Source organism: Cupressus sempervirens, chromosome 3 (assembly GCF_028749045.1).
Source record: "Cupressus sempervirens isolate cs-2001-9-10 chromosome 3, ASM2874904v1, whole genome shotgun sequence".
NCBI classification, from domain to species: Eukaryota; Viridiplantae; Streptophyta; class Pinopsida; order Cupressales; family Cupressaceae; genus Cupressus; species Cupressus sempervirens.
Window position 1 is genome coordinate 15,525,405 of NC_143120.1, and position 68,988 is coordinate 15,594,392.

Below are 68,988 nucleotides of genomic sequence, written 5' to 3' on the forward strand. Positions count from 1 at the left end.
GAGTTTGAAGATTGAGCTGTAAAGAATATTCTAATCAGGAAGAATCCAGAGGTCAAGCCAAAATAGTGATATGAATCTACAAAGTCAGTTGTTTCAACAATCAGGTTAATCATTGTTACTATCTAACAATTATAGCAGTAAAGAAATTTCTTAACAGACTTGGCTTAACAATCATTTTATAAATCCTCTAACAAGGTGGTATTTCTAAATTGAAGTGTCTAAAGACCTCTAATAAGGCCACTCCTAATAGGTTAATTCAAATCCTCTAACAAGGTCACACTTAACTATGTGTTTTGTAACCTTTAACAGGGTTGGCTTCTAACAGGGCTCACTTTAGAAGAGTGAAAAATTGTAACTAGTTGCACTGGTGGTTTTTCCAAATTGGGTTTCCATGTTAAATCTTGGTGTCTTATGTGTTCATGTTATTTTCTTTATGGTTTATATTTCTACAACTAAGTTATTAAAGGTTAATACACATTAATATATCAAAACTTCTTTGTTAATCGAGTTACAGTGAATATCTAGTTCTAATTGAGAAGAGCAAAAATTTGGTTTGTTAAGTAAACATTTGTGTTGACATCTAAGGGACTTGGATTTATTTTTGTGGTAACTAATTCACCCCTACCTTCTTAGTTACTCCTCTTACATTTCCAATGATTGGTATAAGAGCAATTGGTGCTTACATGAAAAGGTTTTAAGGACCTAACCCAAAGACCATGATTTCTTATAGAAGGGAGATTCCTAAACTTAATAGAGAAAATTTTTGAACATGGAAAGATTTGATGAAGCTTCACATATCAAGAATCAATGATGTTGGTGTATTCTACCTGGAGAACAAATATGCGCCACCACCCAAGCCTATGACAGTAGGAAAAATAAAAGAATAAAGGGATCACAATATCATGATGATTGATATTGCATCTGCTTTGAACTATTATAAATTTTATGAAGTCAAGGATTGTCCTACTACATTTGATATGTAGGAAACGATAAAGAAAGTCTTTAGAGGTGACATAAATGTGTAGAGAGCTAAGGCATAAATTTTGAGAGGAAATTTTGACCGATAAAAAATGAAAGAAGGTGAGAACATCATCCAATACAGTGAAAGGGTCAAAGAGAGTGTAAGTGTAATCAGAGCTACAGGAGGTAAAATTGATGATGAGACAGTAATCAAAAAGGTATTAAGAACTCTTCTTCCTATCTATGCAATTATATTTTTAGCTATTCAAGAGACGAGGTGTAATCCAACACACTATTAACCCTATATACTCTTGTGGGAAGATTGATTTCTTTTGAGTTGGATAACTTTGATAATTATGCACTTCTTCTAACAATCTTGAATATGCATTCAAAGAAAAACTAACTCTTGGTAGAAAAGGAGGAAAACAAAAGGTAAGCAAGTTGACAATGAAGATGAAGATCTCAAGGCCATTGAATCTCTCATAGCAAAAAGGATAGCAAGAGGAAAAGGAAAATTCAGAGGAAATATTCCATTAATCTATTTCTCATGTGAAGTTGGCCACTTTGCAACAAGGTGTCCAAACAAGGAAGATAAAGAAGAAAATAAGTTCAACAAGTTCAAAGGAAAGAAATACTTCAAAAGCTACAAGGACTTCAAAGGAAAAGGTAAGAAATCATGTTACATTGAAAAAGATTATGATAGTTATGATGACGTAGATGAAGTAGTTTATATTGTTGTTAAAGATGAATTTGATGATGAGGAAAATGAAAAGATTTCACTTATCTCTTATGTTAGAAAAAATGATACATGGGTCATAGATAGTGGTTGTTCTCATCACATGACTGGTGATAAAACTAAATTTGAACACTTGGAATTCTATGATCGTGGAAGTGTTAGATTTGGAAATAATGAACCATGTTATGTTAAAGGAAAAGGAATCATAGCATTAACTGATGCAATAAAATGTAAGAATACCTATTAGGTTCAAGGATTAATAAATAATCTCCTCAATGTAGCACAAATGAATAGTATAGGATTCAAGGTTGAATTCATGAATGGAAAAGCTAAACTATTGGATGAAAAAGGAAAACTAGTTGGAACTAGGAATCAGACAAAAGAAAACCTGTTCTACCTAGGTCTAAATGAAAGTTCTTGTTTGTTAGGTCAAGTTGAAGAAAGTTGGCTATGACATATAAGAATGTGTCATGTTAACTTTGATAGCCCAATTTCCATAAGCAAGAATAATAGAGTAAGAGGCATACCTTATCTAAAGAAACTTGAGGTGGGTATGTGCAAATAGTGTCAAATTAGTAAAATGAGTAAAAGAAGTTTCAAGATTAAGTCTTACAATTCTAAACAAGTCTTGGAACTAGTTCACACTAATATTTGTGGGCCAAATTGTGTGCAAAGATATTGTGGAGATGATATTTCATTTTATTTGTTGATGATTTTTTCAGAATGATGATTGTAATGCTTTTGAGGGATAAGTTTGATGCTTTTCAAAATTTCAAATGGTATTTGGCTAGAGTTGAGAAAGAAACAGGGAAGAATCTGAAATGCCTAAGATTAGATAGAGGAGGTGAATTCATCTCAAATGAACTCAATGAGTTCTACAATGAAAGAGGAAGAAAAAGGTAGGTATTAACACCTAGGACTCCAGAGAAAAATGAAATAGCAGAGAGAAGGAATAGATCCATCATGGGATGTGCAAGGACATTATTGTTAGAGAAGAATGTTGCACCAAAATATTGGAGAGAAGCAATCAACACAGTAGTTCATACATTGAATCAAGTTTAATTGAAGAAAGGTACAAACAAAACACCTTATGAATTGTGTTATGGGTATAAGCCCAATTTTTGTTATCTCAAAGTATTTTGAAGCAAGTGTTATATCTTGAAAGATGTAAGGAAAGGAAATATTGATGAAAAAGGTGATGAAGGAATATTCCTAGGGTACTCAAATAAAAGAAATTTATACAAATGTCTAAATCTTTCTAATCACAAAGTCATAGAAAGCGCACATGTGAAAATTGATGAGTTTGCAGAAAGAAGTGAAGAAAAGAGTAGAAAAAAGCCTAAAGCTTATAGAAGATCTGTCTATTAGAAAGAACCTAAAACCTTACCTCAAAAGGTTGAATCCATTTAGCAACCAAGTGCACCTATCAATTCATTGATAGTTCAACCCGAGTCACAAACAAAGGCACTCGAGTCTCAGCTAGTTCAACCCATGTTGCGGTCCTAGATAGTGCAACCCAAAACATAGGTAGTACAACCTGAGTTATAGCCAAAGGAAACCAAGAAAGAGGATAAAGATCTTGAGGTACTAGGAGAACCAAGTTCAGAATCAAGTAAGAAATATCCAAGGCTTTCAAAATTTGTCGAAAGACATCATACACCTAACCAAACAAGAGACACATTGCGTCAAAGTTCCTACCAACTGTTAAGAGAGAAGGAAATCATAAAGTAAAATATATGAAGAGAGAGTTAAAGAGATATATTCCTCATAAGAAAAGAAGGAAAATGGAGATTTATATATGAAGACAGATTGAAAAGAGAGATAATGATAATAGAGATTTATAGATTGAAATGAAGGATTTGAAGAGATTTAAAAGAGAGAGAATGATATGTTATTATAGGGACAATGAATAGAGATAGTTGGAAAAGAATTAAGAAAAACAACATTAAGGATTATATTATTTTAAGAAATATTTAAATAACAATTATAAAATTGACTTAAATCAATGAAGTATTCATTTCTACCTTTTCCAATATAATTTGAAATATTAAATTTTAAAATATAAATTGTTGACTACTTGATCCAAACCAACAAAAGAGTTAGTAAGTTTGAAGAATAATATTAGTTTTACGGATTCTAAAATGTGAAAAAGAATTAAAACAAGATTGAAAAAATAACTAGTTAAACATAGTGTGAAAACGGTTAGCATTTGACGATTGAGAAAAGTAAGGGGCAATGTAAAACTAATAAATATATTTAAAATATAAAATATAAAACATTAATAAACTAAATTTAATTTTTTTTATAAAAATCTTTATAAATATTTTTAGTAAAAATTTATCAAACAATTATATTCTTAAAAATATACTTTTGTTATTTATTAATTTAATTATAATTTAAAATACAAATTTAATTTTAAAATTAGAATAAAATAATTTTAAATTATTATGAAGAAAAAAATTAAATAAATGTATTATAAAATGATATGATAACTAATTTTTTAGTAATATTTTAAATAAACTTAAACTCATAAGATGTTAAAAATAACATATTGATATATTTACAATATTTGGTAAGAAAAATGATTTAGTTATTATTGATTAGACATGCATTTATGTCTTAGGTAGTGAGGTGGAAGATAAAATAATTACTTTTGGGAAATTTTAATTAATTTGCCACAATTGTGAAGAAGATAAAGCTGTCATTAATGCATGTCATTATTATTGTTGGAAAAGTATGTGTATTATTGTTAAGCAAAAATTATTTTTCTCCCTACCAAAAATATTATGGACCAATCGAATGAACACAAAATGTCATTTATAAAATAAGGAAAAATGAAAAATAGACATACACATTGTAAGTTCCATATAAACTTTTAAATTCTTTGATTTGATTGGTTAATGTAATTGAAAAATTGCATTCAATGAATGCAATAGTATCCTACCTTTGGCAGGAACTAATAATTGGAGGAAAAATAGATGGCATATTGACAAGGAACAAATTCAAAGGTACATGCTTAGTGAAGTTGAGCCTAGATTTGTAAAGGATGCTTTAGAAAATGAAAGTTGGATATAAGTTATGAATGAATAAATTGAGAAAATATAAAAGAATAAAACGTGGTCTCTTTTTCCTAGACCCAAGGATAAAAATGTGATTAGAACAAAATGGATATTTAGAAATAAGATGACTGAGAAAGGAGAAGTAACTAGAAACAAGGCAAGACATGTATGCAAAGGTTATGCTCAAGAAGAAGGTGTTGATTATGGGGAAACATTTGCTCATTTTGCAAGACTTGAAGGAGTAAGAACACTTCTAGCATATGCAACACAAAAGTGATTCAAATTATATCAAATAGATGTTAAATCAGCTTTCTTAAATGGGGTCTTGCAGGAAGAAGTCTACATTGAACATCCTTAAGGTTTCATTGATCCAAGCCAAAGAAATATGGTATGTAAACTATTAGAAATAATAGTCCACCAAGATAACTGGGAGGGTGAATCAGTTATTCAATTAAAATATTTATCAACTTTAATTAATCTTAACCATTCAAACAAAGTAAACAACAACCATAACAAGATGCACATACACAATTAAACCAATTTTTTTATAGCTAGGAAAACCATTGATCAAAGGGAAAACCCTAATGGGAATGATGCCCACAAAGATATATATATATATATTCCTTGTTAGAGGATGGACCCTATTAGGAGTCTATAAACACATTCAATACATAAGAGTCCCTATTAGGAGACTTTGAATCTCGGTTAGGAGATTCCAACCCTGTTAGGAGTTGTATAAGGCAAAAGGACTCACTTTCCAAATAGCTTTTGGGGCAAGACCACTAAACTTCATTGTCCAATTGATCTCTCAACTATTCCTTGCAGAATAATTGTTCATACTATTCTTTAACCTCTTTCCTCTATCCTTTCAACTAGACCAATCATAGTCAGACCTTGTAGATGAGGTCATGAACCTCAGATCCAAATATCAAACCTCGGCATTGAAGTTCTCTCCAACTTCGCTCTGCTTTGCTTATCCTCGCATATCAACTTATTTCTCTTCTATTTTTCTCTTTGTGATTCATGAAATCATTCATACATAACAAAGTAAAATGTCCTTCCTTTAGACTAAATCCATAAAATAATCCCTAAGTTAGCTATTACACATTCTCAATTAATTATTATAGGACTTCATTAAGAACATGTTATACTTAGCGATAACATTAATCTATCACCTTGTAACTTGAATAACTTTCTATACATGTAATATTATGATGAGTGAGCTTAGCCATGTCATCACCAACATACCTTCTACATTCCTTCAACCTTGCTTCTCAGAATAACAACTCTACTAAGAGATATAACAAGTTTACCAGAACATGCTTCTATAAACTCTATCTCATAACAGTCTTCAACAAAACTTGCATAACTTCTTCTAGACTTAATATCTTTTGATCCTTATGTTAGCAGCATATACCAGACACATAGTAGTATCTCCCTTTAACCTCGCTAGTGAAAATACTCAATGATCTATCCATACCAACCTGATCTTTATTGTTGTTCTTCTGTCATATACCACAGAAAATTGCTATGTTGACATCAATGAAAAACACAATCATGAATATAACATATCGTCATGATAATGATATAATCATGTTTCTACAATACTCCCCCATAGAAGTATCATTGGCATTCATGCAAGATCCTAAAGCATGTTATGAAAGACTTCATGGATATCTAGTAAAAATTGGTTTTGAAAAGACAAACGATAATAGCAATTTGTATATCAAGGAAGGACCTCAAGACAAGATATTGCTTGCAAAAATATTTTTAGATGATATCTTATTTACAGGATATGATAAACTATGTCAATCATTCTCTAAAGAAATGAGGAAAGAATTTGAAATGTTTATGTTTGGAGAAATCAAATTTTTTTGTGGGTCTACAAGTTAATCAGAAAAAGGATGGGATATTCATTACTCAATCAAAATACATCAGGGAAACATTGAAAGTGTTTGGAATGGAAGATTCCAAACTAGTTGGGATACCTATGTCTACTGAACATAAGTTCTCAAAGAATGATGATTCAAAGGAGGCAAACCAAACTACATATAGATCAGTGATTGGGGAACTTCAGTATATGTTTCATACAAGACCTGATATTGCATTGGCAGTGGGCATAGTTGTAAGGTTTTCTACTAATCCTAAAGAAAATCACATGATGGCAGTCAAAATAATTTTGAGATATCTAAAAGGAATTAAAGACTATGGACTATGGTACAAGAAAGGAGGAAACTTAAGAACATTTATTGATACAAATTAGGCAAGAAGCATTGATGATATAAAAAGTACTAATGGAGGAGCATTCTTTCTCAAAAAGAGGCTAGTGCTTTGAACAAGCAAGAAGTAGAATTGTATTTCTCAATCCATAGTAGAAGGAGAGTATGTTGTTGTAGCAATTAATTGCTCTAATGTAATATGGATCAAATAATTGATGTTAGGAATAAAGAAAGAAATTAAGGAACTAGTGGTTATCCATTGTGATAACACAAGTGCAATCAATATATCCAAAAATCCAATGATGCACTCAAAGACAAGACACATTGAAATCAAATATCATTTCCTAAGAAAATTGGTTCAAGACAAAGAGGTGAGATTGGAGTATGTGAACAACAAGGAACAAATAGAAGATATATTTACCAAGTCATTACTTAAGGATGCATTTTTGTATCTAAGAGGTAAGCTAGGGGTCATTCCCCTATCTGATGCTCATTAGAGTACAAATTAGTAATGCATCATTCAAGCTTCATTGAAGAACTATCTAGTTGATGCAAGATTTTTAGAGCACATTACATATGAATTGGTACAATAGGTAGATTGCAATTTTCTTTATAAAGTATTTGAAATTTGATGTCAAAGAGGGAGAGATTGATGTTCTATAAAAAAAGAAACAAAGAGACAAAAATTTGTATAAGAGAAAGAGGGATTTCTCATGGATAAACAAAGTTTTATGACAGAAGGAGAATCTTAGAGGGAACTCTCATGGATGAAGAATTAGAATCAAACTAAGGATATTATAAATCATTATGTTGCTCTAAAATTTCTTTGAATAATGACATGTTATGTTGCCATCAATACCAAAGAGGGAGATTTTTGAAAATAATTATTCAATTGTATATTGTCATTGATGCTACACAAATGTCAAGCTTTAACCAAGCACAATGTAAGTCGAGATTATTTAGACACGAAAGGAGATTCCAGTAGCAGCCGAGTAGAAGTCAGTGTCAACCGAGTTTGGTCTATTAGCAAAGGAGTCAGTATTAATTGAGCTTGGTTGGTCATCAAAGTAGATAGTGTTAATTAAGTTTTTTTGGTCATCGAAGGAAGTTTTGTATTAGCTGAGTGTTTAGTCTAGTTTTAGCTGACTGACAAAATATTACTTTTGTTAATTATTTTATTAATACAAGTTGACTAAATAGATGTTAAATATTTATATGGAAGGGTATTCAAGTCGAATTGACATTGAGTATCATATATATGTAAGGTCAAGTTGTGGATTGAATGTAGAAATTGAAAAAGGTTAGTGAAGTGAAATGAGAAGGATATTTGATTAAGTTCAAAGAATCTAACAATGAAGATTGATCTAAAAAGAATATTCTGATTAGGATGGATCCAGAGGTCAAGCTAGAATAGTGATCTAAATCTTCAAAGTCAGTTGCTTCAACAATTAGGTCAATCATTATTACTCTCTAACAATTGTAGTAGTGAAGAAATCTCTTAACGGAGTTGGCTTAACAAATATTTTATAAATCATCTAACAAGGTGGCATTTCTAGATTGAAGTGTCTAAAGGCCTCTAACAAGGTTACTCATAATAGGTGATTCAAATCCTCTAACAGGGTGATTCAAATCCTCTAACAAGGGAAACCTTTTAAACCATTCCCTTGCATCTTCAATTAATGACTACACAAATAATTTCATAACTACATCCTCATGCTCAACTTCATAATCATTTAACAAGTCTAAGAAATATCTCAAATGACCTTCACAAGTAACAACATTATTTCCATAAAATTTACTCAATTTTTTTCTCAATTCTTGCACAATAGCATTTGGTTAGAAAGGGATCGACCCCTATATTCCTCTAATTGGATCAAACTTATTTGTGTTTCCACCCCATTATTACCACTAGAGCTAGAGGTATTATTTGTATTAGTATTTGATACTATATTAACATTAGTATCTACTTTTGGAGAAGATGAAGGAGGAATATCAAATGTAACAACCTTGTTAGCATTAGTTTTTGACATGGAGCCTAGGGGCATACCTAATTCATGAGTGGTTATTGTTTGGACATTTGAAGTACTTGTCAGAAACTAAATCTTCCTCTTCATTTCAGCAATAGCAGCATCATTCTCTACTTGCTCCAATTCCTTTTCCAAATCTTCCCTCTCTTTTCTTTTCTTCTCCAATTCTATATTAGAGGTTAATAAGTAGCTTGAGTACTTGTTACTTTTACAGGCTCATTGATTGTAATACGAGTCATTTTTTCCTTATCTTTTTTCTTCTCAACAACAGAGGATCCCACATTTTTATCTTCATTATTTTCAACTTGTATGGTTTTGTAACCTTGCACCTATCTAACATTAGGGACTTCCTTCTCAAACTCTTGGTTATTCAACAAATGTTCCTTCTCCTTCCTTAGATCATCAACATCATCCAACATTACTGGTTGCCAAGGAGCAACAACTTTCTCATTTTTCTTTTTCAGAGCAACAATGCTTTTGAGTAACTTTTCTCTTTCTTCTATCACTTTTTGAATTCCTTCCTCCCTCTCCTTCTATACATTCTTTTATATTTCCAATTGTTCAACTAATTACATTCTCAATTTACTCAAACCATATGGACTTGGCCTAATATCTTTAGAACTAGAAGTCATGTTTGTATCCACAAGATATACACATTCTGACCCCTTATAGGGAGGATCTTAAAGAATATGATCTTGGTGGGTGTAGAACAAATTGTTATTTCTTCTTTTTTCTACATTAATTGGGTCTTGGTGTATCACCTTCTCTTGGCTTATAACTTTTGGGGTGCCATAAAAATTATCATCAAAAAGTTCATTTATAGACTTAGAGCTTTTATAAGGAGACTCTTTCTCACTGAGAGAAAGATGTGATTTCCTACTAGTAGTAATTTGTTCCTAAAGGTCTAATCCTCTTAGAGGTTCTTCCTTTTTAGCTAACTCTTTCTTCCTTTTGGAGAAGTTCCCCTTGCAGATTTACTTATGGGTTCTTTCTAACAAAGGCCTATGTATTCTTTCTTCTATCTATGGGTTTCAAACTAAAAGGGTATTGGTTCTATAACCTTTGAGTTGCCACCCACTACTTATGGGAAATGTGCTTTGAAATAAACAAACCTTAAGAGTTTTATTAAATCACTTATTACTGAATACGTGGGATAGACCTTCACTACACAATACTTATGCAACAATTTTTGACACAAAACAATTCTACTCTACCCAAGAGGAAAGGACCTAACATGTACTATAATATTTCAATATACCTTTTTAGTTCCCTAGTAGAGTCACAATTTTTGTTGGTTTATGATCCAAAGAATATTTTTAGTGAAATTTGAAGTATCTCCAAAACTCCAACAATTAGTACCATGTTGAAGCCCTCAAAATTCTAAATCCAATGCAATTTGAATGGATGAAAAAGGAGTCCATATGCTCAAGTTATGGTCAGTCAAAGGTTGGTCAAACCCTAGGTCAAAAGTTGTCAAGAAGGCAAAATTTTGAACTCTCCAAAATTGGTCAAAGTTGGTACCAAATCAAAGATCTTGTTGAGAGCTTTTTGATGACATTTGTTTCATCAAAATCAGAGCTTGGATGCAAAAGTTATGAGAGGTCAAAGCTAGTTGACCACACTGGCAAATGACATCATCAAAAGTCCACATGGTAGTGGAAGGAAAAAGATTATGATTTTTTTTTTAAATGGCGAGAAAAAAAAAATAGTTTGAAATGGTTGGCAGGAAGGCCAAGTGGCTGTTGGGGGTTGAAGCCCTAACCACCAGCCACCCAAAATCATTGGTGGCCATTACACCATCGACAATGTTTAAGTAACATATGCCACAAATTTAATTTAAACTAAACGCCATCACTATCCTTGGTAAAATGCTACCGGTAGGGTTGGAACCCTTGACCGGTCGGCTATCAAAAAATATACCCACCGTTGTGCTATTTGCATACTTAAATGGTTATTTAGGTGAGTTGATATTTAAGTTATAACTAAATGCTGGTACCTTATTAAATAAGGGTCTTTTTTGTTATTTTGTTATTGTTTTGAACCCCAAAATTGGTATAAGGCCAAAATTGAAAAATGGTGAAGGGGTTATTTCAAAAAGGAGATTTGTTAAAAGGCCTATTTATTAAATTTTTGTTTTGGCCTATTTTAGGCCATTTTTATCTATAAAAGGGAGGTAGAAGGTCATTTTCAAGACATGAAAAATTATTATGATTATTCAATTTTTGGGAGGAACTAGAAGGATGACTAAGTGCTAAGAAGGAGAGAGAAAATTTTGGAGGACATATTTTTTAGTCCCACACATCGGAGCAGAGTAATGTTGATGTACTTGAAGGGGTTGATATTGTAACACATTGTAATTGATTTTTGGAGTTAATCGGATCAATCCACCAGTTGGAGCAGGCCGAAGATGTATTCCTAACAGGGTGAACTCCAAGATCAATTGGTGTTGTGCCTCTTATCTCTCATTTCTCTTTCTATTATTGATTATGTGTTGTTCTTTCCTGCATTTCAATTATGTTAATTTGCTTCAATAAAAGCATTAAATTAACTTTATGTAATTGGTTAGAATTCCTCTATATTAGTCCTAGATTATTCTTCTTTGTAATTTTAACGGTTTTAAATACATAGCCACCCATTTACTACTTAGATAAAAAAAAGTATATGTAATTGTTCGAATTAAGTTATAAAACTTGTAGATCCTAAATTAGATCAAGTTTTGGTAACAAAGCCTATTTTTGCAGAGAAATTTCAGGTGGTGAATGTGAACCAGGTTAAGGTTGAAACAAGGAGAAGGTGAACTTGAAAATTTCAATCCAAAAATTGGAAAAAGAAGAAATTTTCCATAAGTCATGGCATCTAAATAAAATCTTCTTGAGTTTGATTTAAAAGCCTTCCAGAGAGCTTTTGTGGAGTTTAAATCTTTGGTGGACATTCTTCTTCAAGAGAGATATGAATGACAATTGAGAAAGGTAGATAAGGATAAGAAGGAGGAAACAAAATCCTCATCAGAAGATGCGAAAGATAAAGGAGTAGGAGGTGGTAGTGACCCTCGTGAACCTCCATCCCCATCTTCATCAACTTCTCTATTTACTTCTTCTAGAAAGAAACATTCTGTGAAGACACCTTTGTTAAAGCTTGATGTCAAGTTTGATTTGCCTATATATAGTGGTGAGTTGGATGTGGAAAAACTAGATAATTGGCTTAAGCAGATTAAAGTGTACTGCAAGGTTCAAAATATTTTGGATTATTCTTCCAAAATCTAGATAGCTACTCTTAGAATGGGAGGCATTGCATTAGTCTAGTGGGAGACAAAGATTGAGGATGGTCTTGCCACACATGGTAAAATCATTTCATCTTGGTATGAATTTAATTCCACTTTAAAGAAAAAAAATTGCCCTTTGGGTTATATGCAACAAGCCATTATGGATTGGCAAAATTTGAAACAAGGTAAAGGGTAGTCTATGTAAGAGTATACACAAGTATTTAGAAAGAAGGCTTTAACTCTTGGAATTCCTCTACGCATGCAAGATACTTTATTAAAGTATATAGGTGGAATGCATTCATATTTGAAGCATACAATATTGATGTTTAATCCTTATAACTTTGATGAAGTGTGTGTTCAAGCAACCCATATTGAAGCAGGTGGAGGAAACACAAGTTTTAGTTCAAAGAAGGAATTTTTTCCTCCTGAAGGACACAAGAAAGGAAAGAAAGTAACCACACTGAAGAAAGAGGAAGGTGACAAGCCTACTTATTCACATTTTCAGAAGAAAGGACATGCAGAAGAAAAGTGTTGGAAATTGCATCCAGATTTGAAAGAAAAGTGGTTTAAGAAGGATCAAAAGGGAAAGCAAAAATCTACAATTGTTGTTCAAGATCTTGGATCAAATTTTGGTGATGAAACAACAATATCAGCTATGGGTTTGAAAGGTAAAACTTTTGTTGATTCTACCACTAATGTTTCATATGCTTCCACTTCAAAAAGCCATGTTGTTCTTGAAGATAGTAAAAGGTGTGAACTTTTTCATATAAGGGTGATTTCAAAGAACACTAAAATTGACACATTGATAGATAGTGGGTCCCAAGTTAATTTGATTTTAGAAGAAATCATTAAACAATTGGGATTGGAAACCAAGCCACATAAGAGACCTTATCCATTAGGTTGGGAGTGCAATGATAACAAATTGTGAGTCACTAAGCAATGTAAGTTTAGATTTACAATAACATCTAAGTTCGTAGATGAGGTTGAATTTGATATGGTTCCACTTGATATCTATGAGATTGTGTTGGTTAGCCCATACTTATATGATAGGAAAGCTATCTTCTACAAGGAACATAGCAAGTATCATTTGTTTAAAAATGGAATTGAATACATTGTAAAGGCTCATCATATGAAGAATGAAGGATCAATTGTAAACATGAGACATTTGAAAATAATTGTAAATGCAAGTAGTAAATTGACTCTCATCTCTACAACTGCTAGTGAGGATCAAGTGCAAGCAAAATCAAGTCTTCAACTAGTGATGGTAAAAGAGGATTTGAAAGGTTCATTTTCTAATGATGTTTCTATACAAGAGTTCCAAAATGTTGATACTTTTTCCATTTCATCAATTATTTCAGTTTTATTGCTTCTATTTCTACTAGTTGGTACTATGTGGGTGATGGATGTAACATTGAACATTGGTGGATGTATGTTGATTGTATTAGCGGTGTTATCTTGTTCTTCATAATGTGTTTGATGGTTCAAATATTTAGAATTCCGGTAGTTTGTACATGTGATACTAGACAAGTGAGGCAAACATGCCCTCATTTTCATTTTATGTAAAAATAAACTTTCAAATGTCTAAAAGCTTCTTTTCAATGGGGAGGCTTGATTTGGAGGATATTTTTAGTGAAATTTGAAGTATCTCCGAAACTCCAACAATCAGTACCATGTTGAAGTCCTCAAAATTCTAAATCCAACACAATTTGAACGTACGAAAAAGGAGTCCATATGCTCAAGTTATGGCTCGTCAAAGGTTGGTCAAACCCTGGGTTAGAAGTCATCAAGAAGGCAAAATTTTAAACTCTCCAAAATTGGTCAAAATTAGCACCAAATCAAAGATCTTGTCGAGAGCTTTTCGACGACGTTTGTTTCATCAAAATCGGAGCTCAGATGCAAAAGTTATGAGAGGTCAAAGTTGGTTGACTAAGCTAGCAGATGACATCATCAAAAGTCCACATGGTAGTGGAAGGAAAAAATTATTTTTTTAAAAAAAATGTAAGGAAAAAAGTAGCTTGAAATGGTTGGCGAGAAGGCCAAGTGGTCGTTGGGGGTTGAACCCTTGACCACCAGCCACCCAAAATCATTGGTGGCTATTACACCATTGATAGTGTTTAAGTAACATATGCCACAAATTTTATTTAAACTAAATGCCACCGCTATCCTTGCTAAAAGGCTACTGGCAGGGTTGGAACCCTTGACCAGTTAGCTATAAAAAAATATACCCACCGCTGCGTTATTTGCATACTTAAATTCTTATTTAGGTGAGTTGTTATTTAAGTTATAACTAAAAGCTGCTACCTTATTAAATAAGGATTTTTTTTGTTAGTTTTGTATTGTTTTAAACCCCGAAATTGGTATAAGGCCAAAATTGAAAAATGGCCAAGGGGTTATTTCAAAAAGGAGATTTGTTAAAAGGCCTATTTATGTAAATTTTTGTTTTGGCCTATTTTAGGTTGTTTTTATGTATAAAAGGGGGGTAGAAGGTCATTTTCAAGACATGAAAAATTATTTTGATTATTCAATTTTTGGGAGGAACCAGAAGGATGACTAAGTGTTGAGAAGGAGACAGAAAATTTTGGAGGACATATTTTTCAATCCCGCACATCGGAGTAGAGTAATGATGATGTACTCAAAGAGATTGATATTGTAACATATTGTAATTGACTTTTGGAGTTAATCGGATCAGTCTACCAATTTGAGTAGGACCCGAAGACGTAGTCCTAATAGGGTGAACTTCGAGATCAATTTGTGTTGTGCCTCTTATCTCTCAATTCTCTTTCTGTTAGTTGATTATGTGTTGTTCTTTCCTGCATTTCAATTATGTTAATTTGCTTCAGTAAAAGCATTAAATTAACTTTATGTAATTAGTTAGAATTCCTTTGTATCAGTCCTAGATTATTCTTCTTTGTAATTTCAATGGTTTTAAATACATAGCCACACATTTACTACTTGGATCAAGAAAGTACATCTAATTGTTGGGATTAAGTCATAAAACTTGTAGATCCTAAATTGGTTTAGTTTATGATTTAACAAATTTAAAATTAATACCAAGGAAACAACAAATAACATGATACCTAGGGTTTAGCTACTTCCAATGCTTGGTATATCTTATTTGTGCATGGACTAACTTAACAAAGCACTTATGCTTTCTACGGTTTAAGCTTTGCTAAACCAAGGTGGGTCAACCTAAGTATTTAAAACTTCTTAGATAATGCTTTCTATCACAAATCTCCTACACCAGATTTTGGTCTTAAAAATTCTTGAAATTGCAAATTAAATGACAAGTTGATAATAGCTAGTAATGAACTTAACAAGTTATTGCAACAAGTGATGACCAACTCTATATTCCATTCTAACAACAATTCTGAATGATTTTCATTTTTGAAAAAATTACTTCATGCTAAGATTAAATTTATTTGCTTGATTCTACAACTAAAAGACCAATGTCTTAATCTATTCCCAAATTAAAATCATATCATTTAATATTAATATATCTATTTAATTGACTTGCAATTAAATGTATCAATTATTGACCTCTGAATTCTATACTTATTATATCCCTTTCATACCCTAAATGACCTTAGCATTCCATGGAAGCATTTACTTCATTCTTTGAACTAAAAGAAACTTTGAAATGACATAAAACTGATTAAATTGCATTTGAATAAAATGAAACTTGTTCATTCATCCTCAAAATTAGAAAAGCATGAAAATGGAGACAAAATTTTGAGACACGTATATCCTACAACACTTCTTGTATTAACCTCTTTGAAAATGATACATAGTTCTGATATGAGATTTATAAAATAAATAAATAAATAAACACAAGACTAAAACCAAACTTCCATTAACTCCAAATTTCTACAGAAAACAAGTTAAATATATCAAGGCTTAACATAAAATGATGGACTGACTCAAATGATATATTTCATCACAAAATAAAAATTCAAACCCTTCTTCCCAATCTTGGAAATCCTTTTATAGAATAAGGATTGCAACAAGCTTTAAGTTGGGAAGACACATGTCATTACATGACTCAGAAACAAGTTATTGTTGGCAATATGACTAGGCAGATGAGTGAATGTTGTCATTTATGGAAACATATATATTTTGGTATATTTCATTATGAAATCAGAGATAGCAATTTGTTTTGAGATGAATATTAAAAATGGTTTTGAGATGAATTTTTGAATATTAAAAATGGTTTTGAGATGAATATAAAAATTATAGTTTTCCAATTTCTCTAAATTTCAATGTGAATTTTCTACTGGTTAGTCAAATCTAGATTTTTCAATATAAATTTCAGCAACATGATTCTATTGTCTACTTCTCACAAAGTTTTCTTAGCAATACATCAGCCAAATTCTATTTTCAAATGCAAACCAGAATTGTTCAAGAGATATCATCCTATAAATTTTAACAAACAAATTCCATCAACGTGAAAGTGTTAGGTAGACAAATTTTCCAAAATAATTTTCATAGAAGGATTCTCAAATCCTACCTCAATCTAACAGTCAAAACTCTAGACAATCTGGTGAACACGTGCAATCCAAATATTCCTCATCCTTCAATAATTTTTAAAATTCAATTCCCAATTGCTCTCTCCAAAACTTTTGTGTCCTTAAATGACCAAAGATAACTCCTAATAAAGAGCTTTGACTCTACTTAGAGTTTCTAATTTCTAATTTAATTAAAAGCCACTAACTTTATAAAATTATATTTACTTTTAATTTATTTAAACATTTCATGCATACTTAAAACTTTTTTAATTAAAATATTCTTTTTTTTCTTCACTTATTAATTAGCGAAAGCACTATTTAATCTCATTATTTAAATGTAACTCTAATTTACTAATTATTAAATAAAATAATTATAATTAATTAATATTAGATCTTTTAATATTTTAAATCTCTTTATCCAATATTTTAAATTAATTCATATAATTTAGAGCACATATTTAATTCATTTCCAATTACTTAAATATCTTCATAATTTTTTATTTATTTTTATTAAATAATATTTAATAATCTAAAAATTAAAAGATTAGTTCAAAAATCATAATTAAATCATTTACCAAATAAATCACATAGCCAAGTTTAGACAAAGGTAACATAACATGACCAACCAAAGCCAAAATTAAACAACACATATAAAGATAAACTCATGGGTTTAAAAGGGTAAGCATTTAAATACGTGTCCTCCTTCTCAAGATAGGTAATTAGGCTATGGTTGGGATCGAACCTGAATATTATCTCCGCATTCTAACCATTGAGTTATTGTGATAGGGCATGCTCGGCTTGGCAATTCAAAGAAGTCAATGTCTAGTACCTGTAAACCTATATAAAAGATGAGCATATACATATGCATGTATATAAGCTAAACAAACAATGGTGGGGATGGATGTATCATGTAGATCCCAACTAGCAAGTGACTACGACTCCCTCCCTCAATCATATCAGGCATGTCAAACAAAAATGTAAAACAAATACACACATCATACACATGCAATTATGGGGTAAGTATAATAGTAAATCCTGAATATAAATAACATCATATTCTAACATGACTCATCTCATCATCATGAGGACATGATAAATATCTTTCGAAGACATGTTATATGACATCATCGTGAAAGTAATTTCATTAACCAACTAAGAGCAATTAAATCATCATCATTACAAGTATGCAATCACTAATAATTGATCTAAATAAATTACTCTACATATCCAAATATTTCATTTCAAAGATTCCTAAGAGTTGACAAGTTCATAGAAGACCTAATAGGACTTAAACAATGAAATATACAATGATAGAAAAGGAGAGGTATTACATCCTCCTCCCCTTGAAATAGGCTTACTCCTAGAAGTCGACTATTACTACTAAGATAAGAAAAAGTCAAACATACTACCCAAAAAGTCATACAAATGGTCAAATAATAATTTAATATAATCAAGTTTTATAAATATACACATCCAACCACAAAGAGAAATATGGTTCTAGTTTGAGCATAAATCAAAAATCACATTGATCAACATACATCTCGAACCAATGTCTTAAATATTTTTGGATTAAAATCAATAAACATCATAAAAAGCATTCAAAATTTTATGTTATGTATCTGAATGAAAAAATTGAGAATCTCAAACAATCCTAACTAATGCAACATTTATTGAATCATGATTAATGTGGAACTCATGCAAACTATGTGATCCAAATATTTTTTCCTTTCTACATGCAATCACAATGCAATCTCACAGTGTTCTCCCTTGTACGTACTATCAGAGGTCTATCATGAACATGATAGAAATAATATTAGTCACATAACGAGGCCAACAATATCAAGCATTTGGATAGTCACCAAGGAAAACCCCAAGTGGGTAAACACCAAGTTCAACAATAAATGAAAAGAAGATCGACGATTTTCAACACGAAATTGAGTGTGACCAATGTCAAAAATAGATAGCGAAGAGAGAGTAAGATGGCTTATCTCATCATAAGAAAATTAAAAAATTCAATGGTACCCCATCCACAACAAGAAAAAAATATAAATAATCGAAAATATATTCTCATAAGAACATATTTCACATAACAAGGTGACTAATGGTAGCCACACTCTAGACAGTGATTGCTTCACAACATCTAGGAATATAGAAAACTAGATGTGTTAGAGAATGCACCTTTAACAAAATGAATAGATATATCACTAGTGATTGTTACAAATATATTTCATGTCATTCCATGTAATTATGAGCCCTACTTACTAGAAATCATGTAGTATTTATCGCAATGCTAAATAAGATCCAATCAATACACATATGTCTAAGTATCAACTAGAAATCAATGCCACATACCAAGTGCAAAAGAACCAAAGTCTTCATACTAACTCAACAAGAAAAAAAACTCCAAGTAAGCTATAAGATAACAAAAATAAAATGTACAACCACCAACAAGAGTTTGAAAAGTCACATGTTACAAATGTTGGATACAATTGATGAATTGTGCGTTGTCTTTGATGTTACACAAATGTCATAATCATTATCAATCAATATATGTTGAGCTCACTTGGGCAAGGAAGATAGTTCTCAGTGTCTACTAAGCATTCCTATGTTTGCCTAGTTCAAAAGGCAATGTCTACCGAGTTCACTCGGGCATCAAAGGAAAAGTTGCAAAAAGAGAGTGTTAACCAAGCTCACTCGGATAACAAAGGAAAGTTGGATGGAACTAGTGTTAACTGAGCTCACTCAGTTGCCAAAGGATTTTTTTAAGATTGTAGTGTTAACTGAGCTTTTGTTGGTTAACGAAGGTAATCGCTTCAAAAGTTAGTTTCTACCAAGCAGGGTTGGCTAGTAAAGGATTTTTCTATTTTTTTGTATTAAGCTTAATTAATCTATCTATTGATTCTAGTCGACTGAGGTGATGAATATTGATTATTTAAAGTTGTATTTGAGCCAAGGTATAAGTATAAGGTCAAGTTGTGATTTCAAAGTGTTGAAGGAAGTGTGCAAGTAAGTGCAAAGAGAATGTGTGAATCATGGCAATGTGATTGAAGATCTATTGATAAGTAGAAGAAGCAAATTTGAAGGATAAGCAGAATATCCTTGTGGTGTAGCAAAATCATATTTGATCAAGAAAGATCAAGTACAAGCCAAAAAAAAGATCTAAAATCAGAAATCAAGTTTCATTCAAATCAAGTCATTTCATTGTTACTCTCTAACCATTGTAGTAGTGATCTAAATCCCTTAACAGAGTTGCCTTAACAGTTATTTGCAAATGCTCTAACAAGGTGGCAATTCCATTGAATTATTCTCAAGACCTCTAACCAGGCTACTCCTAACAAGGTGATTAAATATTTTAACAAGGTCACACCTAACAGTGTGTTTTGTAACCTTTTACAGGGTTGGCTCCTAACAGTGCTCACTCCAGAAGAGTGAAAATCAATAACTAGTTGCTATTGGTGGTTTTTCCCAAATTAGGTTTCCACGTTAAATCCTTGTGTCAAATGTGTTCATGATATTTTCATTATGTTTTTGAAACTAAGTTAAACTAATGATAATCATAGATAACATCTAATGGTTTATAAGCTAATCTTTTACTGAGCTAATCCAGTTACTACCAAGTTATTGCATTTTGTGTGTTTACCAAGCTTGAGCAGTATTCAATATTTTGTTTGCATTTTGTATTGACATCAAAAGGGATTTGGGATTTATTTTTGTAGTAACTAATTCACCCCTCCCCTCTCAGTTACTCCTCTTATATTTCCAACAATTGGTATCAGAACTTTTGCTGCTTGCAAAGAAGTTTTCAAGGACCTAAGCTAAAGATTAGGATATCGTACAAAAGAGAGATTTTCAAGCTGAACAAAGATAACTTTACAGCATGGCAAGGACTGATGAGATTGCATCTAGCTACCATCAACGATTCAAGTTTCAAGTATCTTGATTCTGAATATAAGACTCCCAATGGAACATTATTAGTTGAAGACATTGCTAAAAAGAAGAATCATAATATCATGATGATTGATATTGCATCTGCTCTCAGTTATGTTGAATTTGATGAGGTAAAATATTGCAAAACTACCTTTGCAATGTGGAACAAATTGAAAGATGTCTATGCAGGAGATGACAATGTAAGAAGAGCCAAAGTGGAAAGCCTTAGAGGAAAATTTGATCAAATGAGAATGAGAGAAGATGAAAACATTAAAAAATATGTGGAAAGAATCAAGGCCAGTGTTAGCATAAGGAAAGCATTGGGAAGAGACATCAAGGAGGAAAATATTGTAAGTAAAGTGCTTATAACTCTTCTTCCTATTTATGCAATTAGAGTGTCTGCTATTCAAGAAATGAGATGTGATCCAACTAATAAGATACGATTGGATGCTCTACTTGGAAGATTAACAACTTTTGAGTTAGACAATTATGATAACTATCTTCCTGCTTCAAAGAATATTGAATCTAAATTCAAAGCTAAACTCTCACTCAAAGAAAAGGGTAAAAAGTCAAAATCCAGTCAATCAGGAAATGAAGAAGATGGATTATTAGAAGAAAGTTTAGACAATGATCTTGAAGTTGGTGAAGCCCTGCTTGCAAGGAAGTATTCCAAAGCAAGAGGGAAGTACAAAGGTAAAGTTCCTCTGGTCTACTTTTCTTGTGAAGAAATTGGTCACATTGCTACTAGGTGTCTAAACGAGGAAATGAAGGATGAAAATAAAATCTTCAAGCATAAAGGCAAAGACTCCAAGAACTACAAGAACTTCAAGGACAAAGGTAAGAAATCTTGCTCCATAGCTAAAGATTCTGATAACAGTGAAGATGCAATAGTTTATATTGCCATGAAAGATGAATCTAATGATGAAGGAGATAAGATGGCACTTATCTTTCATGTTAGCGAAAATGATATATGGATTATTGATAGTGGTTGCTCACATCATATGATAGGTGACAAAACAAAATTTGAACATATGGAACATTATGATGGAGGTAGTGTAAGATTTGGAAATAATGAACCTTGTAATATAAAAGGAAAAGAATGTATCTTGTTAACCAAAGAACTTGTGTGTGATAATGCATATTGGGTTGAAGGACTAAAGCATAATCTACTAAGTGTGGCACAGCTAAATAACATTGGATTCAAGGTAGAATTCATGAATGGATAGACCAAACTGCTGGATGTGAAATGAAATTTGGTTGGTTCTAGCAAGAAAACAAAAGGTAATCTATTTTATCTTGATCTCAGTGATTGTTCATGTTTTATTAATCAAGTATAAAAAAACTAGTTATGGCACAAAAGACTATGTCATGTGAACTTTGATAATTTGGTTAAGATAAGCAAACATAAAAGAGTAAGACGTATTCCTAGTTTGAAGAAGCCTGACATGGGTCTATGCAAGAATTGCAAAATTGGTAAGATGTGAAAGACAAGATTCAAAAGAAAAGACTATTAGTCAGAAGAAATCTTGGAAATTGTTCATACAGACTTATGTGGACCTATTGGAATAGAGAGTTATAGTGGAGAAAAGTGTTTCATTCTCTTTGTTGATGACTACTCTACGATGATGATAATAATGTATCTAAAAGAAAAATTAGAAGCTTTTCAAAAATTCAAATAGTATCTGGCAAGAGTAGAAAAAGAAACTAGAAATAATTTGAAATGCCTAAGATTGGATAGAGGTGGTGAATTCATTTCCCATGAATTCAACAATTTCTGCATTGAAAAAGGAATCAAAAGACAAGTATCTGCTCCTGGTACACCACAGCAGAAAGAAGAAATATATCTATCATGGATTGTGCAAGAACCCTAATGATTGAAAAGAATGTTGCTCTCAAATACTAGAAGGAAGCTATCAACACTACATTTCATACCTTGAATAGAGTTTAGTAAAAAAAGATTAAAAAAAAACAACTTATCAACTATGGTATGGCTACAAACGTAATGTAAGTTACTTGAAGATATTTGGCAGTAAATGTTACATATTGAAGGAATATAAAAAAGGAGAATTTGATGTAGAAGGTGATGAAGGCATATTTCTAAGATACTCCTACATAAGTAAAGCATATAGAAGTTTGAATTTATCTACTCACCAAATTATAGAAAGTGCACATGTCAGAATTGATGAATATGCAGAAAAGAGTGAAGAAGAAAGCAGCAAGGAACCTAAAGGCTACAGAAGATTCATTTATTATGAACTTGATACTCTTCCTAATCTATCTGAAAGAAAAGATACTTCAACTCTTGAGTCCCCAGAAACTCCAATAGCTACCGAGTTGTAGATAGTGCAACCCGAGCTACAAGGACCCAAGTCACAATCAAAGGCTACCAAGCTAGTTCAAACTGAGCTTGATGGACCCGAGTCACAAACAGAAGGACCCGAGCTTGAAACTTAAATTCAAGAAGAAAAAGATGGAACTCATCCAAAAACCAAGGAGCCTATATTAGAAAGATATGTCAAAAGGCATCATGCACCTGGTCAAATCATTGGAGACAAATCAAATGGAACAATGACAAGAAGAAAATTAAAAAGTACATGTTTACTTGCTGAATTTGAACCTAGAAGTGTTAAAGATGCTCTAGAAAATGAAAGTTGGATTGAAGAAATGAAAGAAGAGATATTAAAAATAGAGAAGAACAAAACTTGGACTCTTGTTCCTAGACCCAAAGATAAAAATGTAATTGGTACAAAATGGGTATTTAGAAATAAGTAGAATAAAGATGGAAAAGTATCAAGAAACAAAGCAAGACTAGTATGCAAAGGTTACTATCAAGAAGAAGATATTGACTATGGTGAAACTTTTTCTCCTGTAGCAAGACTTGAAGGTGTTAGAAATTTACTAGCATATGCAACACATAGAGGATTTAAGGTATATCAAATAGATGTTAAATTTACATTCTTGAATGGAATCCTTAATGAGGAAGTTTACATTGAACAACCAAAAGTTTTTGTATATCCTAGCAAAGGAGACATGGTTTGCAAACTACACAAAACTTTATATGGTCTCAAGAAAGCTCCCAAAACTTGGTATGAAAGACTTCATAATTACTTAGTATAGATTGGTTTTCATTGGACTAATGATAACAGTAGTTTGTTTATCAAGGAAGAACCAGATAAGAAGATTGTATTAGCAGAAATATTTGTTGATGATACTCTATTTACAAGAAATGATGATCTATGCAAAGAAAATTTGAGATGTCCATGTTTGGTGAAATAAAATTCTTTGTTTAATTGCAAATATAGTAGAACAAGAATGGTATCTACATCACTCAATCTAAGTATATCAAGGAGATACTAAAAAAATTTGAAATGGAAGATTCAAGACCAGTTGGAACACCTATTTCTACTAGACATAAGCTTTTCAAAAATGATGATTCCAAAGAAGTGGATAAGACTACTTATAAATCAATGATTGGAAAATTGCAGTATGTAGTTCACACAATGTTTGATATTGCTCTAGCAGTTGGAATAGTGGTAAGATTCTTAGTGAATCCAAAAGAAAATCACATGATGGCAATCAAGAGAATAATGAGGTATTTGAAAGGTACTAAAGACTATGGTTTATGGTACAAACTTGGAGGCAATTTGGACTTAAAAGTATTTAATGATGCTGATTGGGCAGGAAGTCTTGATGATAGAAAAAGAACTAGTGGTGGAGCATTCTTTCTTGGTAAAAGACTAGTATCTTGGACAAGAAAAATGTAGAATTGTACTTCTCAATCCATAGAAGAGGCAGAATATGTAGTAGTAGTAGTCAATTGCTCTAACACTGTTGAAAGGAATGAAAGTAGAAATCAAAAATCCAATTGTTATATACTGTGATAACACCAGTGCAATCAACATATCAAAAATCCAGTGATGCATTCCAAAACAAAGCATATTGCTTTAAAATATCACTTCTTAAGAGAATTGGTGCAAGATAAAGAAGTCAGATTGGAATATGTGAATACAAAGGAATAGATTGCAGACATATTAACCAAGCCATTACATAAGGATGCATTTTTTCATCTAAGAGGTAAGCTAGGGGTCACTTCCCTATCTAAAATTCACTAAATGAAGTGTAGTGAATACATCAATCAGTTGGTGTAGAATTGGAAAGGACATATTGCAGATGAATCAGTACTTAAGGTACATTGAAATTTATAGCGTTATTGTCTTTGGCATGGGTTGTCAAAGAGGGAGAAGTTTACTGTCATATCTCTGAAAAATCTTTGGAACCAGAATAAAGTCAGAAACTAGAAAGGGAGAAGTTCTCTAAAAAGATAAAGCATGCTGAAAGAGGGAGAATGTTCTGAATAAACTTGGTAATAGCTGTTGCAGACAGAATTCAATGGAAAGAAAAAGCTCATACTGAAAAAGGGAGCTCTCTAATCCAAAATTTCATTGTGCTATGACATGTTGTGTTGTCATTAATGCCAAAGAGGGAGATTTTCAGATACAATTAATTAGTTGTGTGTTGTCTTTGATATTACACAAATTTCATAATCATTATCAGTCAGTATATGTCAAGCTCACTCAGGCAATGAAGAGATTTCTCAATTTTTACTGAGCATTCCTATCTTTGCCTAGTTCAGAAGGTAGCATCTACTAAGTTCACTCAAGCATCAAAGGAAAAGTTGCAGAAAGAGAGTGTTAGTCGAGCTCACTCAAGTAACAAAGAAAAGTTGGATGGAACCAGTGTTAATTGAGCTCCCTTAGTTGCAAAAATTTTTCAGAAGATTGCAGTGTTAACGAAGCTTCTATTGGTTAACAAAGGAAATCACTTTAGAAGTTAGTTTCTATCGAGCAAGGTCAGCTAGCAAAGGATTTTTCTATTTTTTTGTATTAAGCTTAATTAATCTATCTATTGATTCCAATTGATTGAGGTGATAAATATTGATTATTGTAAGTTGTATTTGAGCCAACTTGACAAAGTGAAAGGTATAAATATAAGGCCAAGTTGTGATTTCAAAGTGTGGAAGGAAGTGTGCAAGTGTAAAGAGAATGTGTGAATCATGGTGATGTGATTGAAGATCTATTGATAAGCAGAAGAAGTGAATTTGAAGCATAAGAAAATATCCTTGTAGTGAAGCAAAGTCATATTCTAGCAAGAAGGATCAAGTACAAGCAAGAATAGAGATCTGAAATTAGCAATCAAGTTGCATTCAAATCAGGTCATTTCATTGTTACTCTCTAACCATTGTATTAGTGATCTAAATCCCTTAACAAAGTTGGCTTAATAGCTATTTGCAAATCCTCCAACAAGGTGGCAATTTCATTGAATTATTCTCAAGACCTTTAACCAAGACACTCCTAATAGGTTGATTAAATCCTTTAACAGGGTCACACTTAACAGTGTGTTTTGTAACTTCTAACATGGTTTGCTCCTAACAGGGCTCACTTCAGAAGAATGAAAATTAGTAACTAGTTGTCATTGGTGGTTTTTCCTAAATTGGGTTTCCACATTAAATCCTTGTGTCAAATATGTTCATGCTATTTTCATTATGTGTTTACAACTAAGTTAAACTAATGATAATCATAGATAACATCTAATGGTTTATAAGCTAATCTTTTATCAAGCTAATCCAGTTACTATCAAGTTACAACATTCTCTATGTTTATTGAGCTTCAATAGTATTCAGTATTTTGTTTGCATTTTGTACTGACATCAAAAGGAATATGGGATTTATTTTTGTAGTAACTGATTACCCCTCCCCTCTCAGTTACTTCTCTTATATTTTCAACAACGAAACCAAATTTCATAGTTCAAAAGTTCTACTATCTCCAATTTTTTTGTCTATATTTTTTGTTGATGAGTCTTGTTGTTTAATAATGTTGCTAGTTTAACTACTTGTTAACTGATAATACACAATATGCCCCGAGTTTCCAGTGTAGAAACCCAAGCTTTGATGTGAGATGTAACACCCCACTCAAAAACCCAAAAGAAATAAACCTAATATGCTACAAGGTTTACTGAACCTTTTTTTCAAGTTTAAACAACGTAAAAGTGACAATGTAGAATATTTACAAATATGAAATTATAATAGAAATTTTATTCGTCATAGGTTTCTTTACATTGAGTCACATTTAAGAAGTTTTAGTAATAGTTGAAGTCTTAAGTACAATGTCCATAATCATAAAATGAATGATCAAATACATAAGAGCAACTGATATTATAAAGTACATCCCGATAACATCATCCACTGCACATGTTGTAGGATATACAATAATAATTATAAGTACATCAAAATATTATACAACATCCTGTAGGATCTCAAATACAAGATACATAATACACATAGATACAACATCTGAATACAAATCTCCAAGATAAAAATAAGAATGATAATGATAGCACTACATCAAAAAACATCCAACATCTACCAATCTAAGGGGGACCCAAATGGTAAGACAAAAATACCTCCCGACCATGTGGTCACCTAATCAAGTCCCACTCCCACCATGCAATAAAGATAATGTATGATCCACATACAGATATCAATTCATAAAATCAATCCTAGGCAAGGAATCCTGATGGCCAAAAAAAACTATTGATAAAGAAAATATAATCAAAGTAAAAAAGACAATCATCTAATACCAAAATCACCACATACCAAAGTTAATGATAAGATACCAAGTCCATATCAAGTATCAAAATAAATAAATACAACATTGAAAGCAAACCACTTCCAAATCAAATGTCAAGTGTCAAAAGAATAATACTCAATAAATAAATAATTACCTTCAATAAAATTCCACCACCCACAATAAATAAGATCCAACAATGAGTATCAATAAGTACACCACCTGAGGAAAATATAAAAACCATGAAGGAGACTCAGGCTGCATACTAGGAAGTGTCATCATATGGTCAAACTACTTGAGTTACCCTGACTGGTCTCTTACTAGACCTCAAACTCTCAAGTGTTGAATTACCCTAGACTAGTCACTCTAGACCTTAGACCCTCAACGTAACACATGTGAAACTAGAATACCCTCTCATGAAAAAGGAAACTAGTCATACCTCTCACTAGGTATCATCCCATTCTCATCCTTAGTCCATACAAGCACTCAAGGCATGGGTAAGGCAATATCTAAATTTATCTTTTAAATGTCTTTCCCAAAAATTAAATACTAGACTCGCTTACTACACAACTTACAAAGAGTTACCCTAGCAACCACTTTGGGCCCCACCCCCATTGCAAACCATTGTCATAGGATATACCTAGACTACCTTACCAAAACTCACAAATCACAATCATGTCTGATACCACAAAATCATTAATTGTCAAATTCAATTTGATGATAGGAAACCCAAAATATACATTGGTTCTCAAGACTCAAGTCATCATAAATGCTCATTGAAATAAATATCATAAACATAAATCTCAATTTGAGTCATAAAATAAATCATAACATCCAATCAAACAATCATAAAACAAATCTCAAAATCCTCTAGTGCACTAAAATATCCCTAACCGGATATATTTACTCATTTTCCCCCTTTGTGCTATATTCAGAACTAAACACATGCACATGTATTTTGAGCACCATCAAAAATGAGTACAAAATCCAATAGATGTTTAACCAGATTCATCTTAATTATAATATTCAAGCTTAGATATAGGCAAATTGAATACAATATGATGATTAAACTAAAAGATTCTCCACAAGTTAATAATTAATTCCTTTCAAAATAATATTTAGGATTTCAAGCATATAGAAATCCATTATAGACCCACAATGATAAAACCAAAAAACTTCCATACAACTCTGTACACATGTTATTGCATTATACAACAATAATACAAAAACCCAATCTTAAATATAGATTATAGTTAGATTGGAATACTAGAATAAGAACCTATAAACTCGAATGAAACACTTGAACTGATGTCTTCTGGGACAATGGGTTTGCGTCCACTATCTGCCAGCATGAGGGGCTATGTTATCAAATTATCTAAAAGTTGAAGCTTTCTAAAAACTCTCACAAGAGAGAAAACTGAACTAAATCATAAATCAAGCATGCCTAGGAATGAGCATCTTTCCTTTTTTAATACACAAACTAAGACTCTTTGACTTCCCTCTAACTTTCATCTTATTCCCTTGTGACTCTTCAACTTCCCTCTGGCTTTTTGTATTATTCCTCCTTGACCTTTTTCCCTCTTTATAACATTAAATTGACCTTTTTATAATTTGAGTCTATGCTCTCCTAGTCCATTTTAACATTATATATAATACAACATCAATATTTCTAATGTCCCAAAAAGGGGACATTACAAATCTCCCCTCCTTAAAATTGTTTGTCCTCAAGAAATCAATACTAGGATTCCATATGAATATGCATGTAGCCTTGTAGCCCCATTTGAAAATAAATATGGCCATCCTGTGAAGCAATGTGTCATTCTGCAATCCATCCGACAACTAGATCCCTAGATCCCATAAAACTCTATGAAATAACATTGCACCTGTAAGTTGTACAAATTTGATCATCACGGTATCCAACCTCACACTAAATAGAATTATAACAAGGTCCTCAACAAGCCATAAATACATATGATCAACACCTAGATCCCAAACCTTATTGTCATAGCCAGTCAATATGATAAATAGAAATGTATCAGTGAACTATGCATAACCCAATAGATGATGACAACCCAACCTAAAAAGATGTAATAAACAAGCCGCTCAAAAATTGAGTGTAACACCCTTGGCACAACAAATACCAAACTGTCATCTTCAACCTGGAGAACCTCCAAGTACATAGGTACTATGAATAAGAATGAACCCTTGATCATAGGTACTATGATCAACACATAACTCTCCTCAATATTATACCAAAAACTATCCAAAGGTTAATGTATATAATCCAACTAAATCATGTATGGTGTGAAATTAGGAACCCTATGTGGATTGATCCAATGATGCACAACCATAGTGAAATCACCACTCCCATCCTGTGATTTGGTTTCATTGTTAGGAACTGTAGCTTGATCTCTTAAGTCAAGATCATCCTCTTCCTCGAATCCATGAGGAATTCTCTCCTCTACCTTAAAAAGTGGGTTATCAAAAATCCAAATAGCATCTACCTCAAACAAAGGGCTATCTATAAGCTAAATGTGTTCTAAAATTTTGGAACTTGATCACTTGGCGCAACTATTCAAAGCATACGCCTATTGAATGCTATCAAGTTCATCAATTACCTCTAGAAAAAATTCCTGTCTCTCTTTGTCTTGTTGTTTGTGAGAGTGAATCACGACCTTAATCTAATTTTTTGCTTCTTGAAGGGAAATTCAAGCATTATTTAATGTCTCCTAGGTTTTCTTAAGCTCTCTATTGAGCTCCTTAATCTCATTGCTTTCTTTATTCAACTGGTCAACATGTGTTCCAACAACCTTAAGAATATTATCCTTGTTGGAAAGCAAATACAAATATTTTGATTTCATATTATCAAGATTTGTTTTGATCACTTACAAATCATAAACAAGTCATTCTTCTTCCACTCCCTTTTAAACCTTCTTATAGAGATCCTCAACCATCTTGTGAGTGTTGTCATAACATACCAAAGATGCCACAATCATGTCTTCACTAATCTTCAATTCATTTTTTTAATGTATGCATATTATTGTCGTCATATCAGAATAGTTCATCGTCTTGTAGTGTCATCTTAGATTGTTCTACCAAATCCATGTTATGGACATCAGAAATATATGGTTCATTGCACCCCTCAAAATCATAGGCCTTCTTTCCCCTGTTCTCTTGATTTGTATGCACAAACTCGAATGTTACAATGTTATCATTTGTAAATGAAGGATCATCAAACCAAGGCCCCAATCTACTCATACTTCGTGTACAACTGTTCTCTTCAACCTGCTTATCAAAGCTAACCTCCAAATTCCCAATGTAGAAACTTGCACCGTGTGTAACATCTCCTACGTGATCACGAGAAGGCTATAAGTCACTGGTAGTCAATTGCTCTTCTATTTTAAACACCTTTAAAAGTTGACTTTGATCTATTGGAAACTCTTCATACAAATTTTTGCATTGGTCTTTTTCAAGGATATCCTAAACCAACTCAAAGTACTTTCCTTTTGCCTTATCTATCTTATTTTGTTGTTCTAAATGTAAATCCAAGTAATCATGGAATGATAAACCATTCTAAATTTAGGAAGAAAGTTCTTTATACTCTTTATAAATGTCGAGTATTTTTGTTCTTATACCAAATTTAGAATTCTGGGCTAACTGCTTATGTGGCTTCATAATACCCTTCCTAATCTTTTCCAAAAATTTCCCCATTGTTGAATGTTGTTATCTTGTTACAATAAGTCTAAAAAATAGCTACATCTTTTTTATAGATTAACCCCGAATAATCTGAAATAGCAATCACACTACGACACACTGTTTACAATAGCATAAATCATTGACAATTATAAATAGATACCTAAGTTTTCATGTTGGGTATTAGGATTTGTGACCATCTTCAGCACAAATATTTCATCTTGAATGCTAGTCACTTGATTGAAATCTTCGTTACCACCACTACTTAATCTTAGATTTGAATGGGTTGTCAATAGGATGTTTATGAGACTCCTAAAGCTTAACACATTACACCTTTCCAAGGCTGCTCACATTATTAATTTCATAATTTTAAGTAGACTAAATTTAGAACCTCATAGGTGTGTAGTTCCACTTCCAACATCAACTCATTTTCTCTTGAACTCCACTTAACACAAATAGGAGCACGATTGAGTCTGAGAATCACAAGTGTCCACAACCACTCTCCAAACATATGAATTTCTATCATGTAACATAGTAACAACCTTATGTAAATATTTCCTTTGATTCTCTATATCATGTGACCACTAGTCCATTCCAGATAGCTATGTTTTACTAATAAAATCCTAGTTGTAAGCTCAAAATCCTCCTTGAGCCATAACAAATACAAATTTCAAATGCAATGTCAAGCTAGTGTATAGATGTTATCCATGGGAAATGATTATGCTCTAGTTTAATTGATTCATCCACTACAAGTATAATAGTTTACAACTTCACCTCATACAGTTCTTCCTTTTTCATTGATACCCCTATCCTTTAATCTATTCCAAACACAATTTAAAATATCCCTACATTGCCAATCTTCCTTCCGGTGTGTTATTCTAACATTCTTTGGTAAGTAACACTCAAAGAAACCAAAATTAGAAAAATAATTGATGACTCTTGACACAGGTGGTGGAAAGGTTTTGTAACAACAAGAGTGCATACAGACAACTTACGCTCTTAGCAGATAGCTTCATGTACGTATCGGTGTGACTATCTTTGGTGCTTCATTAATCATTCGCACATCAGCAAATTTGTAACCACCCAAACTGGTGGCAACCGCAGTTGTCATGTGTTCTGCAAATATCTTGTTGATATTATATTCTTTAACTTCCTGAAAGAAATTGGTGCTCAACCTTCTATATCTAGGAATTACCAAACACTGATACTCCACTACTCTATATCAAGGTTTATAAGCATTTGCTACCAACTTGGGTCATTTCTGCTAATTTTTTAGAGGTTTAATCAATGTTTTCACAATTTGATTCACCACAATTAGAGATTGGTGTATTAAGCATACACAAAAATTCTTAGCTTACTAATAATGGTCAATAACCTCCAAACATGATGCAAATTAAAACACTCGAACAACTTTAGTGTTCCAGATGCCCTTCCAACTCTAGTCTTTACCACAATCAATTATATATAATGCTTGTTTTACGATGGTTCAACCACAACCATAGTTAAACAGAGGACAACACTTGTCATTGACTTAGCAATGCCATTTCAAAACTTTCTTTGGAAAGGGTTTGAGTAGATAGAGATTTCTGCTTAATGTCAAGATTACATTTGGTATTTTTGGCCATTCCCGTGATGAGTAGTTTGCATGACTGGTCTAATGAACTCCACATCTCGTGAGAGTGTATTTCCAGCAATTTTTTTGTTGCTGCTATGAGAACACATCCGCAGTCAAGTTGTCTGATCTTCTAACCTTCCCACTTGCCATCACACATTCTTTCTACACCAATCGCTAGAAGGTGAAACGATATCCTTCTAATCATCTTCTTAGAAGAACTATTTTCCAAAGCTTATTGTGTTTTACAAATGCACCTGTCTTGTAGAAAAAATCCTTACTCTTTTGTGATAATCTTGCTATCAGTGGTGTCTTGCTATAGTAGTGGGTTATGTTCTGTCATAAATGCATTAAATTAAAGCTAATGCACTAAATGTGCCCTCTTCTTGTGGCTTCAAGCTTGGCAACAAATTTCACAGTCGGTACCAATATGAGTGTCTCGTCTCTATACTTACAATGTGCTCCAGAACATATCAAAATGCATATATCAGTTTGCTCATCCCATAGATTCATCTTTGCTAGCAGAAACAATAAGATAAGGTTTAAGTAATTGTGTCCTAATTTTATTCACTGAATCTCCATGCCCAAAAAGATTCTTGTCAATCTTTTCATTTGTAGCATCAATAACTCTAATTATTTCGTTGCTACCACCTACAACTAATAATGGTGGACAATTCACCTCTTAAGCCCAATTGTAACTCACCATACAACTAATATTGTTTTGTTGTAGCATAGGCCTCTGAATAATGATTTGTCTGAAACACTATTTCCTCCTAAATCAAACTTAGATGTGTGAACTTGACCTTTCATAAAATTTTCCTTGTTATAACTTCACAAGCTGGCAAGAAAACTAGTTTTGATACCAATGAAATATTCCTAACTAGATATTTACTTGTTTCTCCCCTTCGTGCTATATTCAGAACTAAACACATGCAGATGTATTTTGAGCACCATCGAAAAATAGTACAAAATCCAACAAATGTTTAACTAGCTTCTTCTTAATTATAATATGGGCATATGCACCGAGTTGTGGTGCCAAAAAGGTGACAAGAAATTTTTTTTTTCCTATTTTGAAAAGCGCGTACGCATTTAAAAAAAAAAAAGAAGTATATATGATGGGCTGCAAACCCACATCCCATCATTTTTATCAGCATTTTCTTCTACTCCTACAGCGAGCAGTGCGTACGTGAGTTGAAGACTCAACATTTGCACCACCATTTGCCAAGATGCCTCCTCGTCGACAGAATCCAAGACCACAAGCGCACCCACGACGACGCCATAAGTGATATAAACCTAACTTTGCATTGTTTGATATATTTTTCATATTGTTTTGTAAGTTTTTTATATTCTTTTGTAGGGTTTTTACAAATTTCATTTAGATTTGTTTATTTATTTGAATTTCAATTAATTTTTTATCAAAAAATGTTCATAATCAACCAAAAAATGCACAAGAACATCAAAACCCTCAAGAACCCCAAAACCAAAACCCTCCTCAAGAAGAAGAACAAATTTCACAACCCGAACCAATTGCAAGACCTCCACCAAGCACACAAGAAAATATAAGAAATGAAATAGAGAGAGGCAAAACTCAATTAGAAGGAATCATTGCTCAGTTGAAAGAATCCGGACAAACCAATCCAATGAGGGCTCAATTGGCATCATCCCTTGAATCCATTAACACTCAGATAGCCTCAGTTAGTGGTCATTTAGATATTTGGCGGGCTAAGAGGGATGAACAAAAAAGTTTTTATGCAAATAAATTGTCATATGAAGATGTTAGAAAAAAGGAAATACCAAAAGGTAGTATATGTGCATTATTTAGAAAACCCGGTGAGCAAAATACTGTTAGAGAGGGTACTAAACAATTCTCCATCCATTGGTGCATACATGATGCTATTATAAATAATTTTTGGGATAGATGGTGGATGGTTTTTGATGCCCCTCCTTGCAACAATCACGAGGTCCCCATGTATTTTTTGAAGAAATTATATTGTGAGTTTGTCCTTAGGGAGATCCCCAATTATTTTGATATGTTAGACTCCCAGGGTAGAGGTGGGGGGTCATCATTTGAGAGGCTTGGAGCACGTCGTGACCCTAATGTAGTTAGGGCACCCGTGGTCCATCCACAGTGTGAGCATGTGATTATTCCTTCAGTTGTGAAGGAACATGTAGAGGCCAGCACTCTAGGGACCATTAATGCTTTGACGTAGGCCCTCATCCATTCCACGAGCCCATTAGTTGAGGGGGAGCCTTCTATACGTCGTGGTCACATGTGCACTTCATGCGGATCCCTATGCACATTTGGCACTCATGTCGGAGATGGTGTAGATGATGGGCTTGTCACCGATCAGTTCCTGAATGAGACATTTGGCATTGACACACAGGTAAATTACTAATTTGATCAGATTTCATACGTATAGTGAATGATTAATTAATTAGGATTTATTGACATTGTTCAAAATTTAGGGTCAAAGTGTTCCTGGGCCTAGCAGCGATCCTCCAGGCCCATTTTTTGTCCCTTCGACGAGTCCTGAGGTATGTATCAATTTAATCATTTTAATTAATACATATATTTATTACGTAATCATAATAAGGATTGACCAAAAAAAATATGCATGTGCATCAGTTCTCCACAAGACCCTGAACCTTTACCACAGACGTAGAGCAGAGAGAGCAGAGACATCATACGAGCTTCACATAGGTACAGTTGTTTCATGTTAATTTAATTCATTTGATTATATTTATTCCATGTTTCATGTTAGATATAACGTGTGTTAGAAATGGAAAAAGAAATCTGTAAATAAGCAATACCAGGAAAGAATCTAAGTGAATAAATGCATGAAAAGATATTACCATAAAATAGGAGAGAGAAAGCTTCAAGCTCCAACACCATGAGACAAGATATTTGAAAAGGGGAAAGCAAAGAAAACCCCTTGTGACATTATGAATGAGGCATGAAAAGCCTAAGAAGAAAAAGAGAGAGAGCAAGAGAGCAATGACTCATACAATATTTTAGAAGAGGAAGAAACCTCATTGTTAAATGAGAGAGGAGGGTCATCTCTTAAATAGAGATGAGAGAGAGGAGTTAGAATGTAACTCCCATGTCTATGAATGCCACCATTCATAAGTGTGTGAGGCCAAGTGTGAGATTCCTCTTAAGGAGGAATAATCTAAAATTAGAACTTACAATAAATATTTGTCCTCACATATTCCACTAGAGGACAAAATAAGATGTAGTGGAAAAAGGACAAAAATAAATATATTAGGATACCTTGGCTTATATCCTAATATATTACAACAATAAAGAAAGGAGTTCTAACCTTGATTTATAAATACACCAAGGAAAGATTACAACTTCTAACACCCCCCTTTAATCTTTACTTGGGGAAATTACATCAAAGGGTATTAAACCCATAATTTACAAAAATTTGCAACTTAATCTTCAATATGAAGTAATTTGATTGTCTTCAAGCCATATGGAACATATGCAGATCCAAGAGAAGTACAGGAGTCCTTTGAATGTGATCAAGTGGAAGCATAGACACATCTTCATATGTGAAAAATTGAGAAGGTTCCTTGATGGACCACCTGAAAAAAAAAAAAAAGAACAAGACAAATATCCACAAGTAGAATGCCATCATATATGCAAATTCAAAATCCTTTTGAATAAGGATAATAAAACTCTCATAGAGAAACAATGAGTAAAACATGTTACCACAAAACAATGGAGATAACCTGATATCAAGATAAATTATATGCTCAAAAAAATTGTCAACAAGGACAAATTGAGTAAAAAGCTTGATCAATGCTCTCATGAAAAGTATATTATACTAATGCACAAATGACCACAGACAAGGCCAACTAATGATACGTGCATCAACATTGCATCAATCATGTGGATATAGACAGTCCACTTAATGAATCATCCCACTGCAAGTTAATGGGGCGTCCCTCCATAACATGCATGACTCATGATCTAAGCAATAATGTATGCAGATCATTATCACATTAATATATGAAAATAACATAAAGGAGAGACATGCTGATCAAAGTAGAATTATCATGATTTGTTAGGATAATCAAAAGAATGGATTATGAGGATATAACAACATATTGCCTTCAAATTGGATCAAATCATCTGAATTTGGAGAGAAAATTCCAATAATAACATCCTCTTCATTGAGGAACAAAAATGGAACAACATGGAGGGAAACTCCATAAAAATATTATCCTATCAAAATGGAACAGATAGGATCAAATGGAGGGAAACTCCATATAAAATGAGTGCATACCAATATAGGATGGAGGAATACTCCATGGGTCAGATAAGGAAACTATGTATTAGTTATACTGAGGGGACCTACATAGTTAACCTTGAAAAAATTGGCTCCCTATGCAACTCAAAACAAATATCATATAAATCATGTAGATCAATGGTATAAAACCATAAAGTGCCAACACGGGCATAGAACAATGCTATAAAATCATAAAAGTGCAACTATGTGCACATCAAAATATCACAATAAGGTTGAAGGCAATTGTGTAAGATAACTCATAATCCATACATAATGAAGTAGACTTTATTTTTAAAATGTAGAGATCAAGGATGATCAAAATAAACAAAATATGTATATCAGGTATAAAACTCCACTGAGGGTAACATGGGTACTTAATTCATTTGTAAATTTGAACATGTTCATTTGAAATAAGAATATACAAGAGACTTTAATAATCATTGTAGTCATAATAATTTGTATATTTATCTAGGTATATACGTGTGCACCCATATATACTTGAATAAATATACTGAAACATCATGGTATGAAATCTCATAATTAAAATAATGCAAAATAGGGTCAAAGCTAACTTGCATGAAAGCCAAATGGCCAATGGAACATAAATACTTTAGATAAAGTAAATACATTGGAAGAATTAGAAAAAATTATAAAATTTTGAAATGAATAGAGCCCCTCTTTAGGCACCAAAGATATATGAAAAGTAACTTTTAATAAAGTGAGACTACTAAAATTGAGTATAAGACAAGATAATTTATCCTAATAGTAATAATTATACTATAGGCTTTAACTCATGTCATAGCACTGCAAAAGATCACCTTATCTCACCTTAAAGCATTTTTAAATTTGGAATAGACTATCTTAGAGAGAATTAAAGCAATTTAGTATAACTATCAATAAGCATGAATGTAATAAAAACATAGTAAAATTAAATCAAATCATTAAATAATGAAGGAATAATTGTATTCTAAAGAAAGGTTCTGACAGATATAAGCAAAAGACAGAAAATGTTACAACAGAATCTAAATATAAGAAAAGACAAAAAACGTTACAGACAGTGCAATATCTAAATAAAGGAAAAAAAAAACATGACCAATTTAACACGTCCCTGAAGTGCGGGTAGCTTAGTCCAACTGCCACTAATGAGATTATAGAGTGTTATATTGTCACGCAATAAAGATCCTGAGAAAGCACTTAGCCCAGTAAAAGGCTCAATTCTATAAGGAGACTCTACACCTTCACCTTTGGCATGAATCACAAACCCACCTGAGCTAGCTTGCAAAATAAGATGACCTGTAACCAGACTCAGCATCCTTGGTAAGAAGACAAAAGCAATTGAAACCATATCCCCTGGGGCTACTATGGTCTCCTCAAATCCATATGCATAGAAATGTGTGTTTGTGCTGAATGGTTTGAAGATGTGCAAAGCAGTATCATTGCACAAGTTTAACACTGTCATGTACGCAAGTGAAGGAGAAAATAAAGGTTGAGGCCCCATTCCATCAATGATGGTTTGATTGACACATTGGGATATAAAGATTTTGCAAGGGCTTCAGGATGACTCTTCTCTAGATACTCCATCTTAATAGATATCTTTTTATTTGACTTATTTGATGGCGAAGGGAAACATGAAATTGTGGTCTTATCATTCATTAATTTAAAATTTATACTTTTTGTAATGTGATCCTGTCCCATGATATCATTGGAAAGTCGGATTTTCCCCAAATGTTATTCATTCCCACCATTTGTCATAGATTCTTTATCGGAGAATCTCTGACTTTCGTCCTTTTCAGAAAAGAAGCCAGTCAGTCTGCTTTGGAAGCACAGAGACTGTGGGTCACTGCAGATATGCTTGCCTCACACATAAATTTTTTGAATATCTTTATTCTCTCCAAGGCTTCCACTAATAAAAGGTTCAAAGGAATCGAACACAGGACTAGCCCTCACGTTAGTATGATCTCCACATGAATTAAAATCCATGTAATCTTGCATCTTACTTTGCCTTGAGATGAGACCTTTCACAAGACAAGGCATGCAAAACAACACCAAGAATAAAGTCCATGAAAGTAGGACTAATGCAAGATGGGAGCCCTTGGGAGCATGGGCACAAAACCACCATGATCTTTTTTTTTAAAGTTCGTCTCATAGTTTCGAAAAAAACCACAAAGCGTTGGCCACCAGTATTCTTCAAATAAAAAAAATCCCTTTTCTGATACCGCTGGGGGGGTCGCACGTTCGAGCCCTATGAGCTTCCCTTCCTGTCCTATTTCTACACCTGTAAGCATCCATTCTCTTGACCAAATGAAACCCTGAGAGAAAGCGTCAAACCCCTGCTCAACCTTCCATAACATAACGTAACATTAACAGAAACAGAAACAGACGTTCCTGCGCACAAAAGTCTATCTGGTATGAAGCCCGGTGAAATTATATAGGTAGGTACGGTGCACACATACGAAAACAACAACTGCAGTAACGTTTCATTGCTACATTTAACATCAACTGTACGGAGCCCCATCGAAAGTCGTTAGTTCTAAGCTAACCCTACCTTAACCGCAGTCAGGGTCGAATAATTGTCGAAGCTGTAGTCGCAGTCCAAGAGGACTAGAAGGCATAGTCCAGCATTGGAGGATTGCAGGAGCATTAGTCCTGTATCTGACAGTCCAAATAGGCCTTGAGATGCAACCGGGAACAACCTGTGTCGTCCAAACTCCCATCCGGTGGTCCGATCGCATGAGGGGCAACAGTGAAAACAAAACCCCAAACTGATAGGTCAAGCAGAAATAGTATCATAATTCCTTCCAACAAATAACCATAGAGCCCTCACCTACCAAGAATGCCTAAAAACTGCGGGATAAACTTGCCAGCAAGAAAACCTTGGGGATTTCTAATCGATTCTCTCTACTCAAATTACCAAGAGAAAATCTACAGCTACGGATCAACAACAAGATAACACACGCATAAACCACGTGAACCATTTAACTAAATGAAGACTCTGAAAAGCACCTCTGCAATGGAGCCCTTCATTGTTGCACATAATTTGCTGCTCTCACATGCAGTTGTCGTACATATCTATAGACAAAAAATATCAGGCGAAGCAGAAGGGAAGAATCGGTATTCTTCTGGACTTCGTGTGGTATGAGCCCCTTACAAATTCCATGGAAGACATGGCAACTGCCCAAAGATCAAGGGATTTCCATATTGGCTGGTTTCTTCACCCTATTGTATATGGGAAATACCCTGATAATATGGTGGAAATTGTTGGGACAAGACTGCCTAAATTTACAGAAAAGCAAGCCCAAATGGTTAAGGGTTCAATGGACTTCTTAGGAGTTAATTAGTATACAGCTTATTATATGTATGATCCAAAACAAACCAAACAAACAGTTACAGACTACCAGATGGACTGGAATGCAGGTTTTGCATATGCACGTGATGGAGTGCCAATTGGTCCAAGGGCGAATTCATACTGGCTGTACATTGTGTCTTGGGGATTGTACAAAGCCGTAACATATATAAAAGAGAACTATGGAAATCCAACCATGTTTCTATCTGAAAATGACATGGATGATCCTGAAAATGTGAACTGCTACTACTTGTATCAATGCAACTATTCAAGAATCCAAACCCTTCCAATACAGCGCAAATTCAGCTAACAATTTTTCGATTTACAAAATCAACTAACAATTTTTTCCTAAAAATAGATTGCGTGTAAAATAGAACTCGTTCTTTTCCTCGAAAAACCTACAAATCACGGCATGCCCGACTTTAAAGCCGAGCTAAAGATGAAAGAAAAGAATTGTTCAAACCTAATCCAACTGCGAACTTCCATTTCTCCCTGTAATTCAAATCCAACACTGAACACAACATATCAAAAATCTACATCTAATCTTTCATAGTCAAATTTTGAGCAATTAAATGCATTAAAAATTGCCTCCACAAAGGGAGAGCAAAGACAGACTTAAGCGATCAAGAGAATAAGGAAATTGCTAAAAAATATGTTAAAAAACACAGGCAGAAAAATAAAACCTTCAAAAAATATCACACCCATTGCCAAACACATCGGAATCCAATATGCAGTTGGGAAGTGATTAGATCATAGTAAAAAAGATATCTAGATAGGAAAACCTTTTGGCGGCAAGCCTGCCAAAGGGAGTTCGATAAAAAAAAAGAAGTAACCTGCACAAATTAGAGCACACAAAAGTTAATCGGGTTTGGTGGTAAACCAGCCAAATCCAAAAAAAATTCAATTTCTTCCATCTTAAGAAGATTAAAGAAGAAATTAGTGAAATCTCTCTCAAGAGTCTCCTTCGAATCGTACCTTCATGCAAACACTCAAAACAAAGATTAAACTGCTCTGATACCATGTTAGAAATGGAAAAAGAAATCTATAAATAAGCAATACCAGGAAAGAATCTAAGTGAATAATACATGAAAAGATATTACCATAAAATAGGAGAGAGAAAGCTTCAAGCTCCAACACCATGAGACAAGATATTTGGAAAGGGGAAAGCAAAGAAAACCCCTTGTGACATTATGAATGAGGCATGAAAAGCCTAAGAAGAAAAAGAGAGAGAGCAAGAGAGCAATGACTCATACAATATTTTAGAAGAGGAAGAAACCTCATTGTTAAATGAGAGAGGAGGGTCATCTCTTAAATAGACATGAGAGAGAGGAGTTAGAATGTAACTCCCATGTCTATGAATGCCACCATTCATAAGTGTGTGAGGCCAAGTGTGAGATTCCTCTTAAGGAGGAATAATCTAAAATTAGAACTTACAATAAATATTTGTCCTCACATATTCCACTAGAGGACAAAATAAGATGTAGTGGAAAAAGGACAAAAATAAATATATTAGGATACCTTGGCTTATATCCTAATATATTACAACAATAAAGAAAGGAGTTCTAACCTTGGTTTATAAATACACCAAGAAAATATTACAACTTCTAACAACGTGTATTGTATGACATGCAGCTGATGATGTCGAACACACCTCCTCATCTGCGATAGTCTGTTGATAGTGGAGTGGCCGCAGCTATGGCTAGCTCACAGCCACTGACGGAGGTATGAAAGAATTTTCTTCATTTTAGTTTTTGTTTATAATAGTTAATCTCAAAATTTCTAATGTTATTTATAAGTGATTATATTTATTGAATTGTTGTAGGGTCTTGTCATGCCTGATCATCCATGAGCATTTGAGGTGGACTTAGAGAGTGACTATTTGTTGGCGGTAAGAAAATAATTGATTTTGTGAGTACATATATTTGATTTCAACGTATAATAAATATTGATTCATATCTACTTTCTTTGTATCAGTTGGACCTGGAGAAGAGCCTCAACAAGAGGTCAAGTGAGCGTGTCAGGAGGGCCCCGTCATCTCCATTGTCTCCCTCCACATGATGGAAGAGGACGTCGAGAGACTTGTTTCCTTCCCCTCGTGGGAAGGAAAAGATGTAGTTGATATATTTGATACATATATATAGAGACTTGTTTCCTTCCCCATGTATATATATAGGCATCTGAGAGACATATTCGATACACATTTGATGTACATATGACATTCTATATTTGATGTATGACATTATTGGTTAATATATGATATGTTTGTTCATATACGACATTATTGGTTATTATAATATATTATGTGTTTGTTAATGTATATGGCATTATTGGTTATCATTTTATATTATATGTTTGTTCATGTATAACGTTAAATTAGATATGTTCGTGTATGACATTAAATTAGATATGTGCATGTATGAAATTAAATTCAATTGCTAGAGAGTTGCCATTATGTCTACCAACTAGTAGATGTTCTTTTTTGCTTTATTAGTATTTCTCAAAAATTGCAAAGAAGTTGTTTCTGGTGAATAGTTGTAAACAATTGTGATCATCGACTTCATGTACTCATGGCTTTGGCTGTGAACACTTGTAACTTTGGCTATAAGCATCCATGGCTTTGGCTATGTGCACTAGTGGCTTTGGCTGTGAGCATTTATGGCTTTGGTTGTAGGCACAATATAGCCTTGGCTGTTGGTTGTCTTTCTTGTTGCATGTCGAAGTTACCTTCAAGAATATCATTAGTTTAAGATCATTACAATTAAAATACTATGACATAATACCTTGGAAATAATAGTCTTTAACCCATTACTTTATTTGTTAAAACATCATGTAGTATCTACTGTAGTCCTTCTACTCAAATATGTTTTCAAAAATACTTAGTATGGCAAAGAAATGTCTATGGAAAGCTTGTCAAATAGGATATTGAAGAACTAAATGTGGATAGTCATTAGTACCCATCAATAAGAACACGAACATCTTTCTCAAGCAAGCCATATGACATTAGCAAGTAATTTATAAATTTCCTTTGCAAATAACTAGAAGATGCTATGAATCTTAATACAGAATTAATCACGAACTCATTATTCCATCCAAGAAGCATATATCACCCTAAGCCAATTAATCGACAGGATAAAAATTAATTCAATTTCAACAAAATTTTGAGTATAACAAGCATCTTAGGGATTCTTACAAGAATTAACACGATGTTCACAAGAGCATTACAAGTTCTTGTAATGCTATTTCACATATTGTAATCATATTCAGTTTTGAATGGCCATTTGTGTTACAAGCATAAATGTTCTTTAAGGTCTTTTAATTCTAGACATGAATTTTATTATGAAGCTTTTTTATGACAACCCACTCAATGCATATATTTTTGTTCCACATTATGCTAATTTGACTTTCATTGGTTGATTTGGGTCTAGACATGACGTTATTCACTACCTTTTTTATATATTATTTTTTTTGTAGTGAGGTTCTGGCCTGAATGAATGTATTAATCATCGAAGTTGTGAACCTTGGTCGAGATCCTTACAAATATATTTTCAAATTGGACCTCAAATAGTTTTCTCAGTCACCCCCTGTACACAAATACTGAAATTGTAGTTAATTACAAAATTAATATTGAATTAACACAAGTTTAATTGAGAAGTATTATGTACCTCAATAGGCTAGATTATTATTGACTGGGAAGCTTTATCTTAGAGCAGTTGGTTTCCTAAATCTTTAGCGCAATGACAGTCTTATGGAATGTGGAATTAGGTCTGCTAGCTAAGGAACGTTCTTTAAAAGGTAGAGGAAACTCAAGACTCACATGATTCCAATCAATATAAATGTTTAAATCGCTTCTCTAATTTTTTCTATTTATGATCTTCTTAAAACTTAACTTTCTAAATGCATATATGGGGAAATAAAGATCTTCTAGGAACTAAAGGCTAATCATGTTTAATACTTACAATTCTCTGTTTTTATCTAATAATTTAAAAAAGATTGTACAAGTGTTTTCAAAGAGCAACACTTGTCACTAACATCATAAGAAGGAATATCCAAGGAGTCTTACCACTGATCCCCCACCACCAAATTCAAGAGAAAACAAAATTCCACTACTAAAGAGATAGTAACAATGATAATCCCTAGTCTCTCCCTTATCACAAAATGATTACCATCAAAATTTGCATTTCCAATTGCGTCATGTGCGTTGAAGCAATAGTAATATTTTCACTCTCTTACCTAATGTCTCCCATTTCTGAAACTCCTGGGGAAGGGCAAGGCCATCTTCTCAGTACTTCAAAATACAACGAGTTCCATTTTTTCACATATTGATAATCATTGACTTAAAGTATAGTTGAAGTATTGACAGCCCATAGATATGCCCCATCAAAGATCGCAGCCCTGTGGCATTTAGTGACCCTTAGGGACATTCTGGTTCAGCGTGCCTGAGAACGTTCGAGCACTGAAAGGGATAGGAAGAGGTTGGGGATAGGGTTTACCCAGCCACCCAGAGCTAATGGAGCAGACAGTTTGATCCCACGATGAAAGATGAGAGAGATTTGGCAGTTGGCAACTTTGTATTGGCCAACGCTACAAGTTTCAACATCACCCGAGATGGCATTGTAGAATGAAAATAGAATGTGATCTCCAAAAAGCAAGAGAGGTTATTGTAGGTCTCTGCAAAATAGTCCTGTAGGAATTGGAATCTCATCCATATCTCGCATGAGCTCCGAGATATGCCTCGTCAAAGATCGCAGCCCTGTGGCATTTAGTGACCCTTAGGGACATTCTGGTTCGGTGTGCCTGAGAACGTTCGAGCACTGAAGGGGACAAGACAAAGTTGGGGATAGGGTTTACCCGGCCACTCGGAGCTAATGGAGCAGACAGTTTGATGCCATGACGAAAGATGAGAGAGATTTGGCAGTTGGCAACTTTGTACTGGCCAAAACTACAAGTTTCAGCATCACCCAAGATGGCATTGTAAAATGAAAATGGAATGTGATCTCCAAAAAGAGAGAGATGTTATTGTAGGTCTCTGCAACACGGTCCTATAGGAACTGGAATCGCATCCATACCTTGCACGAGCTTCGAGATATGCCCCATCAAAGATCGCATCCCTATGGCATTTAGTGACCCTTAGGGACATTCTAGTTCAGTGTGCTTGAGAACGTTTGAGCACTGAAGGGGACAGGAAGAGGTTGGGGATAGGGTTTACCCAGCCACCCGGAGCTAATGGAGCAGACAGTTTGATCCCATGACGAAAGATGAGAGAGATTTGGCAGTTGGCAACTTTGTACTGGCCAACACTACAAGTTTTAGCATCACTCGAGATGGCATTGTAGAATGAAAACGAAATGTGATCTCCAAAAAGTGAGAGAGGTTATTGTAGGTCTCTGCAACACAGTCCTGTAGGAATTGGAATCTCATCCATATCTCACATGATCTCCAAGATATGCCCTGTCAAAGATCACAGCCTTGTGGCATTTAGTGACCCTTAGGGACATTCTGGTTCGGCGTGCCTGAGAACGTTCGAGCACTGAAGGGGAAAAGACAAGGTTGGGGATAGGGTTTACCCGGCCACCCGAAGCTAATGGAACAGACGGTTTGATCCCACGACGAAAGATGAGAGAGATTTGGCAGTTGGCAACTTTGTATTGGCCAACACTACAAGTTTCAGCATCACTCAAGATGGCGTTGTAAAATGAAAATAGAATGTGATCTCCAAAAAGCGAGAGAGGTTATTGTAGGTCTCTGCAACACAGTCTTGTAGGAACTAGAATCACATCCATACCTCACACGAGCTTCGAGATATGCCCCATCAAAGATCGCAGCCCTATGGCATTTAGTGACCCTTAGGGACATTCTGGTTTAGTGTGCTTGAGAACGTTCGAGCACTGAAGGGGACAGGAAGAGGTTGGGGATAGGGTTTACCCAGCCACCCGGAGCTAATGGAGCAGACAGTTTGATCCCACGACGAAAGATGAGAGAGATTTGGCAGTTGGCAACTTTGTATTGGCCAACACTACAAGTTTCAGCATCACCCGAGATGGCATTGTAGAATGAAAACGAAATGTGATCTCCAAAAAGAGAGAGAGGTTATTGTAGGTCTCTGCAACATAGTCCTGTAGGAATTGGAATCTCATCCATATCTTGCACGAGCTCCGAGATATGCCCCGTCAAAGATCGCAGCCCTGTGGCATTTAGTGACCCTTAGGGACATTCTGGTTTGGCGTGCTTGAGAACGTTCGAGCACTGAAGGGGACAAGACAAGGCTGGGGATAGGGTTTACCCAGCCACCCGGAGCTAATGGAGCAGACAGTTTGATCCCATGACGAAAGATGAGAGAGATTGGGCAGTTGGCAACTTTGTACTGGCCAACACTACAAGTTTCAGCATCACCCGAGATGGCGTTGTAAAATGAAAACAGAATGTGATCTCCAAAAAGCAAGAGAGGTTATTGTAGGTCCTCGCAATAGGGTCCTGTAGGAACTGGAATTGCATCCATACCTCGCACGAGCTCTGAGATATGCCCCGTCAAAGATCGCAGCCCTATGGCATTTAGTGACCCTTGGGGACATTCCGGATTGGCATGCCTGAGAACGTTCGAGCACTGAAGGGGATAGGAAGAGGTTGGGGATAGGGTTTACCCAGCCACCCAGAGCTAACAGAGCAGACAGTTTGATCCCACGACGAAAGGTGAGAGAGATTTGGCAGTTGGCAACTTTGTACTGGCCCACACTACAAGTTTTAGCATCACCCGAGATGACGTTGTAAAAAAAAAATGGAGTGTGATCTCCAAAAAGTGAGAGGTTATTGTAGGTCTCTACAACATGGTCCTGTAGGAACTGGAATCGCATCCATACCTCGTACGAGCTCCGAGATATGCCCCGTCAAAGATCGCAGCCCTATGGCATTTAGTGACCCTTGGGGACATTCTGGATTGGCGTGCCTGAGAACGTTCGAGCACTGAAGGGGATAGGATGAGGTTGGGGATAGGTTTTACCCGACCATGCGGAGCTAACGAAGCAGACAGTTCGATCCCACGAGGAAAGGTGAGAGAGATTTGGCAGTTGGCAACTTTGTACTAGCCGACATTGCAAGTTTCAGCATCACCCGAGATGGTGTCGTAAAATGAAAACAGAGTGTGATCTCCAAAAAGTGAGAGAGGTTATTGTAGGTCTCCAAAAAGAGTGTTTAAAAATACAAAAACAGCGGGGGGTCCTTTGTATGGTTTGGGAGTTTGACCATTAAAACTAGAAATTGTCCTAGTAGTAAGTGCTGGTAACAGTTTTGAAATTTGATTGTTGAGTGTTGAGAAACCTCAAGTTTGGGATTTTTCTTGTTGGTTTGAGTCTATAATAACCATTTCCATCTGAAAAGTTGAGTGTTGAAACCATTTAAGAAGTATTTTCATAGTTTTCCCTAAAATTTGAGTGCATAAAAAGGGGTATGTGATTGCTCCCAAGGTGGATTTAGTGTTTTCTACAAACAAGAGTTGCATTTTATGTTTGAAGTCATCTAATATAACCAAAGTGAAGGTGTTTGAACCATTTTGGGGTTCTAGAGACGTTGCAAAGTAAGATTTCTAGAAAGCCCTAGGGTAAAGGGGCTAGAAAGGAGGGTTTTGTAAAAACCATTGTAAAGTTGATCATGAGACCAAAAAAATAGAAGAATCCTTGCATTTGAGTCGTGTCTTAAGACTTTTTTGGGTCATGGGAGTTCCAAAAGTCAAGGGATTGTGAGTTGCTTTGTAAATGGCCTCAAACTAGGCCTAGTTAGCAGACTGAAATAGCCAGTTTTGAGTGATATTTTACAAAACAAGTGTAGTTGGTTTTGGAGTATATTTTAGAGTGAGGAAAAGGGTAATTTTAATCACCCAATAGTTTAGGAAGTTCTATGGAAAATTTTGTAGAAAACAACAAATTAGTGACTGGCAAGGGCTAGTTGGAACAAGCCTAGAAGAGGCAAAATTGAGAAAGTGTAAGAGATGAGTTGCTGAGAGTGTGCAAGGAGTTGGAACATGTTAGATGAGATGTTTTGAGATGATCCAAGGTGTTGAGGCCATGATATGATGCCAAGGACGAGTTTTGGTACTTGCATAGGGTGTTCCAACCAAGCTACAAATGCATAGGATAGGACCTTGTGAGGTACTTGCAAATTATGGTTCTAATGCCGAAAAAATAGAACTCCCACCAAACTTGGAAATTTACCTTATCTTTAATGTCAAGGACTAAGTTCAATATAAAGGGCCTACATTCATAGAAGGATAAACAAAATCAAAGGTTGAAGAAGTCACTATCCCATTATAATCTCAGCCAAAAGCTGAAAAGGTTATGGATTCAAGAATCAAGAAGAAGACTTGTCATGGCACCTATATGGAGCATCTTATCAAATGGAAGGATCAACCAGAATCTGAAGTAACATGGATAGATGAGAGTGATTTTGGAAAGAAAGGTATTCCTACGAAATTCCTTCAGATTTATCCACCATGAGTTCTTTGTCACATAGTCAATTGGTGTGCATAGATCCTAGGGAAGGGGATAGTTGGGAGATATCCTCTTGGGAATAGGGTCAAGAAGAAACCCTATAGGATCAGAAGAAGTCATTGGTTAGTTTGGGCATAGTGGCCTAAACTAGCAGGGTAGGTCTCCTTACATTACTGTTGGTTAGAGAATTCCAATTTTTATTTGTTCAAGGCTAAGAGACATATAAAAAACTACATTTTCAATTATGATCTCAAGGCCTGCATGACAGTCCAAGTACATGGATGGATGATGAAATAATTATTCTTGAATTGGCTAGACCACTTTGTAAGAACAATTCCATGTGGGGTGTTTCTCTCAAAAAGGTATCTTCTAGTATTTGATGATCATGGAATCCATATGACATGGAAAATAATTGATAAAGCAAAGAAGTTGGGCATAGATTGTGTGTCACTTGTAGCGTATACCATCTATAGATGTCAATCATGGATGTTAGTTTTTTCTCACCATTAAAATCTTACTTAAAACATATTTGGAATGTGTGATTGGCTAGGAACCCTCAAATCAATATTGGTCGTGAGGAGTTAGGAATGTTATCCAGCAAAGCCTCCAATTTGGCACTTACACCCGATAATATAATGAGTGGTTTCCATAGGATAGGGATATGGTCTTTGAATAGGGAGGTTTTAGTGAATGATATAGGCCCAAGAAAGTGCTTCATTGTTGATGAGGATGGAAAATAGGGATCTAAACCACAACCAACAAGTAGTGGATCAGAAGAAACAACTACTGTAGATGATGCAAATATTGATGAGTTGTAAAGCGAGGGGGAGGAAATCACTATTAAATCCTTCCTAAAAATCAATGGCTTATTAGATGAACCAATTAACACTTTTTTGAGGAGTTATGGACAAAATATGAAGGGACTAGGTACAATTGCACCTAAAAATACCCAACCAGAAAACCTGAACCAGCCAATGGACTATTATAGGAGATAAAACCTTGAGCATACAACAAACATTGATATTAGATTAAGCTTGCTAATGCAAGATTCACAACTAGATTGGTTATAGAAGGTTGTCACAAACCTTGGGTAACCAAATACTTGTGGGGATGAAAATGTTTCCCTTTTAATTCCATCCCCACCACATGTTGACCCCAAGGACGTCATCTAATGCTTTGCAAATGGTGGCAACCATGATGAAATAAATAGTTAACAATTTTTTGATACCCAAGCCCAAAATGACTATGATGGAGATGTTGATTTTATACGTTACATGCCACTAGACAGAAAACAACATAGTGGTTTACCCAGTAGATTCCTATAGCTACCAAAAAAAAGGATACAAAATTCTAAGGAACAAGAGAGACTAAGAAGTTATTTGAGGCTAATGCACTTTACATGAAGGAGAAGATCAGGGATAGGAAAGATGGGAGAGAGGAAAAGATTGCAAGAAATGAGATCTTAGATGCTATAGAGAGGGGAAAATGAGTTGCGGAGAAGGTTGCACTAAAGGAATAGAAGAGGAAAGAAAGAGAGGATAATCTAAATGTTTGAAAGAGATATAGACCAAATATTGGAGGTGCACCTTCAACAACTATAGAAATTATATTTACAACACTAGTGGATGGAGATGTAATTGCACTAGCCCTAGAATCAATTAGTATGCCCAACATACCTCTTCTCCCATAGCATAAATCACATTCTGATATGTTCAATGCTCTAATCCCTAGATTAGGAAATATTCTTACTTAATAAGTGTAACCCCAAGCATTGTCACCATAGTTGGCAACAAATGGTGAGAGTCCCAATCAACTAGTGAAAAAAATGACTAAATTGATGGAGCTGAATCCTACATTACACACATCTCCTAGTAGTGGATAGGAGGATGTTGGGATTGGGAGCATAGCACCTATTCCCTTTCCCAGTTTTATGGACAATTGATGGGAACTCAAGTAGATGGGAGAAATTCCAATTTTTTTGAAGCGATAAAGTTTTGTGATGTATTTAGAATATCTAAGATAGACTTATTTTTTATGTGAACTAAACCATTCTTACATTACTATTTAAATGTATTTGTATTGTTATAATAGTTTGATTGTTGGTCATGGTGTAAAATATGCAAAGTTTAGAAATATAAATAGTTCATCATAGAGATATTATATAATTTATTTATTTTAAATAATAGAAATAATCATAACAAATAGATAGAAATAAAAAATAATAATTTTATACAAAAAGTTTTAATTTATTTTAAATAATTAAATAATAGAAACATCATAGAATTAATAATTCAGTATAATCATAACAAATAGACACTAAACAATCCCAAATTCGAACATATGAAGGTCCAACTAGAATAATGACTTTAAATAACCAAATACCAAAGCCAAACAAAGGAAATGGGACTTTTACCTTAAATGAATAAATTACATGAAGAAGGGTGGCTGGCTATTTGGAAATCTACTTATTTTTCTTCTCTCCCTCCTGTCATCCAAGAGAACATGCAATGAAAGAAAAATATCGTCACAATAAGAAAATATGAAAAATATTGTTCTAGCTTTAAAAAAATTGGAGACACCAAAACATAAAATCTAGATTCTAAACAAATCAAAACATAAAATCTATGATTTAAACTAAATCTCATCACTTACGCATCATAACAATACGGTCCACCTTAGTCATGTGGACAGTCTTGGGGAAGAGGTTGCAACAATGTATTTGGATCCAGTTGATCACTCTTTCTCTCTCTCTCCCTCTCTCTGTATTCAATCTAATGAGCCAATTGGATCTGCTCGACATTTTAATGTCTCAAGTATTGCCTCGTGGTCTGACTCGCGAACTCTCCAAAGATTCTTATTATGTGGTTTTTCACCATATTTTATCAAGTGGACATTTGATGTGACAAAAAGATTTGAATAATGAAGAATCTTCCTCTCTGTTTGCCAATCTTCGAATAACCACAAGTTAGGGTTCTTCATAGAATATTGTCTAAGCCATGTGCTGGTTACAACCACCGCACCGACATGGTACTCTAAACCTTCACCATCTATAACCAAGTGATCCAATTTTTGTTTGGCTTGAACACAACGACACAAATAATAATCTGTCCCTTCTTCATTGTCTTCAGGTGCAATAACAACAAACACATGGCCTGTAGTGACAAATGTACAAAATGTCGTCATTAATTCAAAAAATACTTGCGTAAAAGTTATAAAGTTACATATTGAAATTACAAAGATATATAAATATATATATTACCAGGTTGCACTAGATCAGACAAGCGGTCAAAGTCAATAAACGATTCCATCTGTACCATTTCCAGTGCTTGTGGGGGACGATAGGTGTCAATTGGGTCCAAAACCCGTATATCCCATTTGTCCACCCATTCAGTCGACTCACAGTCATCCCAATTTTCCTCTGCACATGATGGACAATAGCATGCCATTTTTCGTGTGTGGATACTCCATGAACCTACATCAGAGCTTCTAAAAGAGTGCAACTCACTGGATCCTGTTAGTGTGCAACAATCCTGATATGGTGCAATGTTAGTATTATCTATCAACCAAAAAAATCTACGAACCGTAGACTCACCTTCCTTACCTGGACCCATTGTAGCGTTACACCACTGGATGATGGAATTTTCATTTGTCAATATTGCTCCATCTTTGTACTTTAGTTCTTCACGAGCTAAGGCTCTTTTGATACATGCGCCTGCACCATCGTGCTCTCCCTTTCCATGACCAGCCTCTGTGAAATTTCATATGTATTGAATTCTACAAAACTTGTGCATCCTGCTCAACCAATAGAACATCCGTGCATTCTTGAATTGAGATGCACAATTGTTTGACCAAATAATGTGCTGACGATATGTGATGCCCGGGTAAAAGCATAGATCTGTGTCACCGTTTGTGATACAAAAACCTGTTTTGGTCAAATCTCATTTCTCTATCAAAACTCAATTTTTAAAAAAAACTAAAAATACCCTTTTATAAATTTCAGATTCAATATCATCATTATATAAATTTTTGAGTGTTTTGATTAGTGATAATATGTTATAATCTCAAAATATTATAAGTTGATATTTCAACATTTCAGAAGATGCTCTCTCAAAAAATGATAAAAAATAGTAAATCATATCAAAAAAATAAAAAACATACATTTATCACTAGAGGAGAGAATCCTCTTCATGAATATGTAATTTATTTTCAAGAAGGTATAGATTTGATAGGGAAGTTTTGACGGGAGGAAAAAACTATTGGATTCTGACAAAGTCGAACTTGAGTACTTATAACAAAGAAAATATACATCAAAAATAATTATTTCTTTTTTTTAGCACTAACTATATATGTCATCTATAAAATATTTTCAAATTAGAACAAAAAAAGGTGATTTGCACATACTTGTTTGACAAGAACTACATCTTATATTTTTTACAGTTAAAAAAGGGACTTCAAAATAAAATAAAATGAATAAATTCTTAGTCAAAAAAATTATAAAAATTATAGGCATAAAATTCATACAATTCTACACATTTCATTAGTTTACATCATCTTCATATTTTAAACACAAATACCATTTTTTTTGTCATTAATGTTGAACTGTCACATTCTGATATCACATTTCTTTATAAAAGGTGACACAGGTTTGTGCTTTTACCCGCCCCTGTTAGCCAAATCTCTATAAAATAGTTGAAAACAACCATGTACGAACTCTGTAGAATGTGATTGATCATCGTTGATGTAAAAATGGTACTCCCTCAAAATCTTCCTGTCATCCTCTGTACTTGTAGGTGAATGCATGAATGTTATGTGAACAAATATGGAAACCTGTTGAGAAGTATATTACTTTGCTTGCACCTCATTTTGTGGTTGTAGTGTGTAGTTCTCTGCAAAATCTACAACCGAAACAATGGTATCCAGTGGAAACGTATCCTTGCACAACTTGAATTGCAAATTCAGCCATCAAGCTCTATGGGTATGCCTTGCATACTCGTAAATAATGTTTTTACGAAAAATCTTTATGAACTCATACACTGGAATCTTTTCAATGACTAAATCACATCTTTTACCATGTTTTCCATCTTTTAGAGCATATGTCACTGTCTTAAATTTTTCATAATCTACTATTTCATTTCCAATTGCATGTGTACTATCCATATGTTGACAAGTTGATAAAAGTTGCAAAGAACCACAAAATAAGCACGTACCATCCAAGCATGATGTCTTGTAAAATTGTTGGCCGTCCCTTATTTCACATAAAATGTTGGATATGAATTCCCTTGAAGATCTTGGTGGCTCATTTATGTCACAATCCTGCAAAACAAACTGAGAATGCAAAATTACGCATATATACCTAAAAACATCAAAATGGTTAGAAAATTCAATATGTATCCTACAACAACAAGTTGTGCGTGTGTGATTTATCTTCACATAAAAAGGTTTACCCATCTCAAAAAATCTTTGACTTATTCGAATTTGAGGATACATACCAATAAATTTTGCAAAAAATTGTGTCTGAGTTGTGTCCAAAAAATGTTTCGCATGTGGCTCGCGATTTTGGCTACCAATCCTCCTTCTTACAACATCTCTTTGATTAGGGGAAACACGTGTGTTATTTTTCCAAAAATCTTCGATCAATGATTTCAAGGCTTCACGAATTTCTTTATCCTTTCGCGGTAGTCTACCGCTAAATGTCCATAACTCATTTTTTGTTGGATCTTCCAATCTCTCACGCCTTAGCATGGCTCTCCTTAGAGTACCTCTACCAATTTTTAATGTTTTGCTTGTCTTTCTCATGAGTCAAGCTTTCCTCATTTGGCTACTTACTATTGTTGATGTAAGTACTCATCTTGCAATATTACTATCTTTGGTGCGTGATTTAGAACCCACTTTGTCATAAGCATTCATTAGATTCTTTACAATATTTTTTTCATTTGAATCATCCATCGTTCTTAGCCCAAGAATCTTCATGATAGGCCTAAATTTTAAATTCCTCATCATTTCAGCAAATAATTGGCATTGACCTGTAATATTTAATTCATCAAAAAATAATCTCCACATACGATTAACTTTTTTTTGACAAGTACGCTTGCTAATCTTGTCAAGCATTGATTTCAAAATGTTACTATCAATATCAATCAAATATTTTGGTCTTCTAAAACGAATTTTAGAAGGTGTTATAATCTCTTCAATTCTCTCAACATTTTGAACATCAACATAAGGTTGAGTGTATTGCGTACCTTGAACCAAAGATGATGTGCCTTGGCAATAAGATGCAAAAGATGGAATATCACCTACTTGATGTGTTGATGTTGTGCCTTCAACATGACATGATGGAGTGTGTATATTGTTGGATCTACAAATCGGTGTCTCTTCAACATGACAGAACGATATGACTTCAACATTGGAAGATGGTGTAGCGGACGATATGATTCCAACATTAGAAGATGGTGTAGCTTCACAATTCAATTGTCTTCTTGAGTGTAACAGTCTCATTCGTTCTCTTTGTCTTTCCAATTCTTCCTCTTTGTTTCTTGGTACCGGTGGTTCTTGATCCTCTTCAAAAGTCAATTCTTCATTATTGCTTTGCAATTTTCTTTGCCACGTAGTAATTTCATTTTATCTCTTTTAATTGCCAAATCTCTCTCCCTATCTTCATTTGTTTGATTTTTTGGTTTCTTCCTTGGCATGATGATGATTTCTACATGTCAATTATTCAAACATTTGAATTACTTAAAATGTGTAAATTAAAAATTATTCAAATACATATAAAAATTATAATTATTTGAATGAATACACAATATATATATAAAACAACTTGTCAAATTTCTAATCATTTCAAAATAACATTTCATTGAAACATACAAATTTCAATATTCACTATATATTAAACAACATGCCAAATTATAATCAAATTTGTATCTATATATCAACAAACAATATTTAAAATAGATTGCACTAACCTTTTCTATACAAGGAATATTCAAAAAGTCTTCAAATCGTGTATCCAATGATTGAATTTGGTGTTTGCTAGCTTCCAAAAGTGTTTGCCACCTTGAAATAGTGTTTGTTAGTTTGAAATAGTGTTTTCCACCTTGAAAGAGTGTTTGTTGTGTTGAAACCCACAATTTTTGTCGGGATAGCAGAGTGCAGAATAGAACAAAAGCAGAGAATGAAGAACGGGCCCCAAAGTTGTTTTTTGACCATTTTTAGGTGATTTCACATAGTGTGTACGCGCTGTACGCACTATAGCGTGTACACACTATATGAGAACACATCACTCTCCACCCTCCCTACTCTCTCTCTCTCCCTACTCTCTCTCTCTTCCTACTCTCTCTCCCCTCTCCCATCCCCTACACACTCTCTCTCCCCTCTCCCATCCTTTACTCTCTCTCGCTCTCCCTCTCCCACCGCCTACTCTCTCTATCTCTCTCACCCTCTCTCCTCTCCCATTCCCTACTCTTTAGATCTCTCACACACACTCCCATCCTCCCTCTCCCACTTCTTAATCTCTCTCTCTCACTCACTCTCTCCCATCCCCTACTCTCTCTTACACACACTCCCATCCGCCCCTCTCTCCCATCCGCTACTCTCTCTCTCTCTTGGGCTACTCTCTCTCCCCTCTCCCATCCCCTAAACTCTCTCTTTTGCAGATACACACTCCCATCCCCCCCTCTCTCTCCCCTCTCCCATCCCTTACTCTCTAGATCGCTCACACGCACTCCCATCCCTCTCTCTCCTCCTCTCCCACTCCCTCTCCCACCACCTACTCTCTCTCTCTCTCTCTCTCAAGTTCTCTCTCTCCCTCTCTACTCTCTCTCTCTCTCTCCCATCCCCTACTCTTACTCTCTCTCTCTCCAATCCCCAACTCTCTCTCACACTCTCTCCCATCCCCTACTCTCTCTGACACTCTCTCTCAACCTTTCACTCTGTCTCTCTCATCTCATACTCTCTCTCTCTCTGCCACCTCCTACTCTCTCTCACACTCTTTCCCATCCTTTCACTCTGTCTCTCCCATCTTGTACTCTCTCTTTGCCACCCCCTACTCTCTCTCACACTCTCACACTCTCTCCTATCCCCTACTCTCTCTCTTTCACACACACACACACACACACACACACACTCCCATCCCCCCTCTCTCTTCTCTCCCATCCCCTACTCTCTAGATTTGTCACACGCACTCCCATCCCTCTCTCTCCTCCTCTCCCACTCCCTCTCCCAGGTCACCTCTCTACTCTCTCTCTCCCATCCCCTACTCTTACTCTCTCTCTCTCCCATTCCCAACTCTCTCTCACACTCTCTCCCATCCCCTACTCTCTCTCACATTCTCTCCCATCCTTTCACTCTGTCTCTCCCATTCCGTACTCTCTCTCTCTCTGCTGCCCCCTACTCTCTCTCTCACTCTCTCCCATCCTTTCACTCTATCTCTCCCATCCTTTCACTCTATCTCTCCCATCCCGTACTCTCTCTATGCCACCCCCTACTCTCTCTCACACTCTCACACTCTCTCCCATCCCCTACTCTCTCTCTTTCACAGACACACACACTCTTATCCCCCCACTCTCTTCTCTCCCATCCCCTACTCTCTACATCTGTCACGCACACTCCCATCCCCCCTATCTCTCTCCCTCTCCCTCTCCTACCGCCTACTAGATCTCTCTCTCTCTCTCTCTCTCTCTCGTTCTCTCTCTCCCTCTCTACTCTCTCTCTCTCCCATCCCATCCCTTACTCTCACTCTCTCTCTCCCATCCCCTACTCTCTCTCTCACTCCCATCCCCTAATCTCACTCTCTCTCTCCCATCCCGTATGAGCTCTCTCCGCCACCACCTACTCTCTCTCACACTCTCTCCCATCCCCTACTCTATCTCTCTTACACACATTCCCATTCCCCCTCTCTCTCTCTCCCTCTCCCACTCCCTCTCCCATTGCCTACTTCCTCTCCCCCATCCCCTACTCTCTCTCTCCCCTCTCCCATCCCCTACTCTCTCTCTTTCATAGACACACACTCCCATCCCCCCCTCTCTCTCTCCTCTCCCATCCCCTACTCTCTAGATTTGTCACACACACTCCCATCCCCCCTCTCTCTCCCTCTCCCACTCCCTCTTGTACCACCTACTATCTCTCTCTCTCTCTCAAGTACTCTCTTTCCCTCTTTACTTTCTCTCTCCCATCCCCTACTCTCACTCTCTCTCTTCCATCCCCTACTCTCTCTCTCACACTCTCTCCCATCCCCTACTCTCTCTCTCTCTCTCTCTCTCACCCCCATCCTGTACAAGCTCTCTCTACCACCCCCTACTCTCTCTCAAACTCTCACACTCTCTCCCATCCCCTACTCTCTCTCTTATACACATTCCCATTCCCCCCCTCTCTCTCTCTCACACACACTCCCTCTCCAATTGCCTACTCTCTCCCATCCCCAACTCTATATCTCTTACACACTTCCATTCCCCCTCTCTCTCTCTCTCCCTCCCACTCCCTCTCCCATCGCCTACTCTCTCTCTCTCTCTCTCTCTCTCTCTCTCTCCCCCATCCCCTACTCTCACTCTCTCTCTTTGCCACCCCTACTCTCTCTCACACTCTCACACTCTCTCCCATCCCCTACTTTCTCTCATACACACACTTCCATCCCCCCTCTCTCTCCCTCTCCCACTCCCTCTGCCATTGCCTAATCTCTTTCTCTTCCATCCAGCCTCTCTCTCCCTCTCCCACTCCCTCTGCCATTGCCTACTCTCTTTCTATCCCATCCCCTACTCTCTCTATCTCTCTCTCCCCTCTCTCATTCCCTACTCTCTCTCTTTCACACACACCCATCCCCCCTCTCTCCTCTCCCATCCTCTACTTTTTCTCTCACTCACTCTCCCTCTCCCACTGCCTACTCTCACTCTCTCTCACTCTCTCTCTCTCTCTCCCTCTCTACTCTCTCTCTGCTACCCCCTACCCTCTCTCACATTTTCACACTCTCTCTCTTTCTCTCTTACACACATTTCCATCCCCTCTCTCTCTCTCCCTCTCCCACTCCCTCTCCCATTGCCTACTCTCTCTCAAGCTACTCTATCTTCCCCCTCTCTCATTCCCTACTCTCTCTCTTTCACACACATGCACTCCCATCCTCCTCTCTCTCGTTCTTCCTCTCCCACTCCGTCTCCCACCAACTACTCTCTCTCTCTCCCCCATCCCCTACTCTCAATCTCTCTCTCCCAACTTGTACTCTCTCTCACACTTCCTCTCTTTCCCATCCCCTACTTTCAATCTCTCTCCCCCATCCCGTACTCTCTCTTTGCCACCTCTACTCTCTCTCTCTCACTTCCTCTCTCCTGCATCTTGTACTCTCTTTGCCACCCCTACTCTCTCACATTTCCTCTATATCCCATCCTATACTCTCTCTGCCACCCCTAGTCTTTCTCACTTCCTCTCTCCCCTCTTCCATCCCCTACTTTCTCTCTATCTCTCTCTCACACACAAATAGCCATTCCCTCGCTCCACCCCGCCTAGCTCTCTCTTGGTTTTGGTTTGCAATTTAGGTCTCAATAGTGCGTGCGCACTACCTTGAATTCACTAGCATTTTAATAGCACGTACGCGCTATAGGGCGCACGCGCTATTCACAACTTTGCATTAAAACCAAGCCTAAGGCTTGGTTTTGCCTTGAAGATCCAACCCAAAGGTTTGGAGTTTATAAATAGGTCTGAGACGTGTTTTTCAGTAAACATACAAAAAATGATTGATTTTTCTTGTGTGCTCCCCTTCAAGATTCCTCGTGGTTGGGTATCGATAAGATCAGGTTACATAACATTATAGGTCTCTGTGTTAGCTATCTAACCATATAATTTATTTTTAATTTGAACTATTTTAAGTCTTTCATCTATAATTTCTTTTGAATGTATATTCATTTTTGTCAGAAACCACCATGTACTAATTGGGCTGTAGATTTTAGCTCATTCATCAAATTTTGTAACAACTTAGTTTTTTAGAAACTAGACTCCATTCTACACACTTTGAAAAAAAGAAGTTTTGATTTTAGATTAGTTTTCAATCATTTCTAGGGGGAGCACACAGATATTTCACGTTTTTGGGATGGGCCTAATTTAAAAAGTCATTAAAAAAAGAATACACATTATAAAATTACCCGAAAAATCTAGGATAAACTAAATAGTGTTAGGTAACTTTTGACTGAAACGATTAAAGAATTTCAAAAAAAAAAGTTAAAATTTTGGGGGGGCCACACTTTGTACTATGTTATGTTTTTTTGGAATAAACAGTACCACTTTCTGTGGCCCCATTTTTTGAGGACCTAAAACTAAACCATTTTGAAAAAAAATTAGTAGTTTAGAAACTAGATTCAAAGGACTACGACTTTTGTTTTTGTCATATCTTAAAATTTTGAGCGTAACTATCTTCAAATTCTTGTTGAAGTCCAGAATTTGCTGATTTCAGGAAAAAGGTGTCCACTTATACCCCCCTTTTGGCACCACAACTTGGTGCACTTACCCATATTCAAACTTAGATATAGGAAAATGGAATACAATACAAAGATTAAATCTGAAGATTCTCCCCAAGTTAATAACCAGTTCCTTTTCGAATAATATTCAGGATTTCAAGAATATAGAAATGCATTACAAAGTCACAGTGATAAAACCAGAAAACTTCCATACAACTCTGTAAACACATTATTGCATTATACAACAACAATATAATAACTAATACAAAAACCCAATCTTAAATATAAATTAACAGTTAGATTGGAATACTAGAATAAGAACTTGTAAGCACGAATGAATCACCTGAACTAATGTCTCTCAGGACAATGGGTTTGCATCCATTGTCTACTAGCACAAGGGGCTAGGTCCTCAAACTAGCTGAAACCTGAAACTTTCTGAAAAATCTCACAAGAGAGAAAACTGAACTGAATCATAAATCAAGCATGCCCAAAAATGAGTCTCTTTCCTTTTTTAATACACAAACTAAGACTCTTCGACTTCCCTCTAGCTTTCGTCCTATTCCCTTGTGACTCTTCAACTTCCCTCTGGCTTTTCATCTTATTCCTTCTTGACCTTTTGCCCTCTTTATAACATTAAATTGATTTTTTTTTATAATTTGAGTCTACTCTCTCCAAGTCAATTTTAACATTAAATCTAATAAGATGTCAATATTTCTAATCTCCCAAAAAGGGGACATTACATGCACATCCTAGTTTGGCCAACTATACAAGTCACATAAAACAATCACAAAATAAATATCATGAGACTATAAGCAAAATATAAGAAACACATAGTTTTCAACCATATACTTTAATTTTATCATTTTCTATATTTAGATTGGGCCATGAGGATGTGTTTAGTAATAAAGTGAGAATATACATATTTACATAAATTGTTAGGCTAATATATTTATTTAAATAAGTATTTAAATGGCATATCCCTTTGTGCATATGAAATGTCATGCATTATTATCATGTTATTAATTTAAATAATTTTAAATCATAAATGAATTAATTAATATTTAAATCATAAATTATAGTACCTGGTACAATTCATTCTTCCATAGGCTGTTCTTTCCCTTGCTAACGTTGTCTCCATCCAGAATGATGTTTCTTTTTCTCTTGTTGTAGGCACCCTCTTGCATGCTCTCCACTGTAAGCACTTACTTTCTTAAGCCATAGGCTCTTCTTTTCACATTATTGGGGCTTCAATTTGTATGTTGCATTTTCTGTTATTTTAAATTTGTCTTTTTAGTACTCTTAAATCCTCTCTTGTGTAAAAATTTGAACTGGCTCCCAATGTGGTTTAATGAGGCACAAACTTTTATTTGCAATATTTAATTGTTTTTCAATTTATATTGAATTTTCTCCAGTTGATACGTGATAACAATTACAAGAAATTTGAAATAATATAATGAATTCTGACTATAACTGGAAACCGATTCTTTGCATTTAATATGAAGAACAACAAATCATAAATATATATTTTAATAGTCGCACCTGGCTGTAGGTAATTTGCCAAATTGTGCCACCCAAAATGACTTCTCTTACTGCCAAACTCAGCTGCAATGACTGATATCCTTGGTTGTCCTTAGCAAATGCAAAACACTGGAGTAGTTGATGTGCAATGGGTTGTAATGTCACTCCCTTAATATATCAGCATGCTACCAAGATGTACCGTAGGTCTGCAAATTGCCAACGTGATTGAAGGTTGGACTCCCCACACGTGTGGCAATATATTGCAGGTCGTAAAACCAATGTTGTCCAGCTCTTTGGTAGCTGAATTTTGACTCCAAGCTCGCCCAAGAAAGTATTACTACATGGGATGTTGTCACTGAATGTTAATGGGCAGCCTTCAGTAACAAATCAAGTTTTCAGAATGTTGTCTCCAAAATGGATGAGTAAATTCGATTCTTCTCATTATCCAATCAGTAATCACAAACCAATCTCCAAGACAAAGAATACATAGAAGGAGATTGTGCAAACGAGTATCCAATCCACTATACTTTAGCAGTGGAATGAAAAAACACTTCTTAGCTACAGAGATGAACATTAGAGAAGTTAGGCAATTTTAGCTATACCTCAACAACTAAATTGCTAGTGCAATTCTCAGAATTTCCAACCCTTACACATCAGCAAGGGCACACAGTTAAGCACTAAGAAAAAAGCCAGCACAAAATCAAATATAAAATCAAGCATGTTTTTTTCCGATGAAAAGAGCTCTCATTTATAAGCTTTTCGTTGGCAAAAGTTTTCTTAAAATTCTACTTCAAAAAATGTGGAAGTTTCCCAAAAGAACTCAACACTAGAAACTTTCCAACTTGCTTTTTAGAAATATCTCTTTAAGTCATTATTATAATAATATAAACATTATTATAATAATGCAACTCAATAAAAAATTAAGAGCTCATATAATTATTAACCTAATCAACCACAGGGGACGACCAACTGCCAAGCCATCCACTGCACTACTAAAAATAGCAACCGCCCATGAAATACTTACTAAAAATAGTAAGTAATCAACTGAGACACTCAAAACACCCTGTCAACTAACGAGGGTCGCTACGTTGAGCTAACTCAATCAATTGCACAGACTAGCCAAAAATGGGGACATTACATCTTGGCACTCATATTTTATTTCGTATGCTTATCTCCGAGTCCATGGTTTGGCTTTTTTGGTCTCGTACGACACTTCTTTACCTCAAATGCGGCCTTATTTTCCTTCGTAGGTACTAATCGCTTTATTTTCTCAGCTTGTCCACATTGGGGTCTTGGGGATCAAAATTTGTTAATGTTTTATGCTTTTTCATTTCAAAACCAAAAAATCAGAAAAAATTATTGGAAAGGTTAAATATTTTATGCCTACTAAAAAGTAAGATGTGATCTTCCAAAGAGCAGCATGAAGAAATAAAAATACTTGATCTTATACTTGGATTTATCGTGCTTGTTTTCTAAAAGAATTGATGTTACCCATAATTACACCATAGCTTAGCCACATACCTCCTATGGTTATGGCCTGTGCCTTTGCTATCTCTGCTGAGAATGCCACCAGCTTGCTATATGGCACATGCCATTACATATTGATTGTAATCTTTAACTCCGTGAAAGGTAGTTCTGTCCCCCAACCACCACTCTACCACCGTCCCCCCACCATCCCCTCGCTATCCTCAAATTTTGGCTCTTGGTCCCCCCATCCACAAAACCCAACACCTTGGCTTCTATTGCGAAACTCCACAGACGTATGAACATTATCTCATGAATTATTTGCTTCTGGCATTGACTCATTTCTTAGGGGCTGAGTGATCAGTCATGTATTTGCTTCCCATAGAATGGTGTTTGTCAACCTGATAGAGAAACCCAAAGGTAAACTCTTTGTTAATGAAAAAGAGCCCTGGATAAAATATTAGATGTCGCCAGTTTTGGGCACTATACAGTTGATTTCTTTGTTTCATTATGCACTCAAGGGATTCCCTCATGGTGACTACAATGACCTTTTAGACAGTTTAATAATTCAAATACTAATTACAGTAATTGCTTGCATGTGTAATTGATTCCATCATACTAGAAGACGTAGCTGATGAGAGATTCTCGCTCTCTTTACCTAAAACATTGTATCATCCAAGTTTGGATATAAACAGACAAAACACATTGAGTTTAGTTTATCCAAGGAAACTTCCTGTCCATTTCCTTGCAGGATACTACGAGATGCCCCTGGTTTCAAATGTGGAAGAATTTTCTTTGTCAGTATTAAGCCTAGTATATCTGTAGGTTTATTGAAATTGATGGATGTGACTACACAAGTTTATACTAAGAATAGCTTGGTTGTTATTTTCTCAGGCACACTGGAAGGTTGGTTAGTTTGTCATGGCTCCACAGACACCAATTCCTCTGATAACTGTGGATCTTAAGAAGAGGCCATGGGAGCAGGAGAAGCCTTTACATAATAGATGGCATCCTGAGATTCCTCATGTAGCAGAAGCTACTGAAGGAGAGGTTTTCCGAGTTGAGACAGTTGATTTTTCTGGGGGTATGATCAAGGACAATAATTCTGCAAAAGACATCAAGTTTGTTGATGGAACCACAGTACTATTCTATAAACAATCTGTTTGTTTATATGATTTAATTCCATTAAAAAAAACACTTTAATTGTATCAGAAACTTCTCTAATTAAAATAGTCTTTTAAATGATTATAAAGACAAGCTAACTAGAAAAGAATTATCGATTAATCTTGGACCTAACATGGGACATGGGGACACGAACTGCTGCAGACACACTACCTGAGCGGTCCAGTTAGGTTTAAAGATACTAAAGGTGTTCCTGCAAAACCTGGGGATCTTCTTCTTGTTGAAATTTGTGATTTGGGAGCACTTTCAGGAGACGAATGGGGCTATACTGCAATAATGAATAGAGAAAATGGTGGTGGATTTTTGACTGATCATTTTCCAAATGCTACAAAAGCTATCTGGTACTTCGAAGGAATTTTTGCATACTCTCCGCATATTCCAGGTATTAAAAACTTGTTTACTGTAAATTTACTGATGTTGACTCATTATTGCATATTTCTATGATCCATCTCTGACTATTATAAGCATCAAGAAATTGAAAGACAGGAACTATTTATCTAAACTCTTTCTCTAGAATTAGTAGCATAGCCAGCCGCATCCTTTGACTGACAAACACGGACAGAGTAAAAAAGAAACTATGAAAATGCTACTGATTATGTCGGCATAGTTGACTCTGTTGCTAGTTAATTGATCAGAGATGACCAAAGTAGTGACTGTTGTTTGACCAGAATTTAGTTTATCCTGATCAGATTTTACAGCTGTTCAACTTCAAACTGAATTCCATTTCACTTTCCTGTAGCTAAGTACATATTTAGCTTTTCAAAGAGGACTTAATTTTTCCTCAGAGGGGGGTTTTATTGGCCCTTAAGCTAGTATAGAACACTGTAATACTCAGCATGAAAATGCTAACTTTGAACAACTCTCATTTCTTAAATGCAGTTCTTTCCAATTTGGTGCAGCATCACATCTTTTCTTCTCTTTATGCTTGGTCCGCAAAATAAATGTTCTCACACCTTCAATAAAAATCTTTGGTGAACTTATTTCAGTCTATAAAATGCTATTATCATCATAAATGAATGAACAACCACATATTCACACTGGCCTTTGTTTTCAGGACCTTGAGAAAGTAAGAGAGGTCCATTAATTTTTTTTGAAGGAACCTCAATTCAAAATACATTTAACCTTCAACAAACAATATTGCTTTTTGAACTCTAACTACAAAGTTTGAAAGGATAGGCCCAATAATGGTTTTTATACCTTGTTAGAAAGCTTGCTAGGCAGCAGAATTCCATTGCAAATACAAAAAGCAAACTGTTGATGAAAAATAATTGGTACAGATTTGGGTGCATAAAATTCTTTATTATTTCTTACAGGGTGAATATTACAACTGCATCTTCTCAACATCAACACACAATTTTTTCATTTTATTAATAAAACCTGTTGGAATGTTTCTAGCATCTCCTGTAATGTCCCCGTTTTTGGCCAGTCTACACAATTGATGGAGTTAGTTCGTCATAGTGACCCTCATGAGCTAACAGGTTGTTTTGGGGGTCTCAGTTGTGAAACTTACTATTTTTAGTAAGCCTATTTTTGGCAGTGCTATTTTTGGTAGTGCAATGGGTGGCTTCAATAGTTGGTCATCACCTGCAGTTAATAAAGTAATAATTGCATAAGCTCTTATTTTTATTAATCATTGAGTTGCATTATTACAATAATGTTTATATTATTATAATAACGACTTTAAGAGATATTTCTAAAAAGTGAGTTGGAAAGTTTCTAGTGTTGAGTTTTTTTGAGATACGTCCACAATTTCTGAAGTGCAGTTTTAAGGAAACTTTGGCCAATGAAAAGCTTGTAAATAAGAGCTCATTCATTGAGAAAGGCACGCTTGAATATACATTTGTTTTTTGTGCCTTTGTGGCTTTCCTAAGTTTGAATTGTGAGCCCTTGTTGAAGTATAAGGGTCTTTGAAGTTTCTGATGTTTGAAGTCACTGCTAATGTATAGTGGTTTCATTAGCTAAATCTCCTATTTGTGTTTTCTTGTATCTGGGAGATTGTTCTGGTAATTTCATTGCAAATTGTATTATTGTAAACAATTTGTTGAGTCTCCTTACTATGCTTACTGTGGCTTAGAGATATATGGTGTTGAAGGTTGATGTTTCATGTTAAGATTTTACATTGGTCTTGCTAACTGAATTAATAAAGAGAGGTCTACGATTTCCCTCACAAACAATACAAGCAGTTGTGGTTAGAAATAAGGGCGGATTGCATAGAGAGACTGGACGACAATATATTGGAGTCTAGTAAATTAAGCCTAGGCCTACGTTTGAATTGGATGGCTACTAAGGAGCCATGTATGCTTTGTTGGGCATGCATCTCATTCTATTAGCCTGTGTCAAGGAATTTTGGAGAGGCATCTCTGCACCAACTTCATTTCACGTGATTACCACATTGCATTTTGGAAATTCCATGGTCGAGTAAAGGGATAAAAAACTACTTGCGGTTGGATGTAGTCATCAAGGAGATGTCATGAGCAATAAGAGGTTGAAAAGGTGGTACGACTTGATGAATTATTGTGATCCAAGTGCCAATTTAATATTGTGTGTTCTTGATTTCCAAAATAATGCAAAGAATATCTATTCAGTTTTAATCAGATTTTATTTCTTGGAATTGTTGACTTATCTATATTTTGGAAAAATACAAACAATTTTAAAACTTTTAAAATTACAAAAAAAAATCAATTGTACTCTAATATTCGAATTGGGAGCCAGTTTGGTTCTTTAGAGTGGTATTAGAGCGGTTTCCTGCCAACCTATAGGAATGGGGCTTAGAATCAGTTGTTAGTGATCTGTAATTGATCCATTATTTTCTATTGTGGCTGACAATAGGAGATTTGTGTCAGGTATGCACTATACCCAAAGAGGACATAATTCTTCTAGAGAAGAACCTGAGATTCCGTTTAGTTCGGATGGTAGTCCAAGTGGTTTTGGTGGCACTGGACTACAACCCACAAATGCTGAGGTTGATAGAGATGCTCTGCAGGCATTTAGGAATATTGCAGCTGGGCAATAATTGATGGCAGATCTACTACAACAATTGTCTAATACTCTTCAACAGATAGCACTACCTCGAGGACGGAGTAGGGAGAGAGCTTGAGATGTTTCTATTGGCTCTCATAGATCTCAAGTCGAGGATAGAAACCAGGATGGTGTTGGGTACAGAGATGTAGATCACGTTTGGGCTGAGGATCATGGTGGATTAGGTGACAAAGATGATGAACATATTGGCACTCATGATAGGCTGCGGAGGCCCACCTTTCTGAGACCTGAAATGGATGTGATCAATATTGAGCCTAAGGTCACTTCTTTTGTTGATAATGTACTGACACACTTTATGGAGTGGGTGTATACACCCTAAAATGGTCGCCTAGACTATGGGCCCCCGTTATTCAATTTATCAATTTATCAAATTTCTTGAATCAATGGTTTGCAATATTTTATTAAATCAATTCAAATCAATTTCCTTGATCAAATTCAATTATCTTATTTCTAAGGTTGATCATTTTATCCTAAGTCTTATTTAATTAAAAGAAAATCTCCTCTTTTAATTAAATAAAATAAGTCCCCATTTAAGTAAAAGGAAACCTCTCTTTTAATTAAATAATTCATCCGCATTTAATTAATTAAGAGAAAAACCCCTCTTTTAATTTAATTAAATATCTCCTATTTAATTAAAAGAACTTGCTCCCTTTTAATTAAATAAAAATCCCACTTAAATATCTCTTGTTGATAAAAGGGAAATAAAATAAATTCTTTTATTTAATTTTTACACTTAAATGCACATATTTCTAAGTGGGACTTATCTTTTCACTTTCTTCTCAACCACTCCTCTTTTCTTATTGGTGGAATTTCGTCTCACATGGATCAAACTCTATTATCCCATATTGGTTGTGAGAAGCCTCTCACCTCCATAGTTTCCTTTATAAGGGAGAGCCCTCTCCTTATTTTAGACACAGATGATGTTATTGTTATGCTACAGGTTTGGAGAGCAATTTTTGAAGAAGGAGTTTTTGAATGCTAAAGCTTTTTGTGGAGAGCTTCTATCTTCTTGTCTCATTCTCTCTTGCACCCATGGCTTTCATCGTGGGCTTTTATCATTGCATTTGCATGTTAGTTTAGAGTCATATTTTCTTTCATAAGATTAGATCTTGCTTTCATAGATTAGATTTTGCATTGTTCTTGCATTGTTAACATATAGATTAGTTTTCATCTCCATTTGCATGCATTTTAGATCTCTGAATCTCTCATTTCATGGTGTACTTGCATGGGCATGAACTAGGTCAAACTGAGGGCCTCCATTGCAAAACCCTTGCACTCCATGACTAGAGAGCTATGAGTCGCGATTTGAGACCTCATTCTTGAGTAATCTTGAATATAATGATTCATAGAAGTGTGTTCACATTTTAGGCATACAGTGGGATGCTTTACCACAAGCAATTAAAGATAATTTGAATTTTGATAGGTTCCTGACTCAGAAATGGGAGCATTCTAGAGTGAGGCCAGGACCTGAGAGACAGTGACCTCAATAAAATGAGTTACAATAAGTTGCCAATAAGATGGCATTGGAGCACTTTGATGGTACTGGGAGAGTTACAACTCGAGCTTGGATTCATAAGCCCAATACATATTTGCCTTTGCGTCCTATGTTTGAAGT

General features: G+C 35.0%; 1 pseudogene; it reads left to right on the plus strand.

The window, feature by feature from the left end:
- The first annotated feature begins 39,898 nt into the window (after positions 1-39,898).
- LOC149564507 (beta-glucosidase 1 pseudogene) lies at positions 39,899-40,568 on the plus strand (annotated as a pseudogene).
- Positions 40,569-68,988: the final 28,420 nt, after the last annotated feature.